General features: G+C 47.7%; 2 long non-coding RNA genes across 9 annotated transcripts; one reads left to right on the forward strand and one right to left on the reverse strand.

Annotated features, from left to right (window-relative positions):
• The first annotated feature begins 458 nt into the window (after positions 1–458).
• Positions 459–12,684, forward strand: LOC104651569 (uncharacterized). 8 transcript variants are annotated; one of them, XR_012514499.1, is made up of 8 exons: positions 459–4,371; positions 4,751–4,789; positions 5,273–5,336; positions 5,802–5,906; positions 6,235–7,575; positions 8,125–8,236; positions 8,951–9,043; positions 11,982–12,684. It is a non-coding gene; the product is annotated as an uncharacterized LOC104651569 (long non-coding RNA). The 8 variants fall into 8 exon arrangements; XR_745014.3 differs by having other exon boundaries at positions 459–4,789; XR_012514496.1 differs by having other exon boundaries at positions 459–5,906; positions 6,235–7,416; positions 7,525–7,575.
• Positions 12,685–28,395: 15,711 nt separating this feature from the next.
• On the reverse strand, positions 28,396–30,430 carry LOC141581769 (uncharacterized). Its single transcript, XR_012514500.1, has 3 exons — positions 29,611–30,430; positions 28,740–28,922; positions 28,396–28,650 (listed from the first exon to the last, which is right to left on the reverse strand). It is a non-coding gene; the product is annotated as an uncharacterized LOC141581769 (long non-coding RNA).
• Positions 30,431–59,403: the final 28,973 nt, after the last annotated feature.

A 59,403-nucleotide genomic window follows, 5' to 3' on the forward strand; every position in this document is an offset into this window, starting at 1 on the left:
GCAGTATCGGCTCACTGCAGCCCAACTTCACAGGCTCAAACAGCCCTCCCACCTCAGCCTCCCGGGTAGTTGGGACCACAGGCTTTTGCCACCACACCTGGCTAATTTTTGTATTTTTGGTAGAGATTGGGTTTCACCATGTTGCCCAGGCAGGTTTCGAACTCCTGAGCTCAAATATTCCAACCCGCCTTGGCCTCCCAAAAGTGCTAGGATTACAGGCATGCACCACTGCTCCAATCCCATAAAACAAATCTCAACAAATTTAAAAGAACTGAAATAATACAAAGCATGGTCACTGATCATAATGGAATTAAGCCAGAGATCAACAACTGACAAAAATCTCTAAATACCTGGAAATTAAATAACATACTTTTTTTTTTTTTTGAGACGGAGTTTCGCTCTTGTTACCCAGGCTGGAGTGCAATGGCGCGATCTCGGCTCACCGCAACCTCCGCCTCCTGGGTTCAGGCAATTCTCCTGCCTCAGCCTCCTGAGTAGCTGGGATTACAGGCACGCGCCACCATGCCCAGCTAATTTTTTGTATTTTTAGTAGAGACGGGGTTTCACCATGTTGACCAGGATGGTTTCGATCTCTTGACTTCGTGATCCACCCGCCTTGGCCTCCCAAAGTGCTGGGATGACAGGCTTGAGCCACCGCGCCCAGCCAATAACATACTTCTTTTTTTTTTTTTTTTTTTTTTTTTTTTGAGACGGAGTTTCGCTCTTGTTACCCAGGCTGGAGTGCAATGGCGCGATCTCGGCTCACCGCAACCTCCGCCTCCCGGGTTCAGGCAATTCTCCTGCCTCAGCCTCCTGAGTAGCTGGGATTACAGGCACGCGCCACCACGCCCAGCTATTTTTTTTTTTGTATTCTTAATAGAGACGGGGTTTCACCATGTTGACCAGGATGGTCTCGATCTCTTGACCTCGTGATCCACCCGCCTCGGCCTCCCAAAGTGCTGGGATTACAGGCTTGAGCCACCGCGCCCGGCCAAATAACATACTTCTAAGTAATCCGTGGATCAGAGGAGGTAGTCTCAAGGGAAAGGAGAAAATTAGAATATAATACTCAGAAGAAAAATGAAAATACAATAAATCAAAATGTGTAGATGCAGCTAAAGACGAGCTTAGATGGAAACATAGAGCATTTGATTCTTATTTTAGAAAAGAAGGAAAGTTCCCATCAACAATCTAAACCTCAGCTTTAATAAACTAAAGAAAAAAAAAAAGACAAACCTAAAACAAGCAGAAGGAAGGAAATTTTGGTAAGTTAATGAAGGCACCCCGAAAAGGTCGCATATTGTGTGATTCCATTTACAGGACATTATGGAAAAGGCAAAGCTACAGGAACAAAAAGCAAGTCCGTTGGTGGCCAGGGATTGGGGTGAGGTGAGGAAGCCATGACGGGGAAGCATGAGAAGTTTTTTGAAAGTGATGAACTGTTGGGAATCCTGATTGGGGTGGGATTACAAAATTCATAAAACAGTATAATAATAATCTCGGCCGGGCGCGGTGGCTCAAGCCTGTAATCCCAGCACTTTGGGAGGCCGAGGCGGGTGGATCACGAGGTCGAGAGATCGAGACCATCCTGGTCAACATGGTGAAACCCCGTCTCTACTAAAAATACAAAAAAAAAAAAAAAAAAAAAAATTAGCTGGGCGTGGTGGTGCGTGCCTGTAATCCCAGCTACTGAGGAGGCTGAGGCAGGAGAATTGCTTGAAACCAGGAGGCGGAGGTTGCAGTGAGCCGAGATCGCGCCATTGCACTCCAGCCTGGGTAACAAAAGCAAAACTCCGTCTCAAAAAAAATAAATAAATAAAATAAAGGACCATTAAAAATAATAATAAGAATAATAATAATCTCTCCCTCACACACACAGATACACACACAATCTCTTTCTGACCATGCAGACAGTGTCTATTCACCACTGCCAACAGTATGCCAGGTATAATAAAACTAAATATGTTTTCTGATTGAATGAAAACCATTCATTCAAAATGAATCACTGGTACCTGAAAGATGGAGTCGAACTTACGTTTTAATTATAATGGGAATAAGTAGCATTTACTGACTGCTTTTTTATTTGCCAACTACTGTAAAAGATTCAGATGCATCATTCAAATGCATTTGTCACTCTTAGACAATTCTATTCTTTATACTGGTATATTTTGTAGCTATTTTTATTTCTTGGAATTTCAGGTCTTTTTGGTTCTTTCTGATTCTTTCGGCAAACTTTCTTAAATGTCCAAGATCCAAGTTGTGCAGGTAAGGCATAGCAATGCAGCAGAATGACCACCAGATGGAGACAGAGAACACAAAGTTATTCATACGCAAGGTTTTGCAGGACGTGCTTCCCAGCCTCAGGGGTACCTCTGGTTATAAGGTTGCTTCCATTAGGACACTAGTTCTCAAACCTGGCTGCTCGTTAAAATCACCTGGGGATATTTAAACTACTGATGAACAGCCCCCTTTACCCCAGCCCTGAGTTTTGTGGTCTGGAGTATGGTGTTGCCCCTCAGAGTTTCTTGTTGCAGGCAAGTGTGAGAACCACGACTTTCCAACGTGCACCAATGGAGGGCCTCAAGCTGGCGTGTTTCAGAATCATCTGGGGAACTTGTGAAAAACAGAGATTCAGGCTGTCGTCATCTTCACTCTGTTGAGAACCAGTGTATTCCGAAATGGGGACACGCTAACTTTACAATAGTTAAAAATATAATCAGCATTAAATCTGATACAAGGCCAGGTGTGGTGGCTCACATGGTAATCCCAGCACTGCTAATAGCTCCCTGACCTGGAATCAGCCTCCTGCCCTCCCACTCCCGTGGACAGAGGTCAGGCTCTGTGGGAGGGCAGCCCCACAGAGGTCTGGGTGGAGGCATTGGTGGGGACGCAGGGTCAAGGGAAGCTACGTGTTTGGGCACAGAAGCCAGGGACAGCACAGTGACACTGCCTCGGGCAGCGCCCACTGGTTCTTTCACTTCTGGCCAAATGTGTGGCTGTTCAGGGTGCTCAGGAACCTGCAGGTGAAGGAGCGGAGAGGCAGCAGCAGGGGCCCTATCACAGTCCGGGGTCTGAAGGACAGAGCATGCATCACTCTCGCCCCAGCCTGGCCCCCATGGGTGTCTCAGGTACAGAGGTGGGACCACTAAAACCACTGGACAAACCATGCCAGAACGTCTGGCGGCCCAAAGATTTGCGATGAAACGTGTCAAGAGACATGACCCAGTGCAAACATTTTGAGCCACAACAAACAAATGTATATGAATTGTAAGAAGACGACACAGCAGTCAGGCACCCCCTGCGCAGGCTACGTCACCAGATTCCCAGAAGTCGGCACTCCAGGTACGTGGTGGGAAGGTGAGAGGCCAGGGTGAGGGAGCTGGGTTTGGAAGAGCAGCCATGTCACCGTGGTTTCACGTGGGGCCGCGGAGCCAGGCCCCATCCCAGAGGCAGCCCCGCAGGTGGGGCGTATCTCTCTCTCCCTCCCCCCCCATCTCCCCCTCTCCTTTTCCACTTCTCTCTCCCTCTTTACCTCCCTGCCTGCCACTGTTCAGGCTCCTGGGGCCCACCCGGACGGGCACACGCAGGTAGAACCCCTAGGCTACCTCTCACGGCACGCACAGGGCTGGAGGACCTTGGTCCTTCACCTCCCAGCACCCTCAAAATGAGAGGCGTGGGATGTCACCATGCTTTCCTGGGTGGGCGCCCCACGCTCCAGGAAGCAGAAACTGCAGGACAAAGCGGGCTCAAGTGGCGTGCCCGAGGGAATGCCAGCATCCGTCTGCTGAGGCCAACGCAGAGGACGCCAGCCCAGGCCAGGCCCTGCACCAGGGTGGGGGTCGAGGAGGCTGGGGGGGTGAGCGTGCGGGTGGGGATGAGAGCAACCAACTACAATCCAGTCCCAGACCAGCTTCCTGCTCTGCACCCTGCCAGGTAAGGCCCCCCCTCCCGCCCTTACCTGTGCCCCTCACCGGCTCCACCCCTGGGCTGCCCCAGATCCAGGCTCCAGATGTCTCCCTGGCTCCAAAAACCAAGGGCCGCCACCAAGGGCCAGCCCCTAGTTCCTGAGACAGCCACCACCTTGCCTGTCACTTATCCCCACCCCAAGCCAGCCACACCCCCTGTGTCCCCAGCAGTGTTATCACCTTCTCCTGACTTCAGCCCTGAGAGCCCTGCTTCTTGGTAACCTTCCCTGCTCCCACCCTGATCCAGGCAAGCTCAAAGGCCAGCGCCCTCCACCCACCCTTCCTGGGGGCCACTCTGCTGTCAGTGGGCCAATGGATGAATGGATGGATGAATGGACAGTAGTCCAGGGAGGATGTCCCTGTCTGTCCTGAACTGGGCCCTTCCTCCAATGAGAAGCCTTTCTGAGTGAGTGTACACAGTCATCCCTTGGCATCCAGGGAGGATTAGTTCTAGGGTCCCCGGGGATGCCAGACTCCATGGATGCCCAAGTCTCTGATATAACACAGTCTAGTATTTACATATAACCTATGCATGTCCTCCTGTATACAGCAGACCATCTCTAGATTAGTTATGATATGTAACACAGTGTAGATGCTATATAAATGGTTGCGATACTGTATTGTTTCGGGAATGATGACAAGAACAAAGTCTGCATATGTTCAGTAGGGACATAGCCATCCTATCTCTTCTCTGAATGTTTGCCAGTTCTTTCTGGGGTCAGCTCCCTGACCAGGATAGTTCCAGGCCTTGTGCATGTCCTCAGCTCTGCCTGGTTGCCTTACAGTGAGATGAAGCTGCCCCCATCAGTTCCCAGGAGGCCAAGGTAAGATCCTGAGGCATGGGGGGCTGGTCCAGGGACAGGGGACTGGGCAGGTGGTCGGTGAGGCAGAGGAGGCAGCAGGCCTGGGCAGGGGTGGGTGGGAGCAACGTGCTGTCACTGGGAGGGGCAGCTTCCCTGCTGGACCTGACCCCAGGTCATTTTACCTCTGGCAGTTTGATGAAATTCCCAAGTGAGAACCGGAGTTATGGCTTGGGGGTGGCTGCCCACTTGTGTCAGAACCCGACCTAGAAGCTGGGACCTGACCTATGACTGGTGTGTCTGTGGCCTGAGGATGGCACATCCCGGGGACCCAAGGCCAGCCCACTGGCGCTCATAGGCTCGAAGGCTGTCAGCCCTTAGGGTCTGCTCTTCCCTGGCTCCTTCCAGCTGGGTCCCACCGGGGCTCCAGGGTCCAAGACCCAGCAGCCCCTGGCCGCTCTGGGACGCCTGGCAGCTCCACTAACTCCAACATTCGTCATTTGACAGCAAAGGCGGCAGGAGCTGACACACAAGATCAAGTGGATGGAAATGCTGGGAGAATGGGAGAAACGTAAGTACAGCAAAAAAGTAATGTGTGGAGGGAGAGGCCCCAGAACCACTCTCTGCAGGGACAGGGGACAGGCACCCATGGCTGCGGCCTGGCACCGTCAGCCTCTCAGAGGGTAGGTGGCACACTGTCCTCACACAAAGGATCGCAGGCCTGTGTCGCCAGCTTTGCAGCCCGTTGGTGACAGTGTCACCTTGCTGGGAGGAAGTCTGAACGTAGGGCTGGGGCCGCCCAGAGCTCAGAGCTAGGGAAGCCTCCTGGTGACCTGAAGGAAGGAATAGGTCCAGATCAGCGTTTAGGACTCTGAGTGCCCACACTCTTTCGGTCCTGGAGGGGAGACCTGTCCCAGCTTGATGTCACCTCCACCAGGAATCATGGGGCCAAAACCAACTATTTCCAGAACCCCGGGCTTTGGTCCTCACTGGGGTTGCCCCTGGCCTGCGTCCCCAGATTGTTTTCTGCCCACAGCTGGTTGAGAGTCTATAAAGGGATTCCCGTGAACGTCCGGGGCCAGGTGTGGTCAGTCCTCCTGACATTCAGGAAATCAAGGCAAAGAACACCAGGAAATACCAGGTATGCTCAGCCAGAGCACAGCAAACAGGCCAGGCCACATCAGGGGCCCAGGTCTCCAGCTGGAGGGAACGTCAAGCCCCACTCTGGGGGACCGTGGGGTGGTCAGATGTACACCCTGGGCATGGACGGTGACATAGGCACCACAGAAGAGCTTGGCTTTGGTGACCCTCCCCAGCTTCGGAAACAAGCCAAAAAGCAGCTTTCTGCAGAAGGAAACCTTCCTTCTTTCCTTCCTTCCAGAAGTGCTGACTGTGGGCTGACTGCCTTTGGGCCGGGGAGTCTTCCGTCTGTTCTGAGGCTGCTTCCTCCTCTCGGCCCTGCCCTGCAGGTCATGAAGGAGAAGGGGAAGACGTCCTGCCCACACGTCTGCCAGATCGACCTGGAAGTGAGCAAGACACTCACAAACCATCTCCTGTTCAGGGATCCATGTGGAGTCAACTAAGCCGGGGTGAACCAGAGGGATGGATCTTCCCCGCAGCAGAAGCCGGGGTCACCCAGGAGGGATGACAGAGCGGCCAAGGACTCTCCTGGCCCAGGGGGCAGCTGGCACCATGGACCGAGCGGCTCCCAGGTGCCAAGCCCCAGGCCAGGCTGGAACGTGTGGGGCCAGAATCCAGGAGGATCCTGAGGAGACAGGGCAGCAAACAAAACCATGCGCGATGGTGAAAAGTGCTCTCCCTGACCCACGGGGACTGCTGGTAGCACCCACAGGAGGGCGGCAGGATGGAGGACCCATGAGCCTCCCCAGGCAGCACTGACAGCACCAAACGCTGGGGGCACTGGGAGTCTTGGAAACTCTCATCCAGGTCTGCTGGGAATGTGACGTGGCACAGCCACAGTTGGACGGTGGCTCACAAAGCTCGGTGGATTTGAACCACACCTCCCCAAAGTGTCACAGATATTGAACCCACTGACTTGGAAACTGACGTCCACATGAAGCCTGCATGCCACATTCACTGCTTCATTCATCAGCACGCACACACGGAGCCTTCCCGGACAACCTTCAGCACGGGAATGGGGCGATGGGGCGAGGAAGGCTGGTCCTCCCTTCAAACAGAAGACTCAGTGAGAAAAGGGAGCAAGCCAGTGATGTCTGAACGAACCTGGTGGCTCCTAGATGCGTTTTGCTAAGGGAAAGAAGCCAGAAACAGTAAGCGACCGCTAGGATTCCCATTCATAGGCCATTCTGGAAAAGGCCAAACCAGAGGGACTGAGAACCGGTCTGGGGGACCAGGAGCTGACGGAATGGGGGAGAGTTGGAGGAGGAAGGAGTCGCTCCAGGAGGGGCTGGAGTGGTGGCCGGGAGACTCTGCACATTGGGTTAGAACCGTGGCGGAACTGTACGCCCAAAGACTGAACTGGCATGTGTGCAAACTGAAAAAAAAAAAATCAGAGCAAAAATGATTAGTCAACTCACCATCCAACTGGGCCGTTTGCATTTCACAGATGTGGATTTCACTGAAACCTTTCATGAACAGTCAAAGGCCCTGAGGAGCTCACTGCTTATCTGGTGAATCATCTGAACCTGAAATGGGGTTTGCTGTTAGAGTTTGTAGACAAAGTGACACTAACAGCATCTGCACAAAAGAAACAAAAGCCCCCTTTCTCTGTTTCCTAGGCGGCGGGAACTGTATTCCACATCCTGCTGGCGTATTCAGAGTATAACCTGGTGAGTATTCCCGGGCAGTGACCATATTCCCAGGTCATAGTCCCTTATTCACCGGGGTGGGTGTCTACTGGGGGTGTCATTGCTTCTTTCAAAGTCGGTATTTGTGACCCACCAGGACATAGAGGGCATGACTCTAGCTCACCGCTGGCATAACCTCCAAGCAAAGGGGGTGGTCTCAAGGGGTCTCCAACTGAGACACAAAGGAGTCAGGGCTCTGACTCCTCGTGTCACCTGGGCCTGACCACCACTTCTCAGAGCAAGAAATGACACCTTCCTCCTGGGGCTGCCCCAAAGCCCAGGAGCTTGGCGGTGTCGGATGCAGCACGGTGCTCTCAGGAGACATTTTGACAAGTCGCTGAAGTGCCCGATGGACATGGCTCTTGTCATGAAATGAAATGAATTGGCATCCTCAGGAAGCCTCTTCTTCAGAGGAAGCCTCCCCAGTTCATCTCTGCCCTCTCTGATGACATGAGTCCTCTAGGTGACCTCAGCACCCAGGTGATATCCTTCCATGGGGATGTCCTTCCACAGTGACTCTGGCTCTTGCAGGAGGTGGGCTACTGCGGAGACCTGAGCCAGGTGGCCACCTTGTTCCTGCTTTATCTGCCTGAGGAGGACACCTTCTGGGTACTGCTCGCCAGTGAGAGGCACTCCCCGCAGGGTAGGTGGACAGCTGCCCCCAGGCCTCACGCAGCCAGACCCTGGGATGGCCACCCTGGTTAGGTGATCTTGACTTTCAGTGAAGGCACTTTCCTGTATCGCCAGCTTGTTGGGAGTCTTTAGGATGTCTCTGCTGAAGGTCCCCCAGGAGCGCAGGGCTGACCCCCAGAGTCCAAGTCAGATACCTTTCATCCCCATCAGCAGAGGGCATCTCCCCCTCCCCGTGGCCACCTTCTGTGTCCTGGAGCCATGCCCTCCAGCTCTGATTCTGTGCAGCTGACTCTCCCCTGCCTGAGAGTCTTCCTGCCCTTCAGCTGCCCAGGCTCCGGCTGCCCTTGGTGCCCACGAATGGGCAGACCAAGCCCAGATGGCAGCATCTCCCCCATCCTGGGTCCCCTGGCCCAATGCCACTTCCAGAAGGCAACCACGAAGCCCAGCACCCACTCTATTCTGGCCGCCCTCTGTCGTGGCCTCAAAGTCAGCCTTGCCCTCCCAGCACCCTGGCCCAGGAGACCTCCAGGAGCCCCTCCAGCCAGGCTCCAGGGGCTGTTCCCACCCCTCCTCCCCAGACCCAAGGCTGCATGGTGGCGTCCGCGGATGGGAGGGTGGGAGGCCTCGGGGCTTGGAGGCCTCTGCAGCTGCCCAGCTCTTCCAGCTGACTGCTCCACATCCTGGGAGAGGGATCTGATTTCATGATGGGCTGGGGGCTTTTCAGGATTCCACAGCCCAAATGGCGGACAGTCCAGAGGCTCCAAGACCATCAGGAGCGTGTGGTACCCACGTCACAACCCAAGGCATGTGGCATCTGGTGAGTTGATGGTCCTCTCAGCTCTTCCCCAGAGGCCCTGCATCACATGGGGCTGGAGGAGCAGGGGGAGCTGGAGCCCCTCCTGGGGCTGGTGACAGGCTGAGTCGCAGCCAGGGCCTGACCTGGGACATGGGGTTCTCTGTGGGCCGGGAATTGGGGTTTTTTTCCAGCCCTGGAGGAGACAGAGGCCCAGGGACTGGGGTCCAGCTCCCGCAGAACAGGGCTAATGGCAGTTGTGTCCCCCAGGAGTGCAGGAAAGAGACCGTGTTGTGGGGAGCCCTGGACACTGCCCAGTGTTCTGCACTTGGGGAGGGGTCTTCAGAGGGCCCTGGAAGAGGGAGGTTTCTAGAGCAGTCCAGAGGCCCTGAGCACCTCTGTTCCTCCCATCAGGACAAGGAAGGACTAGGCGCACAGAGTTAGGCTGGCTTCTCTGGATGCTGAGTGACGGGGTAAGGAGGCACAATGAGGCCCTGGCTCAGGGACCCTCCTGCCCTGCAGTGCCCTGCTTCCCCAGCCCGGGGGAGTGGTTTACCCCCAGCCCACAGGTGGCTCAAGCAGGTCCCCGAAGGACACACAGCAAGACCCTCTGCCCAAGAGGGTCATCTCAGGGCAGAGGACAGGACTCAGGACTGCCCTCATGGGCAGGCAGGGCCAGGACCCAACTCAGGGAAGCCTCAAGCCCTGGGCAAGCCCCTTCTCCAGAAGCCACGTCCCCACTGAAATGAGTGCCCCCCATGAAGAGCTGTAAGACCTTGTTTGACCCAGCCTCCCAGAGGGGTCAGGCCACCCTGATGGGGAGTGTCGCCGACTCTGGGGACTGAAGCCCCAATGGGCCCAGCTTGAGCCCCCAACCTGTCTCAATAAAAAAAAAAAAAAAGAAAGAACATAAGAGTGGGACACTGTAAGGGTAAGAATGATTTCATGAAGTTATTTCACGTCCCGTGTGTGTATATACACATACGAAATGTTTCCTATTGTAGATCTTGCTCCGAAAAGTTTGGTGGCCATTATTCTAGCACAGCAGTTTTCGATCAGAGGCGATTTTGTCTGTCAGAGGACATGTGACAATGTCTAGAGATATTTTTGACTGTCATAGCTTGGAGGGTACCACTGGCATCTAGTGGGCTGGAGACTAGGCTGCTGCTAACCCTTCTGCTGTGCACAGGACAGTCCCCACAGCCAAGAATGATTCTGCCCAAAGGGTCCATAGCGCTGCTGTTGAAACTGATTCCAGCGGAAGAGACAGGCACGTAGACACATGAAAGAGAGCAGGGAAGGGGATTACAGGGCAGGTGGCAAGTGAGCTTGGGAGGGAGAGGGCAAGGTGGGGGAACTGGTTTCTGACTCACCAGCTCTACTGGGCACTGACCTGAGTGGAAAAAAAAATTTTTTTTTTTTGAAATGGAGTCTCAATCTGTCTCCCAGCCTGGAGTGCAATGGCGCAATCTTGGCTCACTGCAACCTTCACCTCCCAGGTTCAAACAATTCTCCTGCCTCAGCCTCCCCCTGAGTAGCTGGGACTACAGGCATGTGCCACCATGCCCAACTAACTTTTTTATTTTTAGTAGAGACAGGGTTTCACCATGTTAGCCAGGATGGTCTCGATCTCTTGATCTAAAGATGAGACACATACATTAAAAAAGAGAGAGAACGAAAAGACAGAAAGCGAGATCACGAGGTAAGGAGATGGAGACCATCCTGGCTATCACAGTGAAACCCCGTCTTTAGTAACAATACAAAAAATTAGCCAGGCGTGGCACCTGTAGTCCCAGCTACCTGGGAGGCTGAGGCAGGAGAATCACTTGAACCCGGGAGGCGGAGGTTGCAATGAGCCAAGATCACGCCACTGCACTCCAGCCTGAGCCACAGAGTGAGACTCTAAGAAAAAGAAAGAATAGAAAGAGAGAGAAAAAAAAAAGGAAGGAAGGAAGAAAGAGAAAAGGGAGGACGAAAGGAAGAGAGAAAGAAAAAGGAAGGAAGAAAGAGAGAAAAAGAAAAGAAAGAAAGACCGACCAGATGAGGTGGCTCACGCCTATAATCCCAGCACTTTGGGAGGCCGATATGGGAGGATCACCTGAGGTCGGGAGTGTGAGACCAGCGTGCCCAACATGGCGAAACCCCGTCTCTGCTAAAAATACAAAAAATTAGCCAGGCGTAGTGGCACGTGCCTGTAATCCCAGTTACTCGGGAGGCTGAGGCAGGAGAATTGCTTGAATCCAGGAGGTAGAGATTGCGGTGAGCCAAGATAGGGCCATTGCACTCCAGCCTGGGCAACAAGAGCAAGACTCCATCTGAAAAAAAAAAAAAAAAAGAAAAGAAAAAAGAAAAAGGGCCAAGAGTGGAGTATTAGGATTTAGGATGTCTAGTACAAAGCAGCACGGTTAGGGGTATGAACAAGTGAAAGTCTCGGAGTAGAAAGCAAAGAACTCTGTTTATTAATAATAATCACCTGTTCAGAGAACAGCGTTCTGAAGAGTTCTCTCTGAACAGGTGATTATTATTAATAAACAGGTGTTCTGTGTTCTCTCATAGACCCGAGATAAACTAGGAAGGCAGCTGGTGCCTGCTTACCACTGATCAAGGACAAACTAGAAAGTATTCTCCACGAGGGAGCCACGGGGGCAGGGTCACACACCCCGTGCTTAAAGAATTGTTGTAACCGGTGTATGATGTACATATACTGTTTGCTAATTTAGAATGCCCCAGGCAGTTTTCCACTGGGGGTGGCGGCTAGGTTTTCCTTGCCATCATTCCTCTTAGCAAACGATATAATTTTACCATACATTCAGCATTTCTCAACACACCGTGTTGGCCAGGCTAGTCTGGACCCCCTGACCTGGTAATCTGCCCACCTCAGCCTCCCAAAGTGCTGGGATTACAGGCATGAGCCACAACCCCCAGCCTCTGATTTTTAAAAATTTTATTTTTATTTCTTCAGGTTGAGACAGAGCTTCATCTGTGGTGACATTCTGGATGTACTGGACAAACACCTCATTCCAGCAGCTAACAACGGCAAGTTCAGTGTTGGCTATTACGAAATGTAGCTTCTATACTAGGAGGGATTAAAAGTCGGCCCTTTTCGAATCATGACTTTCTTCTACGTAGGTTTTCAACTTTTATTTAAAAGTAACTGCTTAATGTGAGAAGGATAGTTAGTACTGGAATAAAAAGATGGCCAGGCTGTGATAACAATGCATTAGCTTCCGCTTTCGTGGGACCGACCCCGTTCCCCTCCCCCAAACACCCGTACATTTCACAGTGCGTCTGAATGGCTCGCGCAGAAATGTTGTTTTACGATTAAACACTGTCGTGCTATTTCTTGGAAGCACTTGCTTAATTCTAGTCTATCAGGTGATAATGTTGCTGATTTTTAGAGGCTCCTCAGTTAACATCTGTGGGGCTTCGGCTTGTGTTTAATAAGCAAAATAATGTGAACTGTGTATGGAAAAAAATGAAAGCCAATTATTCCTGAGAGTGCTTAACATTATTGAAGTACACTCGTTACGTATATTTTGTCACATTTTATATATTTTATATAGAACAATGTTAGCTATTTTCCTTTAAAAATCATTGTTCCAGCCGGGCGCGGTGGCTCACGCCTGTAATCCCAGCACTTTGGGAGGCCGAGGCGGGTGGATCACGAGGTCGAGAGATCGAGACCATCCTGGTCAACATGGTGAAACCCCGTCTCTACTAAAAATACAAAAACTAGCTAGGCATGGTGGCACATGCCTGTAATCCCAGCTACTCAGGAGGCTGAGGCAGGAGAATTGCCTGAACCCAGGAGGCGGAGGTTGCGGTGAGCCAAGATCGCGCCATTGCACTCCAGCCTGGGTAACAAGAGCGAAACTCCGTCTCAAAAAAAAAAAAAAAATCATTGTTCCTGGTGTAGGGTTTTTTTGTTGTTGTTTGTTTTATGAAGTGTCACTTTGTCACCGAGGCTGCAGTGGCACCATCTCGGCTCACCATCTCGGCTCACTGCAACCTCTACTTCCCAGGTTCAAGTGATTCTCCTGCCTCAGTCTCCTGAGTAGCTGGGATTACAGTTGCACACCACAAGCCTGGCTAGTGTTTGTATCTGTAGTAGTGATGGGGTTTCACCACATCGGCCAGGCTGGTCTCGAACGCCTGACCTCAGGTCATCCACCCGCTTCAGCCTCCCAAAGTGCTAGGATTACAGGCGGCAGCCACCGCCCCCAGCCTTAATTTTGTTGTTGTTGTTGTTCGTTTGTTTGTTTAGAAAGGGAACTACCACAGGTATCTGGCAGAATTTGCCATAGGAAAGGACAGGAAGGTGTCTGTGGAGAACAGCCTCATGGCTTACAAAGCTGCTAGTGATGTTGCAGTGACGGAATTTCCACCGACACATCCTATTCTTGCTCTCAGTGCTTTTGTTTTCTATGAAGTTCTGAATTTTCCCGACCCTGCCTGCAGGTAGGTTGTGGGAAGAGCACAAGCTCTCAGTGTCAAAGTGAAGAAGGAGATCTGCCTTTTCCACGTTGCTTCTTGGGACTGCTTTTGTAGGCTTGGCTGTGTAGTAATTCCTCTGGCTCTGATTGAAACCACTTTGGATAGTATTAAAACAGATCCGTCTCAATACTCCACAGCTGTTTGTTGAATGACTAGATAACAGCACGGCCGGCTGGTCCTGGTGCAAAAAGTCTTGGGAGGCCTCAGTTTGAATCCTGCTTCTGTCATTGACCAGCTGTGTGATTCTGCATAAGTATTTTAACCTCTCTGGGCCTCAGTTTACCCATCTGTAACTTGGGGGCCTCCCTCAAATGGGTTCCTGGTGAAAGTAACAAGACCATGGCCTGAATAAGTCCCAGTTGCCTCTTCCTCTCTTTCCACCCTCCCCTCCAAGCCCTCCAAATCTTTTTTTTAAAGAGGGTCTCACAGGCTGGAATGCCATTGCAGCCCCTACCTCCCAGTCTCAGGGGATCTTCCCCCCTCAGCCTCCCAAGTAGCTAGAACTACAGGTGCGTGCCACCCACTCCCGGCTCATTGGTTTTGTGGTGTGTTTTTGATTTTTTGGTATTGACCGGCTTCCTTCCTGTTGGCCAGGCTGATCTTGATCCTCCCACCTTGGCCTCTCAAAGTGCTGGGATTATGGGCGTGAACCACCCACTGCCCCCTCGAAGCCTATTGAGACGAGAGTCTCGCCAGGGCGATGCAATCGCAACATGACGTTTCCATTTACTTTGGATCCTATGTCACTATGTATATTGACGAGACTTAAAAAGGACCCCTTCGAGGGGGTCAGACGAAAGTACAAAAATCGCGTGGCGGGGCTGCAGTGTGAGGACGCTGTCTGCAGCCGCAACGGCAGCAAAACCGCGTTGAGCCGTGCGCGTGAGTCCGCGTCGACGACAAACGGTCCACGCAGCGGGAGGCCGACTCGGTTTGCGAAGGAGCAGCGGGCAGGGCGCGGTTCCTGGCACTCGCCACCCGGAGGTCAGGAGGTGACGGCCTCGGGCTGGAAGACGGGCGGGTGCGGCCGGGGCGAAACCAGGGCGGGTTGCACGCGGCGCCTCGGGCGGCCCCTGGTTGCAGACACCCGACTTTGGCATGACTTTTTTAGTTGCTGGCATCAGAGTTCCTGTCTTTGTGGGGCTGATGGACTAGAGTAAAGACACCCGTTGAGCCGGGCGCGGTGGCTCACGCCTGTAATCCCAGCACTTTGGGAGGCCGAGGCGGGTGGATCACGAGGTCGAGAGATCGAGACCATCCTGGTCAATGTGGTGAAACCCCGTCTCTACTGAAAAAAACACACAAAAAAGTTAGCTGGGCATGGTGGTGCGTGCCTGTAATCCCAGCTACTCAGGAGGCTGAGGTAGGAGAATTGCCTGAACCCAGGAGGCGGAGGTTGCGGTGAGCCGAGATCGCGCCATTGCACTCCAGCCTGGGTAACCAGAGCGAAACTCCGTCTCAAAAAGAAAAGAAAAGAAAAAAAAAAAACCCGTTGAGAGTCGAAGGTAGAGCCGCTTCTGCAGCTTCTCAAAGTGCTTTTTTTTTTTTTTTTTTTTTTTTTTTTTGAGACAGTCTCCCTCTGTCGCCTCCCTGGAGTGCAGGGGCGAGGTCTCAGCTCACTGCAACCTCCGCCTGCCGGCTTCAAGCGATTCTCCTGCCTCAGCCTCCCGAGTAGCTGGGACTACAGACGCGCACCACCACGTCCCGCTAATTTTTGTATTTTTAGTAGAGATGGGGTTCTGCCATGTTGGCCAGGCTGGTCTTGATCTCCTGACTTCGTGATCTGCCCGCCATGGCCTCCCACAGCGAGCCACCACGCCTGGCCACAAAGTGCTTTCTTTAACAGACAGTCTATCTGCAGGGGGTCTAGAACAGTTCTGAAATCCTGGTGAAGGTCTGGAAATTTCCTGTAGGGGGGCTCCTCTGCCCGACTGCCCACGGGGCCCCTGGGCTGGCTGGCCAGTGGGCCCTGCCTCCCAGCGTCAGCCTGGACCCTCTTTTGGGACCAGCCCCATTGGCACAGCCTGAGCAGTAGAGGGCCCTGGACTGGAGTCTGGAGTTAGGGGTTCTTGTCCCAGCTGTGTCCCTGCAAGCCCCTTCCTCCCATTGGGGCTCAGTTTCCCCATGTGCCTAATAAGGAAGTAATGCTAGGAGGGGCTTACAGCCTCCTTTGCCAGGCATCACTTTGGTGTCTTCAGAGAGGCTGACAAGTCTCCTCTCCGAATGAGGCCAACAACAAAAAAAAGTCATGCCAAAGCCAGGTGTGAGTAACGTGGGGCTGTGGGAGGCCCCGCATCCTCCGCCTCCCAGGAGCGAGCAATTCTCCTGCCTCAGCCTCCCCAGTAGCTGGGATTACAAGCGTATGCCACCACACTCAGCTAATTTTCGTAATTTTAGTAGAGACAGAGTTTTGCCGCATCACTACTAAAGCAAAGGAGAAGATACCCAGAGCTTACCCAGACACCAGACCCTTTAGAAATAGACCACCACTTGGGCCAAGCATGGTGACTCACACCTGTAATCCCAGCCCTTTGGGAGGCCAAGGTGGGAAGATCACAAGGTCAGGCGATCGAGACCATCCTGGCCAACATGGTGAAACCCCATCTCTACTAAAATACAAAAAAACTAGCCCGATGTGGTGGCACATGCCTGTAGTCCCAGCTACTCAGGAGGCTGAGGCAGGGGAATTGCCTGTACCCAGGAGGCAGAGAGTGCAGTGAGCTGAGAGCACGCCACTGTACTCCAGCCTGGGGACAGAGCGAGATTCAGTCTCAAAAAAAAGAAATAGGCCACCTCTTACCCTAAGCCCCCAGAGGGTCCCCATTTTGCTTCTTGGAGAAAAGAGGAGCCCTTGCCTCAACCCCAGAGGCTTGGGTGGGGTGGCTGAATTGTGGGGCTGGGTTAGGTGCCTCTGGAGAAGCCCAAAGTGGCATGGGTGGTTTCAAAGCCAGCTAAAGGATAAGGTGTCAGGACGGTGACAAGACCCCTGGTCCCTATCACACACCAGAGCTTACTGAGACTCCGCCTGGGGTCTCTGCTGAGTCTTCGACAGACCAGGAGGGAAGGGATTGGGGTACCAACCCCCAGAAAAAGAATGTGGCAGTCGGAGGACCTGGGTTTGAGTCCTGGATCACTCCTTCCCGGCCTTGGCACCCTACTCAGACTCTGGAAACCTGTTTCACCTGTAAGATGGGGACGACAATGAAACTCATGTGAAGGGCTGCGAAGATGTGTTCAGACAAGTGCAAAAACCTTCACACACACACACAGCCTTCCTAAAGATGGGGAGACGAGGCCTCATGAGCAGCGTGTGGCCAGGTACTACGTGGGGGTTGGGGTCCTGCTTTTCCTGCAACCTGGGAAGGGGCTGATGGGCACTTGGTGGGATTGAAATCATGACCCTGGACCTCAGGTGGTAGTGTGCTTTGTGTCTGCAGCAAAAGGTCCCACCCTCGTGCCTGTGAGTCTCACTACCTGTGTTGAAGGGGTGACATCAGAGGGGTGAGGTCCAGGCTGGCAGCTAGCAAGACCTCTCTGTGTGAGCCCAGCACCCCAGTTCCCCTGAAGTGTGATGGCTGCCTAGTAGTGATCTGGGTAGGGGAGCACGTGGATCCTAGTTTCAGCCCTTCCAGAGCTAGAAGGCCCTGGGCAGGTCACCTGCCCTCCTTGGCCCTATTTCCATCACGCACTGATGGGCACACTGGACTCTGCGGCTGTACAACTCCTTGACTCTGCATTGTTCCTGAGGGCCCTTTAGTAGGCAGAGAAAGTTTGAGGGCTTCAGGGCCGGGCCACAAGATTCAGACGCTCTCAACCCCTTCCTTGAGAGCCTAACTCAGGTGAGCAGATATGCTTTAACCCAGGAGCTGAGATCGTGCCACTGCACCACAGCCTGGCAACAGAGCGAGACTCCATCTCAAAAAAAAATAATAATAATAGGCCACCTCCTACCTTAGGCCCCCAGAGGGTCCCCATTCTATCTTTGTGGGAAAAAGAGGAGTCCTTGCCTCAGTCCCCAGAGGCTGGGGTGGGGTGGCTCTCTTGCTCAGCTCCTGGAGCTGTGTGTCTTTTGTAGCCTAATATTTTACTTAATAGGTCATGAGCATTGACTATTTTTCTAAACCATCACTTTCAAGACGGAGCAAGACTCCATCTCAAAACAACAGCAACAAAACGCCCATCACCACAACTGAGAGACTGCGAAGTCTCAAGAACTCTGATGGCACCGACTTCTGGCAGTTGTGCAAAATGATCCCAAACCGCTACTCTCTGTTCTCGTTTCATGACTGTATGAAAGTCCATCGTATTAATACACGATCACTTAACCAAGTCTCTTGTTGAATGTTTTCTAATTTCTGGTTGATTGACATGTAACTCTTCAGACGTTGAATCTTGACGTATGATGTGAGGCACAGATGGGACTTGATGGCTTTCCAAGCCCTTAGCCGATCGTCCCTGCACCATTGATTTAATAATCAAGACATCGTCTCCCCACGGCTTTGAAATGCCTCAGCGCCCATGTCTGCCATTCCTGCAGGTCTCTGTGGGCTTCCTAGTTACTCTTCCCGCTGCTCTTCTATTCTCGTGCTAGTCCCGAACCTCTTTGACTTTGCGGCAGGAAGTTCCGTGGTGGGATGGCCGACCACGCAAGGCTGGTTCCGCGGGGTTCCTCTGCTGGTTATGGCCTGACACGACTTTTGCTTGGGAATGTCAACTGCAGCCAGTTGTGACTGAACATTTAGTATTGACATTTAAAACCAGCACTTTCTCTTTAAGAGGAGGAAAGTGTTTCGATGATTGCAGAACTAGGTCTTCATACTAACTAGTCATCATCCTTAAGAACACCCATCACTGGCCGGGTGCGGTGGCTCACGCCTGTAATCCCAGCACTTTGGGAGGCTGAGCTGGGTGGATCATGAGGTCAGGAGATGGAGACCAGCTAACATGGTGAAACCGTGCCTCTACTAAAAGTACAAAAATTAGCCGGGTGTGGTGGCGTGCACCTGTAGTCTCGGCTACTCGGGAGGCCGAGGCAGGAGAATCGCTTGAACCCAGGAGGCAGAGGTTGCAGTGAGCTGAGATCACACCACTGCACTCCAGCCTGGGCAACAGAGCAAGACTCTGTCCCTACCCTCACCACCCCCCCCCCAAAAAAAGTGCCCATCACCACAACTGTCCAAGAGACTGGGAAGTCTCAAGAACTCTGATGACACTGACTTCTTGCTGTTTTGCAGAATGATCCCAAACCCCTACTCTTTGGTTCTCCTAGCTGCTTTTTGAAATTGTTCTCCCACCTCGGTGTCAAGTCATCCACAGTCACTTCTTGCCTCTAACAGCTCTCCTTCTTGTCATATTCTGCCCTGATCACCCATGGGTTGCAAACTCCAATAATTAAGCTTGGTGACGTTTTTGGTTGCTGCCGTGTGCTGCCTGCCTCTTTGTGCCAGGCTCTGCTAGACAGTTTCTGTAACCTCGAATCCTTACCACAACTGTTGTGCAGCTGTGATTATCCTTACATGTTGAGATGAGAATTGTTTAGCAGTGAATGATGATAGACCGTTTCTGAAACAAGATGGATAGTCGTGTACCGGAAACTTGAAGGATCCTTTGGGGAAAGCATCTCAGTAAAGCCCCTGAGTCTCGGTGCGTGGGAGGGAGAAGGGGAAATGAAAGTCAGGTTGCAAAGCGTTATCAAGGACAAAGCGGGGACAGGGGTAGAGAAAGGCAAGGGGCCTCTGGTCAAGCAGAATTTGGGAGGGGTAGGAAGGGATTAGATGAAGCGCTGAAATGGAGGCACTGGTTCAGGGGAGGAGAGGGCAATATCCGCTCCTCTGAGTTATCATAGTAGGAGAAGCTATATAAAGATGCAGAGAAATCGGGAGGTTGGGCAACGCTGCTGGTCACAGATGTTTTGTGGGAAAGGAGAGAGAAGTCATTGGACAAAGCTGTTGAGCTCCTCATTGGGATGAAGCCCAGTGGCCCACAGCAGTAGCTGGCTCGAAATTGGACCCTGTATCGAGAGCCTGCACTTCCCTACCTGACTTCTCTCTCCGACAGTGTTTCCGGGGATCACCTCCCAAACCAGCTGCTTGCTTCCAAATCCTTGGTCCTGGGTCGGCTTCCAGAGGAACTAGAAGACGGTATTGATGCCTGCAGCGTTACCCACCATGGCCCACGTCTACATGGTCCAGCCCTAAACTCAAGTCCTAGATTTTCAGCTACCTCTTGGATATTTCCACTTGGATGTCTGTGTAGGGTAGTTCCTAAGATTCTGTTTGTAATGATCCACCTTTGGGGCTGGAAAGAAAGCAAGGGAAAATAATATTAGTCTTTCTATTAGAAACTTTTCTGCAGAAATTTTGTTGTAATTTTTTTTTTTTTTTTTTTTTGAACTCCTGGCCTCAAGTGATCCACCTGCCTCGGCTTCCCAAAGTTCTGGGATTACAGGTGTGAGCCACCACACCCAGCCCAGAGCATTTTTATAGTAGCCTTAAACTGGAAACAACCCAAATGCCCATCAACAGATACATGGATACACAGAATGCAGTATCTCTATTCAATGGAATCATGTTCGGCTATGAAATAATGCAATACTAATACAGGCAACAACATGGATGAACCTGGAACATATTATGCTAAGTCAAAGGAGCCAGCAACAAATATTGCAGGATTCCACTGAGATGAAATGGCCAGAATAGGAAAACCCATGGAGTCAGCACATAGATCAGTGGCTGCCACGCATGAGGAGAAATGGCAGCAGGGGTGGGGGGAACTGGAGGGTGATACGGAAGGAGTGCGGGGTTTCTTGGAAGATAATGAAAATATTTGGGCTGGGGCACAACGGCTCATGCCTGTAATCCCAGCACTTTGGGAGGCTGAGGCAGGCAGATCATCTGAGCTCAGGAGTTTGAGACCAGCCTGGCTAACATGGCGAAACCCTGTCTCTACTAAAAATACAAAAATTAGCTGGACGTGGTGGTGTCAGAACCAGTTTCAAATGAGGAAAATGACTTGCCTTCTCGAGCCCCACGTTCTTCATCTGTTAGAGAGAAAGAGAAAATATGGCATTTACAAGTGCGCAAGGGCCTGACATCTGCCAGAAATGCAACCAGTGTCGAGTCCCTCCACTGCTCAGAGGGCTGTGTTGGAAATTAAAATGCCCCTTCTCAGTAAGGCCTCCCTGGGCACCCGATCTCAAATGTCATGTCCTCCCGCTTTTCTCCTTCCTGCGGATCCCTGTCTAACATTTGACTTCTTCATCTGGCTCATTCTCTCTCCCTCGGCGAAGGGCATCACCATGAGGCAGGGAAGCTGTGTCCGGAGGGCTCAGTAACATATCCGTGGTGCCTAGACCAGTGCTTGGGACGTGAGTCTTTGTTGAGTGCATGGACGGGCACTGCTTTAGCTCTTAGGCTGTTGTTATCAGAATCCGTTTCTTCCACGCCTCTGAAGCCAGAATTGATGCGCATGGAGAGGGTGTAAAGCTGTTGAAAAGCACAGCCCAAGCAGCAAATAGCCAAGGCTGAGGCTCTGGGGACAGCAGGAGACGAAGGAATACTTGACGACTTCATAGTGGGATGCCTGAGGAATTCACATAGTCAAGAGCTGCTAGGTAATAAGAGGAGAGTCTTGGGCAGCCCTCAGATAGAATATTGTTCCTCCTTCTCTCTCCACCTTACCCCGCGTACAAGAGACGAATCCGGTTCCATGACCCCGCAGTCCATTGCAGTCCCCGAAATGCATCCTAACTGCCTTCCTCATGCTCAGTTTCCAGGTTCCTCATTTCCTTGGCTTATTCACCCTGCATCAGTTTCCAGTATGGCCCAGTCTCCATGATCAACACACTCAGTGTGGGATTCTCCATTCAAGCTCTGATCTTGATTTTATACTCACCCTCTAGCTTCAGGCACTCAACATTTAGGTCAGAGGCACCCTACACTGTAAGCCCTTTCCAGGGCAGAGCGGAACAGAACATGGGTTTGAAGTCGGGTGGTTCTGGGTTCCGATCCTGAGTCCTTGAATAACTAGCTGCACGATCTTGGTCAATTTACCTGACCTCAGTTTTCCTACTTGTGAGATATAAAGATAAATATTATATGGCAAGGTTGATTGTCAGCAGTGATTGTCAAAGTCTGGTCTTTGGAACATTAATCCTATGAGATGGAAAAGGGTTTTTTTTTTTTTTTGAGACGGAGTTTCACTCTTGTTACCCAGGCTGGAGTGCAATGGCGCGATCTCGGCTCACCGCAACCTCCGCCTCCTGGGTTCAGGCAATTCTCCTGCCTCAGCCTCCTGAGTAGCTGGGATTACAGGCACGCGCCACCATGCCCAGCTAGTTTTATTGTATTTTTAGTAGAGACGGGGTTTCACCATGTTGACCAGGATGGTCTCGATCTCTCGACCTCGTGATCCACCCGCCTCGGCCTCCCAAAGTGCTGGGATCACAGGCTTGAGCCACCGCGCCCGGCGGAAAAGGGTTTTATTGTCAAGTGAGTTTGGCAAATGCTGAATATCTGTCTTCATCTTGGGAATTCTCGAATAACCAAAGAATAGGTTCGACTTTCATTAACACAGCCTTTTCCAAGCAACAGAACCGTTTTTGCAAGGAATACCCGTCAGCCTCCTGCAGGATCGGTGTTCTGTGTAACCCGCCGTGGGGACAGCTGCTCGGAAAGCCTGGAAATGCACAGCAGGCCCTTGGCGCGGCTCCTGGCCCGCGCGTCACGTACACCAGCAAGCATGAGCCCTGCTGCGTTTCTTCCTAATGTCAGGGATGTTTAGTCAAACCTTTCCTACCTCTCCTATAAACAAGCATTTTAGGCTGCTGAGACAAGTCATTTTGCAGAATCTTTTTGTTGAGCCCTTTTCGTCAAAGGGAAATAACACAAACTGAAGTTAATGACATCTGTACTTTTTTTGAGATAGAGCCTTGTTCTGTCGCCCAGGCTGGAGTGTAGTGCGCCATCTTGGCTCACTGAAACCACTGCCTCCCGGGTTCAAGTGATTGTCCTGCCTCAGCCTCCCGAGTGGCTGGGACTGCAGGTGCACATCACCATGACCAGCTTTTATATTTTCTTAGTAAAGATAGGGTTTCGCCATGTTGGCCAGGCTGATCTTGAACTCCTTACCTCAAGTGATCCACCCACTTCAGCCTCCCAAAGTGCTGACATTACAGCCATGAGCCACTATGCCTGGCCCACATCTGTACATTTAAAGCTAAAATACGAGCACTCATGAGCCTAGCTATGAAGAACAGCCAGCCACTCTTGTATTTCTGGGAAGCGACTACTCAGATCTGCATGGGGAAGGTGGGTGACTTGCCCAAAGTAGCAGAGTCTGAGCTCTTTCTAGTGACACCACCACCCTACACACACAAATTAGGGTATGTCCCATCATGTAGGTTAAGGGGATGTGAATACCTTCATGTCCCATTGTTCTTAAAAAAAAACAAAAGTCTAGAGGCCAGGTGTGGTGGCTCACGCCTGTAATCCCAGCAACTTTAGGAGGCTGAGGTGGGCAGATCATGATGTCATGAGTTCGAGACCATCCTAACCAACATGGTGAAAACCCATCTCTACTAAAAATACAAAGAAATTAGCTGGGCGTGGTGGCGTGTGCCTGTAGTCTCAGCTACTTGGGAGACTGAGGGAGGAGACTCGCTTGAACCCAGGAGGCGGAGGTTGTGGTGAGCCAAGATCACGCCACTGCACTCCAGCCTGGGCGACAAAGTGAGACTGTCTCAAAAAAAAAAAAAAAAAGTCTAGCAACATGTATCCCAAAAGCCTTACAAATATTTTCATTTGGGAACACCACTTCTGAAATTACTGTAAGGAAACCATCTAAAATAAAGACAAAGGAGGTGCATAAAGATAACTGAGGCCAGATGCATGGATCACACCTGTAATTCCAGTGCTTTGGGAGGATGAGGCAAGAAGATTGCTTGAGCCCAGGTGTTCGAGGCTGCAGTGAGCTATGATCACATCACTGCACTCCAGCCTGGGCAATAGAGTGAGACCCTGTCTGTTAAACAAAATTATATTCGTCACAACATAATAACAGACAGAACCAGAAACAACCCAACAGTTGGAGAATAGTTAAATGTCCAACAGCTAAGGAATGATTAAATCCATTATGAGGCTCTTTACATTAAATATCTTGCAGCCATTTAGAACACTGTTTATAAAGAATTTTGAATAATATGGAACATGCTTATAATATAAGGTTAAGGGAATAAAACAGGCTACAAAAATAAAATATATGTACTATAATAACAGCTATGTTGATGCACAGAGAGAAAAAAAATTACCAATATATTAGGAGTGGTTATTGGTGAGAGATGATGAAAGATTTTTCATTCTGTTCTTTGTATATATATATTTTTTTAAAGAATGAGTTTTGCTCTATCACCCAGGCTGGAATGCAGTGGCACAATCTCAGCTCACTGCAACCTCTGCCTCCTGGATTCAAGCGATTCTCCTGCCTCAGCCTCCCGAGTAGCTGGGATTACAGGCATGCGCCACCATGCATGGCTAATTTTGTATTTTTAGTAAAGACGGGGTTCACTATGTTGGTCAGGCTGGTCTCGAACTCCCGACCTCAGGTGATCTGCCCACCTCAGTCTCCCAAAGTGCTGGGATTGCAGGCATGAGCCACTGTGCCTGGCTCTATTCTATATACTTTCCTTTATTTTCTCTTTTTATTCTACATGTTTTTCTGTATTTCCAAGTTTTATACAATAGTGATCAAGAAAAGGTAATTATTTATTTAAAAAGAAGAAAAAGCCCATGAGTTATCAGAACTCAGTAGATCTAAATGGTGTTACAAACACTATTGTGTTCAGTGGTATCTCCCCTGTCTAAGCAGTGCCAGGTTAGGGAACACTGCCCATCAATGTTTCCCCAACTCCAGGAACCATCTGTCCCATACTGTCATATCTGTGTAGAACCTACACCATTACTTAATATTTTTATAGAAATCAACTCAGTTTTTTAAATTTGAATACCTGTATTTCAAGAAAAATCGTAAATCACTCTAAGCAGAAAAATAATGTCACATGCCATGAATGGGAAGTAATCACAAAAAGAAATGCAATAAAACAAAACAATCTCATTAAATTCCAAACCGGTAAACCTTCTGAGCTTGAGACCTATTTTTGCTCTGTTTAATAAAAGCGGGGGCTGAGGGACAGATTTACAAGGGTTTGAGAGTCAGCCTAGCCTAGCAACAGACTCCTCAAAGGCTTCAGGAAGACTGAAAGACAATGAAAATTATTTTCTCACTAGACGTTTCGTTTGTAATGATTTGCCCACCTACCACCTGACCTGCCTAGGATGCAACACCAGGGGAAAGTGCCATGCCGTGTTCCCGGCACCAGTGGGTCTCCCGAGTCTGCCAGTCACTTACCCAGCTGCTTTCAAACTCAAGAGCAGGTGTTCGTTCCATCAGTGCTTTTCCACTCCTCTTACCATTCCAAAGTCCTGTCTTTGTTCAAGACCATGGTATTTGCATGCAGTATTTTTAGTGTCTTCATCATTTATTTGCAAATTATGCCTCAGGGTTTGTGAAACCATAAACTTTCCAATGCTGTGCCAGTCCTGAGTCTGAAACAGGCCAGGCAAGTCGATGGGGGCACAAACATGCCACCTGTGCAGAGAAATGGTGGAAGCCAGATTAGAGCTCGGTGAACTTAAATGTCACTCATTACGCAGAGGAGGACGCTGAGGCCCGAAAGGAGGGAGGCACTGATGATCAGTGACAGAGCTGAGTTAGGATCCTGTGCCCAACTCTCAGTCCAGCGTCATCTTTTCACCACACTCTATCTGAAATTTGCTCAGAACCAAAGATCACTGGTCGCTTCTAGTTTGAAAGGTTCGCCTGCTTTGGAATCCCCTTCTAGCCGCAGGATCAGAAACTATTAATAACGTCAGAGGCCAGGCTGGGCACAGTGGCTCACATCTGTAATCCCAGCACTTTGGGAGGCCAAGAAGGGGGGATCGCTTGAAGCCGGGAGTTCGAGACCAGCCTGGTCAACATAGTGAAACCCCGTCTCTACTAAAAATACAAAAATTAGCCAGGTGAGGTGACGCGTGCCTGTAGTCCCAGCTACTCAGGAGGCTGAGGCAGGAGAATCACTTGAACCTGGGAGGCGGAGGCTGCAGTGAGCCAAGATGGTGCCACAGCAGTCCAGCCTGGGCAACAGAGCAAGACCCTCTCTCAAAATAAATAAATAAATGGAAAAAAACATCAGAGGCCAATATAAAGAAGAGAAGGAATCCTCCTGAAAGGGTTTCTCTTTGCATCCCTGAAATATCAGTGACCTCTCTTCTACTGGGAGCCTGTAGAAGAAACATGGGCCCATGACCTTCAGCGGGAGAGACCTCGTATGGCACATTCAACCATATACAGAGCCTCTCTATCTCCTAGGCCTCCTGTCCAGCTGCCTCATTTTATAGAAGTGAGTTGGTCCCAGAGAAGAAGGGTGCCTTGCTTCAGATCGCCCAGCTAGTAGGTGGCAGTATTAGGCTTAGAATGCAAGTCTTCTGGATCCAAGGCTATTGCTTATTAAAAAAAAATAAAATTAAAAAAAAAAAAAATTCACTTTTCAGGCCTGACACAGTGGCTCACGCCTGTAATCCCAACACATTGGGTGATCAAGGCAGGCAGATCACTTGAGCCCAGTAGTTTGAGACCATCTTGGGCAACATGGGGAAAACCTATCTCTGCAGAATATACACAAATTAGCCAGGTGTGGTGGTGCACACCTGTGGTCCCAGCTACTCAGGAGGCTGATGAGAGGATCACTTGAACCCAGGAAGTCAAGGCTGCAGCGAGCCATACTCACGCTGCTGCACTCCAGCCTGGGTAACAGAGACCGTGTCTCAAAAAAATGAAATAAAATGCACTTTTCAATCCCATAATTACTCTTCTCCATCACTTCCTTGCATATCCTCAACTCTCTCTTCCTTCACTTCACGCTACTTTGCCCAAACCACAACCCTGGTTAAATCCAACTCTCCGCTTATTTAGCACCTGACCCTGTGTAGCAGAACAAAATTTGTGAAGAAAGCACAACCATACCAGCTGCTCTGACATTTCCATTCACATTTAATGATGCCAGACAGTCATGCTGCACATTTTCAGTCAATAGATATTGGCACATCCCACTCAATAATTGTTGAATGAATGAGTCGAATACATGAATTTTAGTTAGGGTCCCGTTAATGCTGTAGTTCTGCTTGTCCAACTTTTAACATTGCGCAGAATGAATTTTGAAACCATTGTGGTGTGTGTGCAGGCTGAAATAGTAACATTGTCATCTTTGTTTGGAAGCTGTCTGAATGGTGTTTGCCTGGGCTGGTTCAACCTATCAGCAAAGGAGGCTCTTACTTGATTTAGATTGTTGTTGGAGCCAGGGCTTGACCTGAGAACCTCAGGACTTTTCTTCTGCAAAAGGAAAGAGCCTTTTGAAACAAGCCTAGCGGGCGGTCCAAAGCTCAGGAGCTGCAACTCAACTTATAAAGGCTTTTTTATAGCATTACTTGAGTAAGTAAAGACATGGCTTCCTATTTCAAGGAAAGATGTGTTTGTTCTCAAAGCTGTCTCCTGGCACCCACTAGGGATGCTGGAAAACACACCTCTGCCCTCCTGATGTTGTTTTGAAATAGCCGGCGCAGTTTGGATTCTTTGACCACAGAAACAATTGTACGCTGCAGCTGAAATATAAACCACACTGCTTCCTACGCTCCGGTTTGAATCCCATCTGTCCCCTACCTCGTCATAAAGCTTACTAAGAACCTGACCTCCTTTTCACTGAGTGTAGGTGCCCATGCCAATGATACGAATTATTTGTTTTTCATTGATGTCAGCAGTGCTAATGATTAAGTGAAACACTCCACCCCATTCAAATGTCTTGCTTTCACCTGCTGATCCCATTGTGAAGAAAAGTGCAGCGTGCCTTCTAGTATTTCTCCCAGAACTGGTCGCTACAGTGCAAGTAAGGTGAAACAGTGGAAAGTCAGCCCTGTTGATGTGAATCATGCCCCCCCTCTGACCAGCACCCCAAATGTCAGCCTTCTCCCCACTCAGATGTGGCTGTCCTTGGAAAGACCCAGAACAGATATTTTACCACTAAGCGGTACTAGACAAAAACGGAAGGTATAAGCAAAGCAGACAGAAGTAATTATCAAGGTAGGTACTTCAGTTGCACACTCTTTATGTATGTAACTGACAACCCAATGGAATTTTTTTTTTTTTTTTTTGAGATGGAGTCTCACTCTGTCACCCAGCCTGGAGTGCAGTGGCATGATCTCTACTCACTGCAACCTCTGCCTCTGAGATTCTCCTGCCTCAGCCTCCCAAGTAGCTGGGACTACAGGAGCACGCCGCCACACCCAGCTAATTTTTGTATTTTTAGTAGAGATGGGGTTTCACTATTTAGCCAGGCTCGTCTCGAACCCCTAACCTCATGATCTACCCACCTGGGCCTCCCAAAGTGCTGGGATTACAGGCATGAGCCACCACGCCTGGCGTGAATTTTTTTTTTTAAATGATGCAGAATTCTAGCTCATGTTAGGGGCAAGCAAGAATGCTATTACCCTGAGGTCTGGGTTGCCTTTAACAAGAAAACACCAAACAGTGAAGAATAATTGCCAATTGTTGGCTCAAAAAAAGAACAATAAAAGGCAATCCCCCACTCCACCCTCACCCCTTACTCTTGCCCCCTTACACTCTCAATCTCTCCACGAGATTTAAAAAAGAAAAGCCCAGGAAATTCCAAGCATGAATGCCTTCCCAGATAAGACAGAAATGGAAGAAAACCAAACTTTGAAAAGTAAGCATTTTGATCTTCATGCAAACATGGAGTTAAGCTGGGGACAGCCAGGCACAATTACACAGATGAATTCATTGTGTGAAATGGTCGCTGAGCGTAGAGAATGTCAGTGCCCGTTCAGAGTCCAAGCTCTGTAGGGGTCATACCTGAATCTGCTGAGCTGAGCACATGGAAACCTCGGTGTGCATTCAGCTTTGACCATTCTTTTTAATTTATTTCAGAGAGGCTCACTGGGGTGGCTTCAGGAAATACAAATAAGTGTCCGCTGTAGTGTTTGAAAGCATGCTGGATTTTGATTTGCGTTCAACTGAAAATAGAGATAAAAATCTTTGGGCCTCTATTTACATGCGTTAAAGTTGTTCTTCAGATAATGGTATGTTTTTTAGACTCTTTTACCCTTCAAACCAGCTTTAATTCATCGGGAGAGGAAGCCCTCTGGGGTGACACAGCCTTCGACTGGGCATGATGGCAGCCAGGGGCTGGCTCTGGTTGTGTCGAATTCCCCAGGGGTTCTGGGGTACCTTGTTCCTTGACTCTGCGTCTCCACATCTGTCAACCGAGAAGTCCCAGAACGGGTAGCTACAGTGCAAGTGAGGTGAAACAGTGGAACGTCAGACCTGGTGATCTGAATCATGCCACCCCTCCCTTCCAGCACCCCAGATGCTGGCCTTCTCCCCACTCGGATGTGGTTGTCTTGGAAAGACCCACAACAGATATTTCACTACCAAGTGGTACTAGACAAAACCGGAAGGTATTAGCAAAACAGAAGTATGTGCTGGACTAATGTGCGTGACCCGCTTCTCTAGTTCTGAGGCTGCAACTCAGTGGCGTTTGGAAATACCACTCCATCTTCAGGCTTTTGTTTTACACAAATGGGAAGTATTTTTACAACGTAAACTGCTTGTGAATCTACAGCCTAATTGACTTACCAGACCCACAGACTCAGGGCCACAGCAGGAAAGGACTCAAGTCTTTTTGTTTTAAACACCCATCCCTGTTCCAAACAAGGGAAATTCTAAACTCATCAAGTATCACAGGCCACGAAGAATGTGTGAAATTTAGCATTGCAAAGGAACTGCATTTTCTCAGTGTTCATAAAATATTTGCACTGAAAGAATCCTCAGCAAGCATGTAAGCCCCGAAAGGTTAAGCAGCTTGCCCAGGAGTACACAGGCAGCAGGGAGGGTATCAGGACCAAAATGCAGGTCTCCTGGCTCCCAGCGGGTTCAGGCTCCAGTGTGTGCCCTTCATAGTTAGGAAAGCTCACCTTTTGAATTTGCCTTTTCATATTCACGTGCACCCTTAACAAACAGCGAATGGAAATGTTGAATTCTGCATGTTGGAGTTAGATCATCTTGCAGTTCATTAGAGAAATCGGTATTGATGAAAAATTCACAGTTGCCCAGTCTGTAGGACAGTTTCACAAAAGGTGATGCTCTTCGTTTGACGCTGCCCCTGTTTCGTCACTAGAAGCGTAGCAACCAGGAGACAAAGAAGGAAAGAGGCCCTGGCCTCCTCGGGAACCGTGTTACTGACAGAACAAGGAACAGCTTCAGCTGGTGATGTCTATGCTGACTTTGGGGTATGGATCAGAAAAGGGTCCTGGCTTGCTGATGGAGCTCAGGCCAATGGAAAACAGGGTGATCTTAGAGTTAAAAATAAACAACCCTGGGTGTGGTCTCAGAATATCCCCTGATCTCACAGCTTTGGAAGACGGACTCCCATTTCCAGCATTCTCCAATGCTCAAGCCACCAACACACGTCTCCCAAAGTCAGAGCTTACAGGGCAAGGCACCACGCTTCTATTCCATGCACATGAATTCAGGGATCGTGTCTGTCCCAGGTCCTCTGGGGAGGGAGGGCAGGGCCTGGGAGGATAGGGACAGTCAGCTGAAACTGATAGAAATTAAAAGTAAGTTTAAGAGAAGCAGGCCGGGCGCGGTGGCTCAAGCCTGTAATCCCAGCACTTTGGGAGGCTGAGGCGGGTGGATCACGAGGTCAAGAGATCGAGACCATCCTGGTCAACATGGTGAAACCCCGTCTCTACTAAAAACACAAACAATTAGCTGGGCGTGGTGGCGCGTGCCTGTAATCCCAGCTACTCAGGAGGCTGAGGCAGGAGAATTGCCTGAACCCAGGAGGCGGAGGTTGCGGTGAGCCGAGATCGCGCCATTGCACTCCAGCCTGGGTAACAAGCACGACACTCGGTCTCAAAAAAAATAAATAAATAAATAAATAAATAAAGAGAAGCTAGCCTGGCACTGCGAGGTGCCGTGGGGGGAATGGCCTAGAACCAGGAGAGCTGAGTTTCACTGCATTTGGGTTGTGTGACCTTGGGCGGGAAATTTACCCTGTTTCCTCATCTGTGAGATAAGGAGAGACATACCTCCTGAAAGTATTCAAGGAGAAGACAATCTCTCAAGAGATGCTGCCATTTCCTGAGCACCCATGGGCTCATCTTATCGTCACAACTGAGAATGTTTTTTCAGATGTCTGACATGGAAAGAGATGGCACCTAAAAGAGGATGTCACTTTGACAACCAATCCTCCCCCAACCCAAAGCCAATTATCATCATCACTGGTGAAACTGTGATACAGCCTGTGATTCACTTACGTACTTGTCTGTGTCCATAAGATCAGCTTCTGTCTTCTGCGTCTATCATTCGTAGTTCTCACTCTGTTCCTAGTGTCATCTCTTACAGAAGAGGTTTGTCCCGAACCCCACTAAAGTAGGGAAGCAGCTTTCCGTATCTGGAAGGAGATGGACCACACTGGGCTTGTGGAGACACCATGACTTCTGGTCCTAGATGTCCCCTTCTCACCATTCCCACACAGTCACCCTTTGAGCTTACACCATCCTCATAGCGGACCCTGTTGGCACCCCTCTGTGGGGGAACAGCAACCCACAAGATTCAGGTGCAGAAGCAAGCACCTGTCAGGTGTGATCCTGGCTCTACTACTCACTGTGGGACCTAAGTGAATCCACTTCCTCTCTCTGAGCCTCAGTTTCCCCAAGGGTAAAAAGAAGAATCTACATGGGGTACCTCTCAAGGGCCACTCCAGTTCAGATCCTCTGACTTGCTTAGTGTGTGATGAGGGTTATCTTCTCCCAGAAAAGGCTTATTTTTTTATAAAGCTAAGCATGGCAAGGACTTCTCTACCCTTTCTAGGTATTTCAGACTTTCTTTAAAAAGGTCTTATTTTGAGGCCGGGCGCGGTGGCTCAAGCTTGTAATCCCAGCACTTTGAGAGGCCAAGGCGGGTGGATCACGAGGTCAGGAGATCGAGACCACCCTGGTTAACATGGTGAAGCCCCGTCTCTACTAAAAATACAAAAAATTAGCTGGGCATGGTGGCGCGTGCCTGTAATCCCAGCTACTCAGGAGGCTGAGGCAGGAGAATTGCCTGAACCCAGGAGGCGGAGGTTGCGGCGAGCCGAGATCGCGCCATTGCACTCCAGCCTGGGTAACAAGAGCGAAACTCCGTCTCAAAAAAAAAAAAAAAAAAAAAAAAGTCTTATTTTGACAGGGCAAAGTGGCTTACGCCTATAATCCAGCACTTTGGGAGGCTGAGGTGGGTGGATCGCAGAACAGGAATTCAAGACCAGCCTGGCTAATGTGGTGAAAACTCATCTCTACTAAACATAAAAAAATTAAAAAATAAAAAATTAGCTAGGCCTGGTGGCATGTGCCTACAATCCCAGCTACTTGGGAGGCTGAGGCAGGAGAATCGCTTGAACCTGGAAGGCAGAGGTTGCAGTGAGCCGAGATCGCACCATTGCACTCCAGCCTGGACAACAGGTCGAGACTCCATCTCAAAAAAAAAAAAAAGAGTTTATTTTACCAGGCTTTTTGAGGTCCACTGCCACTCAGAGGCCAAAATTCTCCCAGTGTCAATGGCTAGAAGAAAATCAGATCAAAAAGCATCCCTGCGGCTTATCTGAACCCGATTTCTGCTTTGAACCATTTGCCAAGTCTAGGGCTTATCAGCCAGTGTGTGCGAATTACCATATGAAAGGACTCTCTTGGATCATATTTAAAAGAATTGTCATTTAATTTAGATAAGAAAAACACCCAGTCCTTCAGAAGATACATATAAATTCTTCTCTAAATGTCCAAACAGATTGATGCCCGTAGAAGATGTAATTATCTCCTTCTGAGATAAAGGAATCTTCTAGCTGTGAGGGTGAGCCAAGAAGCCAGAACTTTTTGCTTAAGAGGAGGCTGAAGCAGGCCCACCACAGAAGGTTGTCCAAGTTGTTCACTGCGCAAGGGCACTGGGCCAAGAGCGGGTGGGAGAGGCATGAGTTGCGGCTTAAATCCAGCCTGAGCTCCACTGGCCAAGTCATGTGTCCAGTGCAAGGTTACATCAGTTCAAATGGAGGTGCACCTTGTGGTAATTTAGTATAGGCTGCCTGTATATGCTAGCAGGCAGCCCCCCGTATAGAAAAATGGGTCTTACCTTTGTTAACAAACGCATCAGCTCCCAGAGGCTCAGAGCAAGAGCAGATGGCAGAAAAGCAGAAGTGAAGGCTGGGGGGCGGGGCACGCATGGCGAGAAGCTCCTTTTGGAAACCATCTTGGGTGTCTATAGAGGAGCTTACACCCTAATGCCTCGCAGCTGGACTAAATGAACACGGTTCTGAGAAGACCCCAGTAAGAGACCATTTCCAGCCCCTCCCTTCCTTTATTGCCCCTCCATTAGCACTCTGCTCAGCCTTCCCTGACCTCCCCACCTACACCGGAGTCCCCATTGCAGGCTGTCTGAGCACCTTCGTTTTCCCTTGACAACACTCAAGCTGCACGTTGAATTACGTGGGTGTAGGGAATTTGAGTCACCTCCGTTCCCCCAATACTAGACCAAAAGCCGTGTGAAGGCAAACTATGTGGAGTTTTGCTCTTGTACCCCCAGGACCCAGCATAGTGTCTGGGGCACGAAGCAGGAACTGTGAAAGAGTTAAAATGGTGTGAATTAAAGGGTGTGGGCCTTGTACTCTGCATCCCTTTTTGCCAGGCCTCGGAGGCTGTCTGGACACAGTGACATGTGTCACCACGAGGTGAGTTCTGTGCCCAAGCCCAGGAGACACAGACCAGAACAGACATATCCAGCCCTGACCAGGCATCCAAAACACATATGAAGACCAATGAAAACAGCTTCCCAAAACTCACCTTAAGAGATTGTGATTCGGGGCTAGGATTTGTGAATTTAACAAGGTCCCCCAGGTGACACTAATCAGCCTATTAGAACTGAGAACCCAACAGATACTGTTCCAATAGATAGAAAGAGGGACAGGGACTGAAGAGACGGATCCTGGGAGGCTTTCCAGGGCAAATGACATCCCAGCCAGGTCTTGATGCCTGGGAAGGGCGTTCTGCGTCAAGGGAAAGACATAAGCAAAGACAGAGATAGAGACATTAGCACATGAGGTGAACAAATGGGGACAGGGCAGCAGGGATGAATCCAAATGACAAGAATCCACTCCTGGGGGAAAACCCAGCGAAAGTCACCCACCACTCAACTGGGCTCCCAGAGCCCTTTTAAGTAGGAAGCCCACATTTAGCAGCCCCCAGAAGAGTTCCTCTGCAACCCCAGGCTTCATCCAGGCTTCTATCCAATTTTCAGGCCCATTTCCCTTCTCCTTTTTTTTTTTTTTTTTTTTTTTTTTTTTTTTTTTTTTTTTTTAAGACAGAGTCTTGCTCTGTCGCCCAGGCTGGAGTGCAGTGGCACGATCTCAGCTCACTGCAACCTCCACCTCCTGGGTTCAAGCGATTCTCCTGCCGAGTAGCTGGGATTACAGGTGTGCGCCACCATGCCCAGCCAATTTTTGTATTTTTAGTAGAGACAGGGTTTCACCATGTTGGTCAGGCTAGTCTCGAACTCCTGACCTTGTGATCGGCCCACCTCGGCTTCTCAAAGTGCTGGGATTACAGGCGTGAACCACCATGTCCAGCCCCGCTTCTCCATCTTTCTCATATTCTTTCTAGTTAGATTGTGGGCTCATGGGGTCCAGTGACCATCAGGGAAGTATCGCCAGTGAGTTCTTTGATAAATAGGCCTGATTTAAGAACTCCAAACTGTCCTGGCTGGATATAAGAGATGCTGAAGCTGGTAAAAATAATAGCCCCTACAGCCAATATCTACAGCCACGCATCTCCAGTGCGGCAGAGAAGGGTCATTTTACTTGGTATAAAAGCAGTATCTGGAGCGTGGAGGTCAGGCCCCAGAGAGGCCTACACATCATGCCACAATTCCATCTTTTTTTTTTGAGACCGGAATGAGAAGGCTAACGTTGGAAATGACAGGGGGGATGCCTGTAGGATGGGAGGGCAGATCCTCAAACACCTGCCTGAGCCCTGCCTGAGCTGGAGCAAGAGAATCCACACACTGGGTGACTCAGGCTGTAGAAATGAGCTCTGGCCGCAGGCTCCCATCCATCCTTCCACATGTTTCCACGACTGCCTCTCTCCTCCCTCCTCCTCCACCAGGCCTGGGCTGGTTTGGCATGCCAGTGCTCTCTCTTAACTGGACTTTTCTAACGGGTCTGCCTGTAGCCTGGACATGTTTTGGACAACAAGTAAAATAGGCTGGAGAGAAGAAATGGGTGTCCTCAGCACGTGGTCCCTCTCTTTGGACCAGGTGGCCTCTGGGGAACCAGTGTGAATCTGAAGTTCCCAGCCTCTGCACCAAGCTGCAGACCCAGGTGTCTTCTGAGCAATGCCCCGTGCCACAGTTCAGTGCCACCCCGCCAAAGCCTGAACTATCTTGTCTGCTGTCCAGTTATAAATTAATCTCTTGTCATCAGTGATTAACTTACCCAAGCCACAGGAGCTGCTGAACCAAAACAGCCCCTTGGGGTGGAAGAGCCTCCAGCATGGTGTGGTGTGTAGGTCTGCCTGTGACCCTGGCCACTCTGGCCCTTGCGCTGTGTCAGCAGGGCTACAGGGACAGCCAGGGCAGGGGTCCGGCTCTGGGCACCGCCACCCTGGAATGTTGATTGCATCCCTCAAAGTGGAGATCCATGCTGCAAACATCTAGGGCTTGTAGGTGTGTGTGCGTGAGTTTGTCTGCAAGGAAGGCTTTGAAAAGGGGGTTGAGGTGGGGCATGTCCCTAGGGGCACAAATCACCTGAATACAAAGAACCTGAGACTGATAGAGGGGCAGAGGGGAGCCCAACTTCGGAATTCACAGATGCTGAAGGGAGTTATGGGCCACCTCTTAGAGCATAAGCCGTCACAGCAGGAGGAGGCCTGAAGGTCATTACTTCCAACTTCCTAGTTCTACAGAGGCCAAGGAAGATGGCTTGACTCACCCAAGGCCACACCTAAAGAAGGAAAAGAACAAATGCCGAGTCTTGCCTGTATGTCAGATAAAGGCTCATTTAGTCACCACCATGAAGACAGGAAACAACTTCCTTAGAAAAACATTTCCAAGAAATCCTGCTATACACCACGGCTACCATTTACACACCTCAAAAGTAAGATTTCTCTAATTTTTTGTCTGAATAACCCTGGTAGATTTGGTCTCCCTTCTTAGTTCAGGACACTTCACAGCAATTTTAAGATGGTGGCTTTATTTACCTCTAGGGTGTTCCTCCCCCGGAAAACTGTAACCCCAGCCTACCCAGGAGAAAAACATCACACCAACCCAAAGTGAGGGATGTTCTACAAAGAACTTCACCCCTACTCCTCAAAACTGTCACCAAAAGCCAAGGAAAGCCTGAGAAGCTGTCATGCACTGTGGGGCTAAGGAGACACGATGATTAAGTGCAACGTGGCACCCTGGATGGGGTGTGGGAATAGGAAAAGGTCATTGGAAAAATCAGTAGAATGTGAATAAAGTGTAGAGTTAACAGTAATGTAACAATGCTGGCTCCTTAGTTGCAACAAATGTACCACAGTCATGTAAGTCTGTGGCCACAAATGTGCCACAGTCATGTAAGTCCGTGGCCACAAATGTGCCACAGTCATGTAAGTCCGTGGCCACAAATGTGCCACAGTCATGTAAGTCCGTGGCCACAAATGTGCCACAGTCATGTAAGTCCGTGGCCACAAATGTGCCACAGTCATGTAAGTCCGTGGCCACAAATGTGCCACAGTCATGTAAGTCCGTGGCCACAAATGTACTACAGTCATGTAGGTCTATGGCCACACCACCCTGAACTTGTCTAGAGTAACGTAAAATGTTAACAGTAGGGGAAACTGGGTATGAGATACACAAACTCTGTACTACCTTTGCATCTTTTCTGTAAATCTTTTTTTTTTTTTTTTAATGAAATGGAGTTTTGTTCTTGTGATCTAGGCTGGAGTGCAATCTTGGCTCACTGCAACCTCTGCCTCCCAGGTTCAAGGGATTCTCTTGCCTCAGCCTCCCAAGTAGCTGGTACCACCGCACTCCAACCTTAATGGCAGAATGAGACCCTGTCTCAAAAAGAAAAAAGTAAGTAGAACCATCCATCAACTGATAAATGGATAACTGTAGTATCTCTATGCCGTGGATTCAATGGGATATTTGGCCATAAAAAGAAATTCAGTAGTGATACATGCTATAATGTGGAGGAGCTTGGAGACATTATGCTAAGTTAAAGTAAGTCAGACGTAAAGACCACATACTGCATGGTTCCATTTATATGAAATGTCCATATGGGTAGCCTCTCTGGCCAGGTGCAGTGGCTCACACCTGTAACCCCAGCACTTGGGGAGGCCAAGGTGGGAGGATTGCTTGAGGCTGAGAGTTCAAGACCAGCCTGTGTGTTAAGTCCTCTGGCTGATATCTGTCACAGATATATAAAGGACTCAGGAGAGAGCTCTCGATCACAAAAATGAGCTCAGAGGGCCGGGCGCGGTGGCTCACGCCTGTAATCCCAGCACTTTGGGAGGCCGAGGCGGGTGGATCACGAGGTCAAGAGATCGAGACCATCCTGGTCAACATGGTGAAACCCCGTCTCTACTGAAAATACAGAAAGTCAGCTGGGCATGGTGATGCGTGCCTGTAATCCCAGCTACTCAGGAGGCTGAGGCAGGAGAATTGCTTGAACCCAGGAGGCGGAGGTTGCGGTGAGCCGAGATCGCGCCATTGCACTCCAGCCTGGGTAACACAAGTGAAACTCCGTCTCAAAAAAAAAAAAAAAAAAAAAAAAATGAGCTCAGAGAAGAAAGAAATCTACCCAACTAAGTGCTGCAGTCTTGGCAGATCGGAAGTAGAAGAGCAAAGGAATTGCAGGCAGACAAAGCTGGATGTGAAAACAGCCCAGCTATTTCATCTCAGGAAGGTACATTTTGAGCCTCTTGTGTAACACAAGGATATAGTGCCCACCTCACTGCGCCGTTTTGAGATTACGAAGATTGTATGTGTCAAAGCATCCTGATTCAGGTCTGGCAAATAAGAGACACTCAGTAAACTGCAGGTACTGTTTTTCATTGTTGCAATTACTATTGTAATTATAAAGATACCTTGTAAATGTGGAAAGTATTTGAAAATAAGTTTTGCATCAAAACAACTGTCTCTAATCCTGCAGTTTATTCTAAAACCTATTCAAAGAACAAATTGAGCCCCGGATTTTTATCCTGGGCTAAATTGCAAATAGAGTTTCTATGCTGTTTTGTAATGAGTATGTTATGATAAAAATCACAGAACAACAGACTGGATTTTAGACATCCACTCCTCTTCCTTTTCGCCTTGTCTGTAAAACAAAACAAAGTCCAGTAAAGCACCTATCAGCCTCAGTGGATAGGCTGAGAAAGAGATTTTGGCCCTAAAATATCTCAAGCTTCCTGTGAAATCTGATTTCAATTTGCATTTCTTATTAAAATGTCAGCTCTGCAGGAATGCACTGTTTTTAACACCTGATAGAAGTAGAAACAGGGTTTAAAGAGAAGGAGGAAGAGGGGGAAGGAGGTGGAGAATGAGGGGGAAGGAGGGTAAGGAAGAGGGGCAGGGAAAAGAAGTAGCAGCAATAGCAACGGGTCTGCACCAAAGAGCTCTGATCTTGGCTAGCCATTAACTATTGAATTTCTCTGGAAAACCAAGGGAGATGCTAATGCATCCTACACATAGGAGTTCTAGGAAGCAGCTTTGCCAAGTCTGTTTTACCTAACTCATCAACTAGCATATGCTTCCCCACCCACCCCACCACCACTGACCAACCACCATTTGGAGATTCTTTGCTCTTTGCCTTCTAAATCCTGCCCACCCTTTAGGGTCCAATCCTCTCTCCCATGAAGTCTCCAGAAATGACACCATTCTTTTGCTTTGCTGAACACAGACTCACAGAAATTTAAGGTTAAAGTGGACAGTGGCGTTTCTTACCCACCCTCAGATTCTGCAAAATGCCTGAGCCATCACCGCCTGCTGCTGAAATAGCTCTGGTAACAGAGAATGCATTACAATGCGTGGCATTCACAGGTTCTGCTGTTGACTGGCTAGAAACAACAGAGCCAGACTCAGTTTCCATGCTAATTCCATTCCTAGGGTTCAGGTCAGCCTCGGGGCCACAGAGGGTAGATCTAATACCTCTCCCTCAGCAGGCTGGCTTCAGGACCCTGTACTCAGAAGGGCACCATGTGACAGGCTCTGCTTTAGCCACAGGGCATTCAATTCAGGGATATTTAAGTCATGGTCCCTGCCCGCCCCCAACCCCGCATTTGGGGGGGGGTGGCAGACAGGGAAGCAGATTATAAACAAGAGGTTCTCAAAGTGTGATCCCTGGACCGACACCAGCAGCAGCAGCTGGGAACATGTCAGAGATGCAGAATCTCAGAGCCCCACCCCAGACCTGCTGAGTCAACAGTGTTGGAGGTGGGCCCAGAAATGTGTTTGAACGAGCTCGCCAGGTGGCTCTCGGGCACACTCAGGCTTGAAAACCACCGACATAACGCAATATGATGCAGCCACTAAAAATGGTGTTTCAAAAGATACTGAATGACCTTGGAAAATGATCTTGATATAATGAAAAACTATCGGGGAGAACCAGTTTGCAAAACTGTATACAAATTAATGCCAATTGTGGGGAGCAGAAACTACAGAGAGAACCGGAAATAAATACTATCAGATATTCACAGTGGCTTGCTCTGGAGCTAAGGTGCTTTATATTTTCTTTTTTATGTTGCTCCGTGCTATCTCTATTTTCCATTTTTATAGGCAGGGCCTTACTATTACAATAGATGATTATAATTCACCAAGGCTGCGCCTTCTTGAAGCCCCATTCACACCTAGGCCTGGGTAGCTGGCAGAACTTACATACCCCTTCTCTTTCCCATAACATTTGGCCCCTGTGACCAGATTGCAGCGCTCATCCCAGATCTGGATTCTCTCCTGCCGGAGTGGTAGGAATCTACCCCTTTAGCCTCCTGTCTAGAAGAAGAAGGTTTACTCAGTGCTATGACAGGCTAAACGCTTTACATGTGTTTCAATATTTACTCTCTCTAAGGATCCTAGCGGGTTGGTTAAATTCTCCCTATTTGCCAGTGAGAAAACCGAGACTCAGAGGAATTAACTCACTTGTTCAAAGATCACACCTCTTTTCAGTCTGGGCCATTTCAGCTAATAGGCATTTTAACCCTGGGTTTATTTAAAAGTTTTCTGGAAAACTTAAAAAAAAGAAAAAAGAAAAAAAAAAAAAAAACAAGCCTGAGTCCCACTACAAACCAATGACTTCCAAATCTCCGGGGGTAAGGTCCAGATATTGGTATGTCACAAACAACCCCAGGTAGTTCCAATGTGCAGCCAGAGAGAGACCCATTAGGTGGTGCCAATTCCTTGGGCACTTAACCATACACACCACCCCAGTAAAACAGTAAACAGGAAATACTTGCTTCTTGTGTCTTCCTCCGGGCCCAGTTGAGTTTAATAGAATTGCACCAACCTGACATTTATTGTACTTGATAGATTGCTGGGCACCACGTGCTTATTGTAAACGAATCACCTGGAGCACTAGGAACCACAACAGATCAAGGCCAGCACTGTGTATTAGCATTTATATGTTATCAGGGGCGCCCAAGGCCTCAGCCAGGTGGGTGTTGCTGTTTAAACACTTGATGAGTTACAAGGGATTTCAGATATTTACCGGGACAAGCTAAACTGTTGATCTCATCACAAACACCACATCCAAAAAGAAAATTTTTTAAAATTAAAAATTACACTTCTTTCTTTCTTTCTTTTTTTTTTTGAGACGGAGTTTCGCTCTCGTTACCCAGGCTGGAGTGCAATGGCGCGATCTCGGCTCACCGCAACCTCCGCCTCCTGGGTTCAGGCAATTCTCCTGCCTCAGCCTCCTGAGTAGCTGGGATTACAGGCACGCGCCACCACGCCCAGCTAGTTTTTTGCACTTTTAGTAGAGACGGGGTTTCACCATGTTGACCAGGATGGTCTCGATCTCTCGACCTCGTGATCCACCCGCCTCGGCCTCCCAAAGTGCTGGGATGACAGGCTTGAGCCACCGCGCCCGGCCTTTCTTTTCAGCTTTATCCCATCATGGTTTCAGGTTGCTTCTTGGTTTCTTGGTTTCCTCCTGTTCATGTCACCACTAGATGGTGCACATTACAAAACATCAGCCCAGAAGTGGGGCTGTATGTGTCACGCTGCAGTAACTAGAGGGAATCAGCGGGAGGGCTGCCAGATTGACCAAATCAAATAAAAGACTTGCAGTTAAATTTGAATTTTAGATTAAATATCACACGGGACATACTTATGCTTAAAAAAAACAAAAAAACCCTACTCGTTGTTTCTCTGAAATTCTAATTTAACTGGATGTCCTGAATTCTGCCTGGCAGCTCGAATTGGAGGGGACTTCAGGGAATAAGTAGATAAGACAATAGCTCTCAGCTTTTTCAAACGCTAGAATTTTAGTTAGCATGCTTGGAGAGCTCAAAAGACTCAAAAGACACAGGGAACAAGCCAGCAATTATGGCAACACAGTCACAGCTACAGCCCAACCGTCTTCAGGGTCCAAAAGCCTTCACAAGGAACCCACTACTCCCTGGTTTACCCCGGGTCATCGTGTTCCTGCCCTGAACACATTTCTTATGTAATCAAGGCAAAGTTCTCAAATGCTCCAGCAAACTCCCTTGCTTCCCTTGCCAATGGCTTGATGGAACCTTTACCTACGCCATCCAAATCTTGGACCTATACGTATAGGTCCAAGGAAGTTGGACCTATGCTTTTTGAGGCACAGAACCTCACTGTTCAATCTGATAGGGAAGAGTGTAATCATTTGTAAGAAAACTAATTTTTCTATGTTGATCAAAACTTGGTGGCATATATGTATAGGAGGGTATCGCACCTTCTGCCCATAGCTGGCAGCCCTTGGCCAGCCTCAAGTTTAATAACTCATGGAGAAGAAAAGCTACTTAATCTGCCTTCTGAGCTCTCTCTGGATATGCATTGGCTTGACCTGCTTGACCACAAGCCATCTACAAGAAGGGACTTTTTTTTCTTTTTAGACAGAGTTTTGCTCTTGTTGCCCAGGCTGGAGTACAATGACGTGATCTCAGCTCACTGCAACCTCTGCCTCTTGGGTTTAAGCAATTCTCCTGCCTCAGCCTCCCGAGTAGCTGGGATTATAGGAAAGCACCACCATGCCCAGCTAATTTTATATTTTTAGTAGACACGGGGTTTCTGTAGGTTGGTCGGGCTGGTCTTGAACTCCCCAGGGGGTAATCCGCCCACCTCGGCCTCCCAAAGTGCTGGGATTACAGGTGTGAGCCACCTCGCGCAGCCAAGAAGGAACCATCTTTACAGCATCTTGAATAGAGAAAAGCTGAAACACAACCTTGAATTCAGGGCATTGCACCTTGAATCAATGTTGCACTCAATATGCTTTCTAGAAAATTGTCCCTGCTTTGTGATCCAAGCTGTGGTCCACAGATCTACCTGTGTGCAAATGGGTCCCTGAGTATAGGATAGAGAGATGAAAAAGGAAAAAGAGAATTGGAGGAGCTCAGATTGGAAGCATTAACATTGAAAGATTCACAGTTGGAGCCTGCTCTGATATCTGATTACTCTCTATTGACAGGGCAAGGAAGCCCTGATGGTCAGCTAGCTCAGTCTCAACTCTACTATTTCTTTCTCCAGCAAAATGGTTGCTTGCAGGAATAGATAACACGGGAGAAAACATAGATGATACAATTCATTCTTTGCTATGCCCCAGAACTTGTGAACACATTCAGAAAAATCGACTTTCTTGCTTCTAGAAACCCATTCCAAGTAGAGCACCACAGGAATGCTGCCTCCAGCTTAAGAATAAAAAGAGAATATTTGGCCAGGCACAGTGGCTCATGCCTGTAATTCCAGTACTTTGGGAGGCTGAGGTGGGCGGATCACCTGAGGTCAGGAGTTCAAGACCAGCTTGGCCAACATGGTGAAACCCTGTCTCTACCAAAAATACAAAAATTAGTGGTGCATGGTGCCATGCACCTGTAGTCCCAGCTACTTGCGGGGGCTGAGGTAGGAGAATCACTTGATCCCAGAGGCAGAGGTTGAAGTGAGCCGAAATCGCGCTACTGTACACTGTACTCCAGCCTAGGTGACAGAGCAAGACTCCATCTCAAAAAAAAAAGAGAGAGAGAGAGAGCAAGAGAGAATATTCATTTTGCTGGTGAAGAGGGGACACTTGGGGGCCAGGGACCTCCTCTTGGTAGATTCCTGTTGAGTCGTGTAAGTCATTAGGCCCAGGGGAGTTTAGAGAAGATCATAAGGTTTTCATCTGCAGAATAGGTACATGATCCCTTCGCTTTCTCTCAGTAATGATTAACTAACATAGCCACACCTAGGAAAATTTAGGTCCTAAAGTAACATTCTGTTTAGACAGCCACATAAGAATGGTCAGGCAATGACACGATTTCCACATTTTTGCTCTGTGAGATATCCTGAATTCCTTAGGTCAACACCTGGATAAACACGCAAAGAAAAAGAACCCGCATTTTTCAGATTTTGCTCACAATCCTGAAGGCATAACGGTTCTAGAGGAAACTAAGCATTCCTACTTGGAAAGGGAGGGTAGGAATCAAGATTGATTGAAGTGAGTCACCCTAAGTCCCCTGCTGAGAGGTTCCTATCCCCAGGAACTCTGCCTGTGTGCATGGATTCATTCCTCACACACTGTCGAGCATCTTCTGTGTGCCAGGTGCTGCAAATGAAAATATCACATCATTTCGCAAGTGAGAAAACCAAGACTCAGAGAGCTCCCAAGATAACATAGCAAGTGAAGCAGCTGAGATTTTAACCCAGGCAGTCTGGCTGCAGAGAAGCTGGAGTACTTAGCCATTATAGAACCTTCAACAGCAATCAAGACACGGTTACACAGTTCCTATTCTCAAGGAGATTATCATCAAGTGAGGGGAGCAGATAAATCAATAATTATGTAGAGACAGATTGGTACTAGAGGTAAGTCATATAGGAAAGCCACAGAGGTACAACCAAGGGGACTAAAATCAGTGGTGGCTGGAGATGAGCACAAAGTGAACAGAAGGAGCTTTCCTGACATCATGAGTTCTGAAAATCAAGGAAGGATCTGCCAGGGAAAGTACGGGAAGAACTGTTTCCTTGCAGAGAGAAAAGAGCAGATGCAACATTTTTGATGCAGTAAGTAGTCTTAAGAAATCTGTAAGGCCGGGCGCGGTGGCTCAAGCCTGTCATCCCAGCACTTTGGGAGGCCGAGGCGGGTGGATCACGAGGTCGAGAGATCGAGACCATCCTGGTCAACATGGTGAAACCCCGTCTCTACTAAAGATACAAAAAGTTAGCTGGGCCTGGTGGCACGTGCCTGTAATCCCAGCTACTCAGGAGGCTGAGGCAGGAGAATTGCCTGAACCCAGGAGGCGGAGGTTGTGGTGAGCCGAGATCGCGCCATTGCACTCCAGCCTGGGTAACAAGAGCGAAACTCCGTCTCAAAAAAAAAAAAAAGAAATCTGTAAAAAGATCAGTGACTGGAGCAGAGGGCAGAAGTGGCCGGGAAGAGAAGTTGGGAAGTGAGACAGAAGAGGCAGGCAGGGGTCAACATCAAACGGCCCTTTACAGAACCTGAAGGTTGGATTTTATTCTGAAACTAACGGGAGCCGTTGAAGGATTTTCAACTGAGAGGGCAAGATAATCTAAAACTTTACCAAGTTCGCTTGAGCAATATTATGAAAAATGGATTGGAGGAACACAAGAAGAAGCTAAACATACTCAAAAATATCTCCCATACCTGCTCCAGTTTGAGCCAATGGTTCTCCAGAGAACATGCCCCGGTGAAGACTTTCTTGTCACCCTTCACTGTATTGTCTTCCTATATTGGCTTTATCTTCTTCTTCCTGGGTCTTCACCTTGTTGGAGTAGATTCCCATGTAAAAATCCTAAGGAAATCTGCTTCAGAGGTAAAATTTATGTGTTCTTGTATGTCTGAACTGCCTTTGTTCTGACCTCATTCTTGATAAATAATTTGACTGGGTCTAGAACTCTACGTTAAAGCTGCAAAAACAAAACAAAACAAAACAAAATGCGTAGGAATATGTTTAACCAAAGAGGTGAAAGAATTTTACCAGGAAAATTGCAAAATGCTGCTGAAAGAAATCATCGATGACACAAACAAATAAAAACACATCCCATACTCGTGGATAAGTAAAATCTATATCGTGAAAATGACCATACTGCCAAAACAAATCTACAGATTTGTGCAGTTCCCCTCAAAATACCATCATTGTTCCTCACAGAACTAGAAAACAATCCTAAAATTTATTTGAAACCAAAAAAGAGCCCACAAAGCCAAAGCAATACTAAGCAAGAAGAACAAATCTGTAGGCGTCATATTACCTAATTTCAAATTATATTACAAGGCTCTAGTCATCAAAACAGCATGGCACTGGTATTAAAATAAGCATGTAGACCAATGGACAGAACCCAAAAATAAAGTCAAATACTTACAGCCAACCGATCTTCAACAAAGCATACAAAAACATAAATTGGGGAAAGGACACCCTATTCAATAAATGGTGCCGGGAAAACTGGCAAGCCATATGTAGAAGAATGAAACTGGATCCTCATGTATTACCTTATACAAAAATCAACTCAAGATGGATCAAATTCTTAAATCTAAGACCTGAAGCCATAAAAATTCTAGAAGATAACATCAGAAAAACTCTTCTAGACACTGGCTTAGGCAAATAATTCAAAACTAAGACCCCAAAATCAAATGCAACAAAAACAAAAATAAATGAATAGGACCTAATTAAATTCTATACCCAGTCAAAAATAAATAAATGGGACCTAATTAAACTAAAAGTCTTCTACGCAGCAAAAAGATAATCAGCAGAGTAAACAGACGACCCACAGAATGGGAGAAAATATTCACAAACTTTGCATTTGACAAAGGACTAATATCAAAAATTTATTTAAAAAAACTCAAACAAATCAGCAAGAAAAAGTTAAATAATCCCATCAAAAAGTGGACAAAGGACATGAATAGACAGTTCTCAAAAGAAGACATACAAATATATATATAAAAAAAGTCAACATTGCTAATTATCAGGGAAATGTAAACTTGAACCACAATGAGATGCCGGCTTACTCCTGCAGGAATAGTCATAATTAAAAAGTCAAAAAATAATAGACGTTGGTGTGGATGTGGTGAACAGGGAACACTTCTGCACCGCTGGTGGGAATGTAAACTAGTACAACCACTGTGGAAAACAGTGTGGAGATTCCTTAAAGAACTAAAAGTAGATCTACCATTCAACCCAAAAATCCCACTACTTGGTGTCCGCCCAAAGGAAAAGAAGTCATATAAGAAAGAAACATCATGCACATGCATTTATAGTGGCATAATTTACAATTGCAAAGATAGGAAACCAACCTAAGTGCCCATCAACTAACAAATGGTTAAAGAAAATATGGTGTATATATGCTACATTGGACTACTACTCAGCCATAAAAAGGAATGAAATACTGTCTTTTGCAGCAACTCGGATGGAGCTGGAGGCCATATTCTAAGTGAAGTAACTCGGGAATGGAAAACCAAATAATCGTATGTTCTCATTTATAAGCGGGAGCTAAGCTATGAGGATGCCAAGGTATAACAAGGATATAGCAAACACTGGGGACTCGGGAGAAAGGGAGTGAGGAGGGTGAGGGATAAAAGACATAGGTACAGTGTATACTGCTCGAGTTATGGGTGCACCAAAACTTCAGAAATTACCGCTAAATAACTTATCTGTGTAACAAAAAAAACACTTGTACCCAAAAAACTATTGACATTTTTTTTAAAAAGAATTCTAGGTTGAGAAATACATTTTCCCTCAGGACTTTGAAAGCATTGCTCCGTTATCTTCTGGTGATCCTAGTCTGGTCCTCTTTCCTTTGCTCTCCCATTCATAAGAATTATCTTGTATTTCACATCATCTTGGGCATTACACTTCAGCGGTGCTGGCCTTCTTGGTTGGTCCTTGAACATATCTAGCGTTATCTACCTACCTCTTGCCTCTTCCTGAAATGTTCTTCCCCCAATGCCCTTGTGGCTAGCTTCATTTCATCAACTGGATCGGAGCTCAAATGTCATCTCTCAGAGAGGACTTGATTTACCAACACGGCTAAACTGGCAAACACTAGATGTGTTTTAAAAAAAAAATATTGAATTAATTTAAGATAATTCATTCATTAAATTTAACTGGGCCAGGCACAGTAGCATAATCCCAGCTACTCAGGAGGCTGAAGTGGGAGAATTGCTTGAGCCCAGGAGTTTGAAACTAGCCTGGGCAATATATTAAAACCTACATCTCAAAAAATACAAAAAATCTAATTGAGATTCTGAGGGAATATTTCAAAAAGAAGTTAGTATTATTTGAACTGTGCCAAATTCACAATTTTATTCATTCTTCATGGCTATGCATGTGGGAAAAGAATGAATCTCAAATGCCTACCTCACACCATACATAAAAATTAATTTAGATGCCTTATAGATCTAAATGTAAAAGAAAAACTAATAAATATTCTAGAATAAGACATAAAATATTTTCATGATCTTGTAGGATGGCAGATTCTTAAGCAGGACACAAATAGCCTTAACCATTAAGACGAAACTTAATAAACTGAACTAGATTAAAATTTAAAGCTTCTGTTCATCAAAAGGTATCATAAAGTGAGTAAAAGGCAATTGAGAAAAGATATTTGCAATACACAATGCATAAAAGACCCATTTTTCAAATATATAAAGATGTTGGCCGGGCTCGGTGGCTCACGCCTGTAACCCACCACTTTGGGAGGCTGAGGCAGGCAGATAATTAAAGTCAGGAGTTTGAGACCAGCCTGGCCAATATGGTGAAACCCCATCTCTACTAAAAATATAAAAATTAGCCAGATGTGGTGGCACATGCTGTAGTCCCAGCAACTCAGGAGGCTGAGGCGGGAGAATCGCTTGAACCCAGGAGGTGAAGTTTGCAGTGAGCTGAGATCGTGCCACTGCACTCTAGCCTGGGCAACAGAGAGAAACTCTGTCTCAAAAAAAAAAAAAAAAAAGAACGTTGATAATTAATAAGAAAAAGGCAGACAATTAAGACATACCGAAAAATTGGCAAAATATTTGAAGAAATACTGCACAGAAAAAGATATCCCAGTGGCTGATAAAGATATGAAAATAGTGCTCAATTTCACTATTCCTCAAAGAAATGCAATTTAAAAGCATAATATCACTGTACATTTATCAGAGTGGCTAAAATGAAAAAGACAAATTATATCAAATGCCAGCTAGTGTTTGGAGCTCCTAGTACTCATATTTAGTCCTGGGTATGTATATTTATCAATTTCCTTTGGAAATTGCCATTAAAGCAGAACATATGCATGCCCTGTGACTTAGCAATTCCACACCTGGAAAAAAATCTCAATAGAATTGTGCACATATTTTCATCAAAACGTATTTACCAAAAGAATATTCACAGCAGAACTATTACTAATGTCCTAAAACGGGAAACTACCCAAATATCTCTCAAAATTAGAATGAATAAATTATGGTATAGTCATAAAATGGAACACTATTTAGTATAAGAATAAATAATTATTTATTGAATGCACAATATGGATGCATCTCGTAAATATATACATAGTAAGAAAAGCAATATACAAAAGATTTTATATTCTATTCCATTTATGTAAAACTCAAAAATAAGCAAAAACAATCTATGAGTTTAAAGTTATTAGTTATCTTTGCTTTCTCTTGAAGTGGGTGGGTAGTGGGGGACTGAACAGAACAGAGAGGGCAACAGTGAGATTTCTGGGGCACTGGTAATGTTTGTAGCTTTTGATCTGGGTGTTGGTTGCATGGATATATTCACTTTGTGAAAATTTGTCGATCTATACATTTATGATTTGTACATTTTTCTGTATTTATGTTATACTTCAATAGAAAGGTTGCCAAAAAATGATGTCATGGGAAATAAATAAGATACTAAATTAAGGAATCCTGTTCAGTGCATAGCAGATGACAAGTACCCATTTAATGTTAATTGTTAAATTTCATAGTATAGTCATCAGAGTGAGCCAAAGTGAGACGATTTTACCACTGCAAAAAGTAAATTTGAAAAACAGAATCATACCCATTAGGATGGCTATTATTTGAATAATAATAATAAAAAAAACAGAGAATAAGAAGTGTTGACAAAGATGTGGAGAAATTGGAAACCTGTACTTTGTGGATAGGAACGTAAAACAGTGCAGCCACTGTGGAAATAGTATAGTGGTTCCTCAAGAACTTAAACGTGGAATTACCACATGATCCAGCAATTCCATTTCTAGATGTATACCCAAAAGAATGGAAAGCAGCGGCTTGAAGAGATATTTGTACACCAAAGTTCACAGCAGCAATATTCACAATAGCTATGAGGTGAAAAGAACCCAATGACCATCAACAGATGAATGTATAAAGAAAATGTGGTACATCCAGACAATTGAGTATTGTTCCACCTTAACAAGGAATGAAATTCCAACACAACTTGGATGAACCTTGAAGACAGTAGCTAAGTGAAATAAGTCATACATAAAAGAACATTGTCTAAAAAATCTTTTCCACACTGCTCTGAGATATTCTCTTTATCATAAATCAAGTGGCCTATATGTGTTAGTCCACTTCTAGACCCTCTATTCTGTGTGTGTTTGTCTATTCTTGGTCCACAATACCATGTTATCTTAGTTACTGTAGCTTCCAACAAGGCATGATGTGTGTTAGTATGATCCTTATTTTTGAGCTCTGTTCTGCTTCAACATTATCACGGCTATTTGCGTTTCTATGCATACTTTAGACTCCCACTGCTTATCGATTTCCATTTGGAATGAAATCACATTGAATTTATGAATCAATTTGAGAAGAATTGATGGATCCTATGATGCTTTGAATTAGTAACTATCCCCATTATGGAGAGGAGAAAACAGATTGGAAGAGATTACATAACTTGTTCGAGGTCACACAGCCAGGATCCGAAGCTAACGCTGCCCTCCTCAATGTCTGACTTAAGAGCCTTCACATTGACCCATGCCTTCTAAGTAGACTAAAATATCTCTGATACTACTGTCACTCATTGCCACCTGAGGACAGAGATTATGTCATCTATGCTTATATCTACTTAGCTGCTGGACATTGCCCAGGAGTAAGAAACTCTTCAGTAAATGTTCATTCAGTGATAATTAAATGGGTGAGTGAGTAAGGGAGTAAATGACTAGCTTCTGAGGACATCTTGCCTTGCTGGCTGCTGAATGCATTTGCATTTATCCCTCAGAGACAAATACCTAAATAAGCAAACAAACCAGACTGGCTGTGGTGGCTGTAATCCCAGTACTTTGGGAGACCAAGCAGGGAGGATTGCTTGAGCCTGGGAGGTCCAGACCAGCATGGGCAACATAGGGAGACCCTGTCTCTACCAAACAAAAAAAGTTTTAAAGATTTGTAAAAACCCAAACTGACATTAATTCGAGAAAAATGTTGTTCTGTTACATTTTAACTCCTAACAACCTAAGCCTTTTTTTTTTTTTTTTTTTTTTTTTTTTTTTTTTTTTTTTTTTTTGAGACGGAGTTTCGCTCTTGTTACCCAGGCTGGAGTGCCATGGCGCGATCTCGGCTCACCGCAACCTCCGCCTCCTGGGTTCAGGCAATTCTCCTGCCTCAGCCTCCTGAGTAGCTGGGATTACAGGCACGCGCCACCATGCCCAGCTAATCTTTTGTATTTTTAGTAGAGACGGGGTTTCACCATGTTGACCAGGATGGTCTCGATCTCTCGACCTCGTGATCCACCCGCCTCGGCCTCCCAAAGTGCTGGGATGACAGGCGTGAGCCACCGCGCCCGGCCAACAACCTAAGTCTTAACTACTATTTGACTTCCTGTAGGACTCTCTAACTCGTTCTCATTTTGATCCAACTGCTATGACTGAATGGAACAGCATCTGCAGTGCCATGTGACCAAGGGAAGACCGCTGGATTAGAACCGCCCCGCACTTACCTCCCCTCCCTCATAGCACCCTCCTTTCCTTTGTTGGAATCACCTCTTCTGCACCAGGCATAGGTTGGTGGTTCTCCTTACTCCTAGCTGAGAGGTGGGCAGGTGGCCTAAGCTTGACCCATCTGATGGTATTTCCCTGGGACTGGAACCTTGAGCAGAGAGAAAATAAGCAGGGATTGGCCACAACACCATGCCACCCTGACCCACACTGACCAGGCAGTCCCTCGAGTGATGGCTGCCGAGGTTTTCAGCCGTGCTCTCCAGCCTGCTGATGATTCTTCAAGCCTCCGGGAGCCTTCCAACATATTTTCGTTTTGCTTAAATTTTTTTCCAACCAACAGATTCCTAACTGATACAGAATCTAATGCCAGAAGCGGGATGTCACGAAACTAAGCAGAGGCATTTGAGCAAAAAGAAATAATTGCTATCTGAGAATTTAGTCGTTCTTTGTTAAGTTATAGTTAATGACTGGTTAAACCATTGCCTAGTAAGTTCTGAGATTTAGACTGTATGCTTCCTGAGGTTTTAACATTAAAGGATATTGTAAAAAAAAAAAAAAAAAAAAAAAAAGTTTTGAATTTTGGAGTGTGCTGACAAGTTCTTCAGTAAAGTCTTCCAACAAAGATACAAGATTGAACTGAAACTGTCAGAGGTGTTTGAACTGAAGCAACTCTGTCTTGAATAGGAGCTGGGTGAAATAAGGCTGAGACCGCCTGGGCTGCATTCCCGTGAGGTTATGGCATTCTTAGTCACAGAATGAGATACGAGGTCAGCACAAGATACAAGTCACAAAGACCTTGCTGATAAAATGTCATGTGGTAAAGAAGCCTGCCAAATCCCACAAAACCCATATGGTGACAAAAGTGACCTTGGTCATTCTCACTGCTCATTATATGCTAATTATAATGCACTGGCATGCTAAAAGACACCCCCACCAGCACCTTGACAGTTCACAAATGCCATGGCAATGTCAAGAAGTTATCCTATATGGTCTAAAAAGGGGAGAAACCCCCAGTTCTGGAAGTTACCATTTAACCTCAATGGACCACAGGGGACCATCAAGAGCTCCGTGTATGAGGACCACACGTCACCCAGAGAACCAGAATGGGAGAAAATCATGGCTTGTCTCTTTGAGTGAAAGAGGTTGACAGTGTTTTGTGTGGAGGGTGGATCTTTTTGAAGGCATGTTTATGGAGATAGAAGTGAGTGTGGCCATTGGGCAGCTGGAGGCGGTAGACTGGACTGGACATACGTTGTTTCTGCAACCCAGCATCCATTGTCTTCTGATAAAAATAGCCTCTTCCAAATGTCGTTGGGTTGGCATCCCAGTCCTACCCAAAAATCTAGGGATGGGCCTTGATTCTCTTAAGCCAATTGACATGACCTATCCCCCAGCTATATAAAGAGAGCCAGTGAAATTTGGATAAAGAAGAGTTTCTCACTCCTCTCTCCAACTGTCTTCAACAGAAGTTACTGGAGAGAGACCTCTCTTCCCCTGGATGGCATCATGTGAAGACCTGTGACTTGCAGTCACTGTGGACATTTATGACCACAAGACCTCATGAAGCTGGATGCTGAAGCCAAATCTAATACCACAGAAGGTAGAGCAAGGAGAGGGGGAAAAGGCTGACCCGTGCTGAATTGTCTGAATCTAGTCTTCTCCGGACCAGTCACGCTTTAGCCCTTGTAATCACATAAGTCAGACTATCCCCTTGTTTAAGCCACAGCTTCCATCACAGAGTAAGGAGTTCTTGTAGGTTCATTAGCATAACTCGTGCTTTTTATCTTTTTCCTTTTTTTTTTTTTTGAGACAGAATCTTGCTCTGTTGCCAGAATGGAGTGCAGTGGCGCGATCTCGGCTCACTGCAACCTCCGCCTCCTAGGTTCAAGCAATTCTCCTGCCTCAGCCTTCCAAGTAGCTGGGACTAAAGGCATATGCCATCACACCCAGCTAATTTTTAGTAGAGATGGGGTTTCACCATGTCGGCCAGGATGGTCTGGATCTCTTGACCTTGTGATCTACCCTCCTCGGCCTCCCAAAGTGCTGGGATTACAGGCGTGAGCCACCGCACCCAGCCTGCTTTTTATCCTTTAATAATAAAACACATCATTTATCAGGAGCTTTGTAGTTTACAAAACATTTGCATAAATATACCTCTTTCGATGTTGTTACCTCCCAAATAGGGCAGGCAGACCTTGCGTTATTATCCTCCTTTTACTAGATGAGGAAACTGAGCTTCGGGAGAGTGTTACCTGCCCAGGGACACTCAGCCAGTAATTAGAAGGGCTAGAGCTTGAACTCAGGTCTTCTGACTTTAAGAAAAATTCTCATGTTGCAGTAGGTATTGCACAGACCCACTGCAGAACATAGCTTCTGTTCTCAATTCTGCGGTAGAACAGGCTAGTCCTGCACCTAACCCAACTGATGTTCCCGCCCCCTCAAATTCTCAACATCTTTGCCTGGATTTCAAATCCTGAGCCCTGGAACAGTTCTTCTGCAGGAGGAGAAAGGGCTCTGAGATATCTCTGGGGCAGTCATGCAGGAGATCATTTTCCCTTGTGGTTTTATTGATTTTATGATGAGGGAGTCTGTGATCTTAGCTGGAAATAGTTACACTCTAAAGGAAGAAACTCAGGCGACTCAATCGTGTCTGCAGGCCACCCACTCCCAGGGACCTTCTAACGTAGTGATTCCTCCCCTCTGGCCCCCCTTCCTCTGTCAGCCTGCCTTTACTCAGGGTGAGGCGGAGTGGGTGATGTATTACGAGAGTGGAGTTCCAGAGCCCACGTGGAGGAGTAAATTACAAGTGAATGCACCTCCAGGATGGGGTGGCCTCCCTTGTCCTGGCGGCACTTCAAAGCTTCCTGAAAACTCCCCAAGGAGAACAGCCAGTCTCAAAGGAGCTCCCTTCAACCCTCTGATGGCTTTGTCAGACACCTGTCCTAGCGTCCTCCAAGATCTGCTGGCTTTAACTCACTCGTTTCCACACCTGCCCACACAGAGAGCGGTGCCCCTTTGCAGAAGGAGACACAGAAGTGCAGGGCGGTCCAGATGAAAAATTAGAAGGCTCAGGGGCTGAATCCACCCTCCACACGCCCTTCTGGAATTCCATCTACCAGTGCTACCTTCCCTGGAGGGCCAGAACTGTGTCTCATCTGACTTTAAATCCCCATCTCTAGCAGAAATTATGGCCAACAGATGGGGCTCAATACATTTTTTTTGTGTGGAAATCATGGGCAATTTTACCATCCTTTTGATTAAAGTCCAATTTGAATTTCCCACTCCTTTAGGCCACAGAGAACAAAGAACTTAAGATGCTCATAGGCATTGGATAGTATCCCATCTGATTCCTCAGTAACTCTTTTCAGGTACCAAAATAAAAATAGTTTAGGTAAAATTGCCTTCCAGTTTGCAAAGCCCCTTTACTTACATCCTGCCATTCGTCTTTACAACCACGAGGCTGGCACAGGAATGCCCATCTCAGACGTGAAGAAACGAAGACACAGAGAGTTTGGGTAATTTGCCAAAAGTCACACAGCTGATAAGTGACGAAGACAAGACTCACACCCAGGCCTTTTTATTCTGAGTCCAGGGTTCTTTGCACTGCATCATAACAAGCGGTGTATTTTCATGACCACCTCCTCACAGGCCCTGCTGGGCAACTGGAGAAGGAGGAAGCTGAAGTCCAGGTGGGAAATCCCCGACTCCACCTGAGGCAACGGAGCAGGAAGATACGGGGTGTCTCTAAGCTTCGTCCGTTTCCTGTGCATCTACTGCTGGCCAGGTCCCCGCACACACTGACCTGCTTCCAGGAGAGGATTTACAGAGAAGCTGAAGCTCCAAGCCCCTCCTGTGGCCCTGACTGATAGGTGTGCTAATGGTGTGCCTGTAATTCCAGCTACTCTGGAGGCCGAGGCAGGAAAATCGCTTGAACCCAGGAGAGGGAGGTTCCAGTGAGCCAAGATCAACTGACTACACAAGAACACTTGAAATACACTAATATTTATTTTAAATATTTAAAATAAAAGAAACCTCAAAGAGGTTTTCGCAAATTTGACAACAGTTCTAAAAATGTGCATGACATTACAAATCATGATTAGCGACGCCGAATAATAAGCTCCCAGTCATCAAAACCAACTTTTGATAAACCGTGCTGTTAAAAGACTGAATTACCTTTCTCTTCTGTAATATGGACAATGTTACAAAATCTTTGTCATTGTGGGGAGTGAGCAAAGAGCATTCGGTCAAAACATAGGAGAGAAAATATTTCCACTTTTGATTCGGGGACATGTGTGCAGGTTTGTTACAAGTATATATTGTGTAATGCTGGGGTTTGGGTAGGTAGTTTTTCCGCCCAGCCCCTTGTTCTTCCTCCCCCATTTTGGAGTCCCCAGCACCTACTGTTTCCATCACTACGTTCGTGCATACCCATGTTTAGCGCCCACTTGTAAGTAGAAACATGCAGGATTTGGTTTTCTGTTTCTGCATTAGTTCATTTAGGATTATGGCCTCCAGCTTCATCTATATCGCTGCAAAGGATATGACTTCATAGGAAAGAAAGCATTTGAAAGGGCTTTGTTTGGGTAGTTAATTTTGTTTGGGTTTGTGATCTTTATGCTATTTGTTGGCTTTTAAAATGTATCATTTTTGTCACTTCTAATTATAAATCAATGCTCCTTTTGTACCTAACTTCTTAGAATTTTGCCTCCTCTTTCCTTAAAGGAAGCCCCATACGATTTGGATCCAACCCTGCAGGGTCATCTCATTTAGATTTTATTAGCGTAATAACTCTGTGAAAGCATGACTATTATGATCTTCATTTTACAGATGAAGACACTAAAGTTCGGAGATGATCTTTTTGTCCAGATCCCACAAACTAGTAAGAAGCAAGTCCTGGTTTCCAACTCAGATTTGACCCACAGTCCAGGCTTTTCCTACTGTGTGATTACTAGAACCAACCTTTGTGGAAATTCATTTATAGTCCAGCCACTTAATGTTTTGGGAAACTGTGGTTTTAAAACATGTCCACAAATTCTCTGGTACTCTTTCCTCCGTAAGGTCATCATCCCTAACTCCCCTCCCTTGTGTGCAGGCTGGACTTCATGGCTTGCTGTAAACCAACAGAATCCAGAAGATGATGGCAAGAGATTGGATCCTAAAAGATGCTGGGCCTTCCTTCTAGTTCTCTCTTTCTTGGACTACTCTTTCCAGGTCATTGCTGACTATCATGTCATGAGGTCACTCAGGCGGCCTATGGCAAGGTCCACATGGAGAGGAACTGAGGCCTCTGGCCAACAGCTTGTGCACCATCTTGAATCTCCAACCCCAATCCAGCCTTCAGATGATTCTAGCCCAACCAACATCATGACTACAATCTCATGAGAAACCACCCTTTGGAAATCTGCTCCTGGATTCCTGACCCTCAGATCCTATGAGATGATAAGTGTTTTTAGCTGCTAAGTTTTGGGGCCATTTGTTATGCAGCAATAGATAATTAACACAGGAACTGCTTAATGTTGTAATGAGATGCTGGCTAGGTGTTTCTAAAATGTTTGCACAAGAGATTGGGAGGGTGTGATTGGCTCCCTGCAAATCCATCACTATTGGAAAACAATTTCATACACATGTATTGTCAAGGGTGGATGAAGATTGTATTTTATTCTACATTTGTAAACATCCTCTCAATCAGATTAGCTGTGGTGGTGCAGGTATTCCAGCTGCCCTCCCATCACCAAAATGATCTCTTTACACTGAGAACCAAAGCAAAGGTTAAGAGGGAAAATATCCCATTTTTTATTACCTCTCACACTTGACAAAGAATTTGAAACTTTTTATAATATTACATCCTTTTAATATATACATAAGACAATAGGAAGCAAAAGTCAAAAGCAGCAGAATGTTGAACCATCTGAAGATCAAGATGAGAGCGAAGTTGGAATGTGCTATGGTCCTCCATAGTTATCCAAAACAAGCCACTCATTTTGGCTCTGAGCTTCCCAGAGGAAGTGCAGGAAGCAAATGCCCGCTGTCAGGGCCGGCTTCACATGTCCGCAGCCAGTGCTGTTGCACAAGGCCCTGCACTCCAAAGGGCCCCGTCCTTGGGGCTAATGCTTTGAGGTGGCCATTCTGAAATGCTTAAGTATTTTATCCTTGAATTTGTGTGTTGTAAGTGAAACCCGACATCCCCATGGAGCATATCATGGGATCTGGAGCCTCTGCTCACAGTCCATTCCTGCTGCCTGCCGCCTCCCACCTCCCCGTCCCCTGGTGGCCTACATTCGCCCTGCCTCCCCTTCTCCAGCCTGCTCTACCCCAGGAGGGTATCAGCAGAGGGAGACCAGCACCCCGCCATCACCCTCTGCCTTGCCACAGGGACCTGGGCATGGATGTAAGTTGGGTAGGAGTCAGGTGTGTGTCCCAAGATGTCTTGGTGCAGGACAAGGTGGTGGCCGTCCTGACCTGTGGCTGGCAGCACCAGGTCACCTTTGGTTGCAAACTTGGCAGGGGTCTCGTGTCCACCAAAGATCCAGGGACCAAGCATGCCGCAGCACAGAGCCTGCAGTTCCTGGGGGTCGCCTGTCCACTGCGGGTGGAGCAGCAAGTGCGTGGAAAGGGGACACTGACTTCCCAGGGCCCCACATTTTCATTTTACACCACAGCTTTGTCCGTTGTGCCCTAGGGAAAGAAGAAATCCATTTCTGAGAAGTAAAGACATTTTTCCACCCCACATGTCTAAGAGGAATCCTCCCTGCGGTTCTCAGGAAAGGGGAGGCTGAGGGATATTCTTCACTGCTGTGGCCAGGCAGAGGCACTGGCACCAGGGTGAGGAGTACAGCTGAGAGGCTCCATCCCGGCCATGCAGAGTGGCCGGCTGGCCAGGGACCCACCTGTGCAAGGAGCTCTGCAGCCTCCGAATCCAACCCTGAAAGGCCAAGTGTCCGCAGCCCCGCTGGGCTCTCGCGGCAGCCCACGAGGAGCGGAGCAGGCTGCGCTGCATTCTCTGTAACTGGAAACATGCTAGGCATGCAGTGAGCCAACTGCACGTGGTTTGAAAACGCCACTAAAATGGCGAACAGGCTTGGCGGCCGCTCCGTGTGTCCAGGGCGGAGTCTCCATGCCAGGGGCTGCTCCTTTCCCTGGGAGCAAAACCACAGTGTCCCCACACAGGTAGGCTGACTTGGTGAAGGAGGGACACAGGCTCACCTTGTGCCGCCAGCAGCGGTTTGTCGTGGGAGTCTAGAGTCTGACCAAAATCAAGGGACTCTATGGGAAAGACGTGAAGCCTTTTCAGACTGGCCACGTGGACCTGTTTGCAGTCCTCTCCGCTCTGCCCTCCCACTGCCTCCTTGTCCAGTGAGGCATTTCCAGGCAGGGTGCATCTCCCTCTGCAGGGTCTCCGGGGCCAGGCTTGCCAATCCCGAGCAGAGAACAGAATGCACTGGGAGGAATTCATGTCGTATTTCCTCCCTAATGGTGAGCTCTTCTGATTCCAAAGGAGTACATTTCCTTTTCCATCCAAAAAAAAAATCTCCCAACACTCCCTTGGGCTGACAAGTCTCCCTGAGATGTCAACGGCATTTAGGGTTTGTCCAGGACAGTTAGAGCATCTTTGTTTGTCCAGGACTGAGGGGTTTCCGTGCTAAAATGAGATCACTCTCAGGCAAATAGGAAGGGTGGTCACCCAATTGCCATTTAGATAAGCGAGAAGTCAGGTAAATCCTGATAATTTTTTTCTCAATAAAATATGAATGATCATGGGCTGGGCACAGTGGCTCACCCCTGTAATCCCAGCACTTTGGGAGGCCAAGGTGGGCAGATCACGAGGTTAAGGAGTTCGAGACCAGCCTGGCCAACATAATGAAACCCTGTCTGTACTAAAGATACAAAAAAATTAGCTGGGCGTGGTGGTGGATGCCTGTAATCCCAGCTACTTGGGAGGCTGAGGCAGGAGAATCGCTTGAACCCAGGAGGTGGAGTTGCAGTGAGCTGAGATCATGCCATTGCACTCCAGCCTGGGTGACAGGGTGAGACTTTGTCTCAAAAAGAAAAAAAAAAAAAAAAAATTCAACGATCACATTTATCACTCACCTTCAGGAGGACATACCTTAATAAGAAATAAAACTCTCTGGCCGGGTGCGGTGGCTCGAGCCTGTCATCCCAGCACTTTGGGAGGCCGAGGCGGGTGGATCACGAGGTCGAGAGACGGAGACCATCCTGGTCAACATGGTGAAACCCCGTCTCTACTAAAAATACAAAAAAAAATTAGCTGGGCATGGTGGCTCGTGCCTGTAATCCCAGCTACTCAGGAGGCTGAGGCAGGAGAATTGCCTGAACCCAGGAGGCGGAGGTTGCGGTGAGCCGAGGTCGTGCCATTGCACTCCAGCCTGGGCAACAAGAGCGAAACTCCATCTCAAAAAAAAAAAAAAGAAAGAAAACTCTCTGTGCTAAATTTCCTCAGGAAAGCCCGGAGGTCTTTCACAGGGATACAGTAAGGGAAACGAAGGACAGAGTCTGCTTCCTAGATTTGGCCTCTTTGCCTTAAAGTTGAATTTTATCTAGCAGCACCTGCCAACGATAGCTCCTCAGAGAACCGTGCTTTTCTAGAAAGGCAA

The sequence above is a fragment of the Saimiri boliviensis genome, chromosome 17 (genome assembly GCF_048565385.1).
Source record: "Saimiri boliviensis isolate mSaiBol1 chromosome 17, mSaiBol1.pri, whole genome shotgun sequence".
NCBI lineage: Eukaryota > Metazoa > Chordata > Mammalia > Primates > Cebidae > Saimiri > Saimiri boliviensis.